The sequence below is a fragment of the Panulirus ornatus genome, chromosome 33 (genome assembly GCF_036320965.1).
Source record: "Panulirus ornatus isolate Po-2019 chromosome 33, ASM3632096v1, whole genome shotgun sequence".
Taxonomy (NCBI): domain Eukaryota; kingdom Metazoa; phylum Arthropoda; class Malacostraca; order Decapoda; family Palinuridae; genus Panulirus; species Panulirus ornatus.
In genome coordinates this window covers 21,612,281-21,673,228 of record NC_092256.1, presented here as the reverse complement: position 1 = coordinate 21,673,228, position 60,948 = coordinate 21,612,281, and the positions used below count along the sequence as shown (strand labels likewise).

Sequence of the window (60,948 nt, the reverse complement as noted above, 5' to 3'; positions counted from 1 at the left end):
GTCGTAATGATCATTTGACACACTGTGAGAAAGAACGATGTGTTTTGACAATCCTGCCTGTACTTATTGCTTCATTCGGCTTCAAGGTTAAGTTCCAAAGTATCCATCAAAAAATCTCTATGATATTGTTAGGGATATTAGTATCATAATATTACACTTAGAACTTAAAGAGGGTTTGCCTTAAGTTCATTACAGATATCTTAGCATGAACAATAGATATGTCATAATACTCTGTTTATACGAAAGATTTTCATTGAAGCAATTCTTCCTAATCAGGCAGAGATTACACACATCTCAACGAAACATAACGAAACCTTATTTATTCTGCCTAACTTTCGTACTTATTCTCCTTCATACTGTCATTGTTCTAAAGGCGTCGGAAAAATCTGAAAATTGATTATATTCTGAAGCAATTTGAATCTAGTGCGACATAAACACGAACGAGAAAGAACGAGTAAACATCTGACGGCGACACTCTTGGCAGGCTGCACGCTCTCGACGTGATGCGCTTCACAGTTCTCTGACGGAGGTCTACGAGGCTAACTGTTTTAAGTGACAGTAGCAATATCACTCATAACTACCAGGAGACTCATCATGTTGGAAGGTAAGGAAGTGGTGTGGAATAAGCCTTTCTCAGCTCACTCGGTTACCACTTGTTATTGCCTGATATTCACATGGGTCTTCACATTACTGTTGCATCTTATCTTTAACCTTGAGGAAGTGATAGGTGAATCTCCGGTTGTTTTTATTGTATATTTCATTCTCTTGTCCAATTTCTGTTATGTAGATTAGTGTGTAATCGAACCCGGGACACCTGTGCAACAGGCGGTTGCCATCCTTATGTCAGCGTCATTTAAATAAAAAGTTCGTATCTTTTCTATTCATATTTTGATACTGAATGAGATCAAACACAACACTGAACACCATAAAATGTGTAGTAATATCGTTGTATATTTTTTTTTTTGCATATGCTCATGTGTCACTCCCCACTCAGTTTGTTGCTCCCATTATCGACTAATTAGGTAGTAATTAGTTAATATCGACGAGTCAGATAATAGCACATAACTATGGTTATCCATTGATGTTTTTTTTAACGACTTTAGCAGGACGGCGCCGCCCTCAACCATGAGTCAGGTCATCACAGGTCAGATTAACAAAACCCCACTGCCCTACGTAGAGTCGTGCTCATGGGTCGCACTATTGTGTTCAAGGAGAACTATTTTGAGAACGTTTCCAAGACTTAACTACGAGAGTCGTTGTATCACAACGTTGTATCACAAATGTTGTTTATTTTGAACCAACGGATAAGATCCGTTACCAAGACCACAGTGCATCACATAACCTACCGGGAAAACGATGTTTCATATACCCTACCGGGAGCACGGTGCGTCACATACCTAACCGGGAGCACGGTGCGTCACATACCTAACCGAGAGCACGGTGTGTCACATAACTTAACGGGAACACGATGCGTCACATACCCAACTGTAGCATGGTGAGCCTCATAACCTACTGGGAGAACGATGCGTCACATACTCGACCGGCTGCATGATGCGTCACATACATTACCGGGAGAACGGTGCATCACATACATTACCGGGAGTCCAGTGCTTCACATACGTTACTGGGAATACGTTCCTTCACACGCGCTACTGAGAGCTTGGCGCTTCACATACGCTGCTGGGAGCATGTTCTTTCACGTAATCCTGACTCGGCTGTTCCAAACAATTGAAAGAGGATTTTAAACCTCTGCTTGGCTAACCTGTGTTTTGCACACCATTAACCTGGATGATGTAGCAACATTGAACACACTAGCGCCGTATCTACACAGATCCCTAATGTAAGACTGATGAAGGACGGGATAAATCAATCGAGTTGCGTTAAAAATACAGTAACAGGCGATGGGCGTTGAGTGTTGCCATGCAGTCGCGTCCAACAGTCAATAGGCGGTGGAGTTGCTATGCCCTCGGGTTGAACATACAACAGGTAGTGTGGTTGCTCCTGTGCCCACATTTTGAACAGACAACAGGTAGGGAGGGTGCTCTTACGACAGTTGAACGTCCGAAGTCCAGGTAAGTATCTGAAGTCCCATTATCACCTAAGTCACGGTACACGCCTGAAATCCTAGTGCGTACCTGGTCGACGCCGTAACAAGACTTCTGTGTTTGCTTGTCCAAACAAAGGACTCCTCGGAATTACGTTAATCGGGCACCTCCCAGGACTTTTGTCCATTTAATGAACTCACGAAACTAGATTCAGCCAAACCAAAATCTACAAGAATTGATCAGAAACGAGTATCAAAGAAACTTGTTTTTCTGCGTACCTTGAATTCGTCTCTATCACAGTGTCTTTGTTTTGCCTGGATCGTGTGAAGAGTAAATGTCTGAATATTTACGATTCTGCTATCTTGTCTCCGGTGGCATTACTTAGAAAAGACAGTTGTGTTCCATCGTTGTAGCCTGCAGTAACACTTAAATACAGCTGTGGTATGATTTAGAAAAACTTAGACATAGCCAGTGGTTATCTATAGATCTAGCCAGTACTATTCCTTCAACATAGCCAGTGGTAATACTTGAATATAGACAGTGGTGTTACTTAGATGTAGCCAATGATGATGCCAATGCCAGCCAGTGGTGACGCCACTGCCAGCATTAATGTAGTCCGTTCTGTCTTCAGTTAATCTGGCTGGAATGTATTCCATCCCATTAGGGAAGGGATAAGCTTGGCTCACAAAAGGGTCATAGGTAAACTCTGGACTGCAACATCGTCTGTAGCTTCTTGAGTACGATAATACTTGAGGACGAAGATACTACTCTTGAACACAATGGAGCACGACGTTACAACTCTCGACCACGATGGCATGACCCCTAGGTATCATAGGGTGATTTATGACCTGACCTTTATGAGTCAGAAAGAGGCACGGTCATTACCAGTGCTAGTGAGCTGTATGGCCAGTAACAGTTAATAACATAAAGTCTAAACTGTAGCAGTCTCAGAAACGTGTGTATTAAGGTCAGCTCTGAGTGAAGGAGATACTCTAGGAATATATTTTGTTATACTATTAACATCAATCCTTGAACTCACTGCCGATTTAACATTTTCATCTTCGATGATGGAATCATCTGTTCGTAGTGGGACAGTTATCTGACTTAGTAAGAAATTACATGGTGTCCTATGTATGTTGCTGGAAGTGACTCAGTTCCTATGTATGTTGCTGGAAATGACCTAGCTCCCATGTACGTTGCTAGAAGTGTCCCAGTTCCTATGTTTGTTGCTGGAAGCGACCCAATTCCTATGTTCTTCGCTGAAACTGACACAGTTCCAATGTTCGTTGCTGGAAGTGACCCAGTTCCTATGTATGTTGCTGGAAGTAACTCAGTTCCTGTGTTTGTATTTACCTCATCGAACAGTACTATGGGAGTTCTTACATTGGTGGGATCCTTCGAGAATTCGTCAGTCTTTTTAATGAACGTAAACTGCCGGCATTTGCCGTCTCCTTACGTAGCCTATTCCAATTAACCATCCCACCACATTTATCCCACAACAGCAGCAATGTTGGAAGCGGACGTGGTGGTGGTAGGCGCTGGGGTGTACGGGTCCAGTGCTGCCCTCTTCCTGGCGCGGGCTGGTCGCAGAACCATCTTGCTAGAGCAGGTAGGGTGCTGTCCTCACCATCCCATGACCATATACTGGAACCCAGAGGCTAGCCATATACACTACCCCACTCACAATGAGTCTGGTGCATTACTCACCTTCATTCACCAGGTACAGTTACCTCTTCTGTAGTTATCAGGTACAGTAGCTTGAAGCATAGAGTAGGTATAGCATTATCCTTCTCCAGTCACCAGGCAAAGTACCTAGATCCAGTGCCCTCCTTAATTTTCCAAGAACACTGTTAAACCGTCCCTTCAGAGTGTTATCTAAAATACGGTAACATTACAGTTGTTCATATCGCACTAAAAAGTTGCTGAAAATACGGTAACATAACAGAGAAATGATACACTACTGTTGTTCATACAACAGATAAAGGTATCAAGCAAGCTTTGGAGTCATCATAGAACATGTGATGCCCTGGTCTTGGCCATGGTCAGTGGTGAGTAAACAAATTACTATGTTGAAAAAAGTATTAATCTCGGTTTGCAAATCATTTCACAACTCTGACCTGAAATTGTTGCACATGACGTGTAATAAGCAATTTTTAATTCGTGTACTACTTTTAATTTTACGGCTATACACACACACACACACACACACACACACACACACACACACAGGTATAACAACACCCAATGGGAGTGCAGTATTTCACTAAAGTCATGTACAAACACACTGGCATTTGTTTTACTCCAGCGGGAGGGACTGGCCTCACTGACACTAGAACTGGTCTCCAACCCAACAGCCATGTAAATCATTTATCATTCAACGTCATCAATCATTCATATTTTCATTGGAAAAATTAGGTCTCCACCTTCATTAGTATTTTGGATCCTTCTTTTTTCTTTCAAACTATTCGCCATTTCCCGCATTAGCGAGGTAGCGTTAAGAACAGAGGACTGGGCCTTGAGGGAATACCCTCACCTGGCCCAATTCTCTGTTCCTTCTTTTGGAAAATTAAAAAAAAAAAAAAAAAAAAAAAATTCTCCCACCTACGTTTTAATTTACAGTGAGTCTCGACCATTTGGTTAGCAGATGATCAGAAACATACTCACGTCATTTATTTTCCTGATGAAAAATAAGATCCTGCAAGAAATCTACCCTCAAAAAAATGTAATCAAAAGGTTATGCCTTTTGTACGATAGAATATATTCAATAGAAAATTACCAACAACCTCTTTGCTGGGTATACATTACTAAGTTGAATTTCCCAGCAACGAAAAACCATCGTAAACATACAGTGAAGAAAAAGACCTGCCAATGTATGTGCATAATTGATTTCTTCTGAAAACATCAACCTCAGGAACTGAATTGAAGTTAGAATTGTGGTTGTTTGTTTTCTTGTGACTGGGAGGAACCGGTCGCTCTTGTGGCTCGAAGGAATTATTGCCCTTGTAACTGAGAGAGGTTGACCTTCGAAAAAAAAAAGTTGGAGGGAAGCTGGAGTGTCAAATTCCGACCCTAACTGGAGTATAAAGGTGTCTTTTATGCGGGATACAAAGCACCATTGTGACTATAACACTGCAGCATACAGATCACCACTCTCCCTGTAACACTGCAGCATACAGAACACCACTCTCCTTGTAACACTGCAGCATACAGAGCACCACTCTCCTTGTAATACTGCAGCATACAGAACACCACTCTCCCTGTAGCACTGCAGCATACAGAGCACCACTCTCCCTCTAACACTGCAGCATACAGAGCACCAATCTCCCTGTAACCCTGCAGCATACAGAACACTCTCCCTGTTACACTGCAGGATACAGAGCATTACTGTCCCTGTATCACTACAGCATACAGAATACCACTCTCCCTGTAACACTGCAGCATACAGAACAACGCTGTCTTTTTGATACTCTATTGTGCTCCTGGATAACATGCAAACAAATGACGATCAGTCCGACGCTCGAATCCATATATATATATGAAGAACTTTACTCAATAGTCCCAGTGATATCCAGAAGTATATAGGATTTCGCTAAATAAAGATTGCAAAGGCATTAAGGTGTCATATATGGCACAGAGCGAGATTAAATCCACCCATACACGTGCAGCCCTGAAGCTGCAGGGGCTCGACTTAAGGGGTCCTGGGGTTGTATAATAGAATATCATTTAGATTTAATTCTGTAACCCCAGAACTCCTTTTTCGGGGCTCCTGCAGCTTCAAGGCCGCGATACAATCATCAGCATGGAAGGGATGGACTCCTTTGGACTGAAGAGCCACCTTTGGTAAAGCTGTCTCAATGAGAGTACAGTCTCGTCAAAGAAGTTATACAGACATACATACATAAACAGATATTAAGTTATATTCGCCATAGATATGTTACTCCCACTTTCCAAGCTACATTCTCGAGTCTGAGTACCCCTTTAACACAGTCATTTTCGTGGGTTCCCCAAGGCTTTATGGGTAATATCGCAACCAGGTCTGAGCATTCTTCAAAGTTCATTTTTCTATTCCCTCTCCATCACTGTGATGGGTAAAGAAAATTGCCTGTTGTAAAATGCTTAGATATTTGCCATTCAGATTATCTTTGCGAGTATTTTTCTAATAAAATGCAGGTAAGTTTGATGGAGACCTGGTGCCAGAATGTATTCTTTTCAATGGGAGTTGTTATTAGCTTGTGTAATTATAGTCTTGAAATGATCTTATGCAAAAGATTCAACAGAAAAGAAAACTCGTAGAAGGCCCTCCAATTAGCAGGGTAGACTTAGCAGCCTTGTTATCAACAGGGGGGCCCTGAATACTGATATCCTCTTGTCAGAAAGGTAATCCTTGCATTACCCTTTTGTTACAAGCAGAGCATGCCCATGTACTGTTCGATCCTTGTTCTCAGCAAGGTAACCCAAGTATTGTCCCGTAATGTCAGCTAGATAACATTTATACTGCCCTTGTTGTCAGCAAGGCAACAGCTGCACCAATAGTTGTGCCTAGTAAACTGTGTCATTCCCATCTTACGATGTTATAATCGCTGTCAACTGTGTCATATTCCCAATTAACTGTGACATAACCCAGTTGATTGTATCATACCCCCATTTCACTGTGTTATGCAACCAATGAACTGTGTCATGCCCCTCCCCAGTTCCCTTTGTCATACCATAGTTAAGAGTGTCATACCTCCAGTTAACTGTCATATTTCCGCTTAGCTTTGTCGTACCCTCCATCTGACTGTCACACTCCTAGTTCACTGCCTCGTGCCCCCAGTTTCCAATACCACACTCACGGGGAAGCAGCCACGGGCAGACTCGCATCATCCGCCAGGCCAACTACGAAACTCCCGCCCTCACACCCATCATGGCCGACGGCTTCAAGCAGTGGCAGCAGATCCAAAAACAGGCTGGGGAGACCCTCATGAGGTGTGATAGATTCGTGGTTATAACCACAGTAACTCCATCCTGTTCCTAGATTTTGACAGACTTAAGCCTTAGTTAACCAACTAACCTTTTCCTGTGCCTGATATCATAATTACTAGTGCCAGTAGTAAACTTTGCATATGTTCCAAAAGACATGGTTCCAAGAGGAAGAGGATAACAAAATGTATTCACTATACTCAGGATGCTCAGGATTTGACGATGTTGTTTGTTCCTCCTGTTGGGGCACAGGCCGAGCCCCATGTTGGTGATAGGGTCGCAAGACCAGAGGGCGCTCCTGGAAGAGATCGCCCGCTCGGTGAAGATGGGAGGCCACACGCCGCAGTGGTCTACAGGCCAGCGCACCAACCACACATTCGGGTCAGTCGGGATGAGGGATGAAGGACAGGAAGGGAGATGTGTAGCTACTTCTCCTGCTGGTAGTCACTGATGATACATGGGGGATACACGTGACACGTGACTGTTATCATTAATGACAACAAGTTACAGTCATAATTCATGGAGGCCACGGGTGACGCATGGCTAGTATCATCCCTAGAAGTCAAGTGTGACACGTAACAGTAATGTTTATAGAGGTCGAGGGTGACACAACAATCATCTCTATAGGTCAAGGGTGACACATAACAGTAATCTCTATAGACGTCAAGGGTGACAAATAACATTAATCCCTAGAGATCAAGGGTGACACATAATCATCATTCTTAGAGATCAAGGGTTACCCATAGCCATTCTCCACTATATTCGTATCAGACCGAAGATGTTTGCATAACTTTTTTCGCTCTATGAAGTTTCTGAGGATGTGAATCTCAAGTCTGACGACATAAGGTTTCTGTTGGCCTAAAGTGAGTTCCACTGGAAGGAAAAAATAAGATAAAAAAGAATACAGAGAGAGAGAGAGAGAGAGAGAGAGAGAGAGAGAGAGAGAGAGAGAGAGAGAGAGAGAGAGAGAGAGAGAGAGAGAGAGAGAGAGAGAGAGAGAGAGAGAGAGAGAGAGAGAGAGAGAGAGAGAGAGAGAGAGAGAGAGAGAGAGAGAGAGAGAGAGAGAGAGAGAGAGAGAGAGAGAGAGAGAGAGAGAGAGAAGAGAGAGTATGGATACAGATGAATAGACAGATAGATAGAAACAGTGTGATGATCAGTCCATTTCATGTTTCATTTTAAGCGTGAATATTGATGGAAATTATACCTAGGGATGGAAGGGAGAGAATATCACCAACACATCTGCCTTTCGTAAAAGGAGTCTGAGAAATATATATGTATATATTGGAAGTGTCTAAGTACATTATGTTGCCAGTTATGCTGTGGTGTTGAGGAGCCGGACGTGGCCTCTCTCCTGGCCCTCCCACCTCCTCGACATAGTCTAGGCTAATGGCTGAACACTCAGCTCTTAAGGTAACCCTCACACCACTCACTATCTCGATATATCACCTCCTAGTATGACCCTTGACCCACACCTCACCTCCGAGCATGACCTTTGAGTCGTAACTCCACTTCTCGGAGCGTCCCCTTGATCCGTGCCTCACTTCCGGTACTGACCTCTTCACCCTTACCCCATTTTCGGGCCTGACCTCAGACCCATGTCTTATTTCTAGACACTGTTGCTTCACCTCTGAGTATGACCTGTGACCCGTACCTCTTTCCATCCACCTCAGGATGAACTTGCCGGCCGACAGCCTTGTAGTCATCGACCCCAGCGCAGGTATTCTTCTGGCAGACAAGTGTGTGGCTGCTCTGCAGGTCAGTCTGTCTATCTCTCTGTTTCTTTGTCTGTCTGTCAGTTTATCTGCGTGTCTGAAGGCTGATACATATTATACATGTGAGAAAGAAACTTTACATTCATAGGGCCTAAACTTGCATTCTTATATCATCGTCTTAAAAGGTTTTTTGGATTTCCTATATCATTTACGCTCTCCTTGGCTAAGCTTGTTGCTGCGTGGGTTCACACTTCCATTGCCGAAAAATTGTTTCCTCACCTCCCTCTGTACGTTTCCATTCCATGACTTCCATTTATGTCGCTTTGTTCTGGATTATCTTCTGACTTTAAGGAACTATTGTGTGTTAAGGTCGTTAATGCATCTTAGGAATATATGTATAGTAATCATGTCTCCCCTGTGTCCTTTCCTTCTTTCACAGCGGGTAGATGTGGGGCTTCTACCGCCTCTCTCTTCCTAGCTTTCTCCTGATCAGAGCTCAGCCTTGAAACTACAGGATCCCCATAAAATGGGTCCTAAGGTTTGTATGATTAAGCATTTGCTACACAACTGCAATGTGTGACCAGGAACTTCGATCATGCTAAGCTCATCTCAGGTCTTGTGTACTTCGACAACAGCGGCTGTTTCGCGACGCTGGCGGGCGACTGTTGGACAGCTGGCCGGTTGACGACGTGGAGGTGGCCGCCAACGGGTCAGCTCGGGTCATAGGTCTTCGAGGCACAATACGAGCGGAATCAGTGGTGCTGTGCCCTGGGCCATGGGCGAAGCCTGTTCTTGCTAAACTCGGTGTTCACCTCCCACTCAGGTGAATCCTCATGATCTTAAGTAACCCCCAGACGACACAAGCTCTCATGACCTCGAGGACTTCTACTCATTGGTGGTAATGGATGAAGTGTCTCTCCTCCTAATTCAACGAGACGTTGGTTCTGAACCACCTGAGCATAAGGTTTTAACCCCGTTTTAGTACGTTTTAACATCTTGACGATTATGACTTAAGCCTTTTGATTGCCTAAGGTTTAACAACAGCATTGTAGGTGTGGTGGTTCAGCAGCTTGATTCCCGTAACTTAAGATGGTTCAATAGCGTCAGCACAATGACTTACATCTTTGACCATGGAATTATAACGACTACAACGAGGTAATTCATTTAGTGTGTTGCCTTAGCAGCTTGACTATAATGACTTGTGTATTTGTATTCATATGCTAATGTCATTATCAAGGGATCAACCATGATGGTTCACATCTGGCAGGGTGGAGAAGATCGCCGTCCTCTACTGGAGGATAAAGGACCCTTCCACACCCACAACCACCTTCATAGACCTACACCACAAGGGGCTATTCGGCGGTTTGAAGGAGCTCGAATACCCTGGTCTTGTGAAGGTTAGTATCCTCACCTTTGAAGGTCGACGACCTTACTGTATCCTCTCTCTCTCTATCTATCTTTTAATCTATCTATATGTCTATCTTTCTCTCTGAGGAAAAGAATTGATTTTTGTGCCATCAACAAATTGTCTCTGGCGTCCTTCATTAACAGCAAAAGTTCGTCAGTGGACCCAAGTATCACTCACTTCTTCTCTTCTTACCAGACTCATCCTGTCTCCCTCATGAAATTGTCACAAATTATCGCCTTCAAGTCCGTCACCATCAGCACTAACATCAACACTGCCACCACAACTACTCCCACCAAAAAACGACAACCACAATGGAGCCTCCTTCTCCTATGACCAGTTTCCAACACAATCATCACCACACATCGGCTGTCACCTTCATCAAGATCATTCCTCGCATTGCAACCAAAACAACTACTATCTCCACCACACCACCACCCACATGATCATCACTGCTTCCAACATTAACATCACACTTATGGCCACCATGATAGCCATTATTTCCTCCAACATTCTCATCACCATCATTATCCCTAACACTACCAACCACAACAGCCATTTCTCACAACCACCGTAATTCTTCCACAACCATCACCTCCTCCTCCCTCACTAACACTCTCATAACTCTCCCCCTCAGCTGGTATTCCACGGTGGACTTGAGATCGAGCTGGAGGAGAGGGACCAGGGCAACACAGAGGACGCGCGTCATTTTGTCAGTCAGTACGTGAAAGAGAGGCACCCCGGCCTTCATCCGCAGCCGACAATCGAGGAGACCTGCATGTACACGGTGAGCAGACACAAACACACAAAGACTTAAAAGCTGACACAAAGTAAGCATAGAGGCTTTAAAATTTGCCCACCATTCAAGAGACAAGAGTGAGGGGTGACCTGATCACAACCTTTAAGTTATTAAAACATTTATATCAAAAATCACCCAAACCACTGCCAAGCCAAAAGTAACGTAAATTATACATGTAGTTAGTATCGTGATAGCTATTAAAGTGCGTAAGATAGATAATCTCAGAGCAATGTGGACAGCCTCTCTGTGGCATCTTGTAGTGATACAGCCTCCAGGCTGTATCTTCACTTCTGTACAATCTCGTCGGAAGATGCAGCAGCTTTCTGGCTGAAATATTCGATAATAAACTTTTCCCACAATTTCCAGCGTCCGGTCGCTTGCCTACCGACTATAGCTGGCGCACCTCCCGTTCTGCTGTATCTAGCTCGGCAGGTGCGGCTTGCGTTCAGGACTTCCCTGCGCGGTAGCGTGTCCTGTTTGACTGACTTGTGAACTTGGCTTGGATCTTTCATCTTCATATCCACATCGCTAATATATCATTTGAGAAAGAAACGCAGTCATGCACACCTAAGTTTTAATGAAGTCATCATAGCTTGTCAAATAGTTTACTTTAATCTCTCTTCTTTACCCAGTATTGGTGTTTTTAAGTTAAAAAGCTACGAACAAATTTGCCGTAGATGAAGACAAAAGAGCATGTCTCGTTAAACCCATCCGTCAAGAGTACGATGGAGAAAAAACTCAAGTAAATGCTCGATAACTGTTTATAACTGACTTAACACGCTTGCTTATACCACACAACGAACGTGTCTTTCACAGTGCACTCCAGACGGAAGCTTCGTGTTGGACCGTCACCCGAAATACAAGAATATAATTTTCGCCTGTGGATTCAGTGGTAAGTTGGATTTACTACTTATAGCACTGTTGCTTCCGCTACAAATACCGTTAAAATCGCACCTTCCAGTGTTGTTATCAATATTCCTACTGCTACTTTCGCTGGTCTTTTCGTTCTTCCTCAAGGTTTTCACCTTGCTACTCCTTCTACTACTGCTGATCCCAGTTTGTATCTCACCGTCCGTGTTTGAAATACTGGTCAACATCACGATGGGCCAAAGGAAATGTAAGAAGGAAACGGTGGAAAGAACATCATCTGTTAAAATCTCAGAAAAAGATATTTTCCTGAAATGATGATAAACATTATTCAAAATAGCGATGAAGTTAGCAGTGAAGAACTGAAACATTGTCACTACTGACTGTTACTTGAGCAGTCAAGACAGAGTGCACCACTGGGAAGATAGTCTCGTCGTAATCTCCACTGACATGCGACTTAGTTTGGGCACTGTGACTTGCAAGAGAAGTTCTAGCAAAGACTTCCGTACCTCTATCTCTCTCTGACTATTGTGCAGTGAGCCAGCACTTAAGTGCCTTTCAAGTTTGATTCCTTTGGCCCAGGCAGCTGCCTTATATTTCTGGCTTATCCACACGTGGGCTGCTGCCGTCCAGTCCATAAACATACAATCTCTCCATCTGACACGTGAAAGCCGATATGTAACTCACATAACTCGTGCTTCGTAGCTTTATATTTTCCTGCGGTGAGCGGTACGCGATAGTTCTGCCATATGGCAGAGTCTCGTGGAAAGTATTCGTAAGTAAGCGCTCGTTTATGTAGATCACGTTTTTCCTTTAGTCGTATGAGGATAAGATTTGGTCGTCCTGCCCGCCACCTATGGAATACCTTCATTCTTCTCTCCTTTCTACTTTCTCTCAGCTTCTCCCTACTCCTTACCGTTCCACTTTAAACTGTTGCTGCTATCCTTCTTCTCTCTATCTCTATCCTTCCTCTCACCATCTCTCCCTCCTATCTACTCCCTCTGACCTCCCTGACCTCCAAAAGACGTCACCCTTGGCGCCGTGATCCTCGCCTCACTTCTCTCTCCCTTCTGTCAGTCTTTCTAAGCACGCAGTTCCTCGCTCCATCAGGCGCCCTGACCCCTCGCCGCCTCCACAGGAAATCCATTTACAACAGAGTTCAGGCCGCCTCGGCAACTCATCCACGCATCTCCTTTGGCTGGTAGACCCACACCACAGCCATTGTCACCTACGGCAGCCCAACTCAAGACTCCTCACCAAAGGCGCGACAGCACAAACGCACCGGGTACCACGCACATTTTGCAACCGTACATACTGCCCCATGAAACCACGAATCAGCACCCAGTACACTGCACTATGTCCCAGAGAGTCATGGAGGTGCACGGAAAGTCCCAACTTCACCGTGCTGCCCGCCGCTCTGGGAGTCAATCTCGATTTTTCACTCTAATTCCATTTTCGGTTCTTTCACTCGTTCGTATTGCCTCGAACTTTTCACCAGCGTGGCCTAGTCGGCGCACACAGCAGCCCACTGTTGGTGAAAGACACCTGGCATCCTCTCTGGTGTTTGTTCTGTCAACACACTGCAATAGAAAGAAGAAAATCATTTTACTTATCAAGTAGTTGTGGTAAGAGAGGGACGACACCGTTTTTGTTTTCACTTTTGATACCCAGAATTGCGTCAGCCAACAGGATGACTCTGTTTCCCGGGCTCACTATTTTTCCGTTCCCCTTAAAGTATAAGAAACTCACTCTTTTCTTTACACATTATCCAATTGCTGTGATGGAGACTCCTCCAAATTTCCATGAGATTCTAGTATTTCTCTTCATTGTTGTTGACTTTTCAACTGAACTGAAGTGAGTTCACTTTGGCTTTTTACAATGAAATCGAAGCAACCAGCTTCCCACCCTGCTTCTCTACCTGCTTACCTAGACATCGTCCCCAGCACCTAGTCACACCCCATCTACACACACATACCATCTGGTGTTGCTTCCCTGCAGCAGGAGTCATCTGCCTCCCTTAATCAGTTCATACAATATTCAAGGTGTTCCTGCGCTTGCATAGAGGTCGCCCTATGATGTAACCCACGGGTTCGAGCCCCTTCATAATGAGAGGACTTACCAGTCAGCTTTCGCGTATATCTAAAAAGCTTTGATACAAATAAAAGTATTCGGGAAGAGAACCCAGCTGGGGATTATTTACAAACCCCTTTCGTTTTCAAGTATATATTGAATTTCGAGTATTAAGCTTTTTGATAAAAATAGTTGACGTAATCCTCTCACTCTTTTTTTCCCTATTTTTTTTTATCATATTCCTGTGAAGTGGAGAAAACCTCGGAATGTGTCAGCTTAAAGAGGAAAGCTTATACACGTAGTTCAAATTTTCCAATGGAGTATAGTCGAAGTTAGTAGACTTATCTACTTTGGAAAAGAAAATAGAAGTCTTTGATGATCTATCACTTAAAAATCAAATGTAAGGAATCATGAAAGTTTCTTCATGTACTTATGATTCATTTCTAAACTGTGATTTATCATTGTTTTATTTCGACTGATTATTTTTTATATAAGTTTAATTTCAATTATTGACCTCCCGTTGGTCAGACAGACTCACGTTTCCTCACTTCTTTTTCCCTAAAGACAAAAGCGAATCGTTAAAACTCCCAGAATATTGACAGGGGTCCCTCTCTCCACAGCTGCAGGATAGCTTACTCACTCACCAGTTCTTCTCATATTTCTAAAATTTTTCTCCTATTCTCATCTTTCTCCTCTTCCTCCCATCTCTTGCTCTTGCTAACACCTCCGCTCCCTTTCGTCCTCAACGAGAAAGTCTATTCGACTGCCTCCTCCCGGGCAGAGGGGAAGCCCAGGTGCGGTTCGCTTGCCTTGTTCCCAAACGTTTTACCGACACCAGATGCTTGTGAATACCCCCCTTCCCCCACCCTACATCCCTTCCTGCTCACTCCTCATCATGATCTTCCTCGTAGCCACATCTGTACTGTCATCCCGGCCACTCCTCATGATCCTCCTTATTAACCGTCTCCATCCTGGCCACTCCTGGAGGTCATCCTCTAGTAACTCGTTCACAGGAGTATCATCAGTTCATATCAACTGCTGCTCATTTCTCGTTAAAAATATCATGCTCTCTCTCTCTCTCTCTCTCTCTCTCTCTCTCTCTCTCTCTCTCTCTCTCTCTCTCTCTCTCTCTCTCTCTCTCTCTCTCTCTCTCTCATGTATTCCTATCCTCTGCAGGCTCGGGCTTCAAGTACGCCCCAACGGTGGGCGAGGCTATTTGTCGCATGACGCTTGGGAAGCAACCCCGCCACGATTTCTCAGCGTTCTCCGCGTCTAGGTTCTCTCCCACGAGCAAGATGTAAGCAAACATGAGGGAGACGGCTCATGTTCACTGGCAACTGAAGGGAAGTCTACTCAGAGATCTGACCTTCCTGTGACTCTGAGTAACAAAATTGGTCCCCCGTCATTAATCATGAAGGTATTTATGCCAGGACTGTCACTGTAATGATATGTATCACCAAGTCCTCTGCGTGCTTTATTATTCCTTCTGCAGCGCAGACTCCAGCGTCTGGAAGCTTGGTCAGCGTTTGGTTGAGTCTACACTGTCGTGAGGTTCAAGTGGAGTGCTCTATTCTTCTTCTTATCACGTCTGATTCCTTAGTACTAGGTACTAGTTCTGCCAATGATCTGACGAAATGTGTGCCCATAACCATATTGCCCGGCTGTCAAGCATCTCGATGTTATACACACGTCACATAAGAATATCTCCAGAAGGACATCTCGCAGGGAGACAAGCCACAGATACAAGAGCTACACCACCAAGACGGATAGTTTCCAGCCTCGGGGTAAATCGATGTTGGTCGTCCCTCTGTTACTAGTCTGTCGTCCAAATTTGTCTTCGACCGTCTTACAATAGCCATCCAAAAGCCTACCCAGTTCTCCTTCAGTCCACTCCAGCACCTCCTACGGTCAATCTCAGACCTTCTGCTGCAGACCACCAAAATCTTCCTTAACACTATTCCACCTGAGGACCACCAATGACCCTTCCTCCTCTCCAGCAGCCCTCATGCTCCCCCAGCCCATCACCCTATCCCCTTGCCTCCCTTGCCTGCCTTGCGCGCGCGCGCGCGCGCGCGCGTGTGTGTGTGTGTGTGTGTGTGTGTATGGTAAGTAACGAGCCTGGAACTCAAAGTTTACTTCAAAAAGTGAAAGGATGCATGTCGTTAGTAATGGGATGTGATATATTTGCGTTCATTCTGCCTTCTGACTTTCCTGCATAATATTTTCTTCAAGAATATTAATCCTGCAAGGTATTATTTCTTATACTTGTTCTCCGTCTGTCGTGTTTCCAGAGGGAGTGGAGGGTGGGGGAGAGAGTGTTTGCTTTGCGATCCTTTTCCTCCACTGTTTTTCAGAACTGTAGGAAGCAGCTTCTAACATGGGAATGCAGTAGAGTACTTCATTTTAAATGGGTGATATGGTATCAGGCAGTCCTTCAAATGGTGAAACGGCGGGAGGCAAGTCTTTCCCTTGCTGTTGTTGTATACATATGACCTCTCAAGTCATTAGGTAATATAGAAGTTCCTCACAGCTCCCAAATAAGGGAACTTTAAGCTTTCATTCCCTCTAGTCTTCAGGGCCGAGTTTGTGTCAGTATACCATCCGTACTGCAGTTACAGCCGGATGCCATCCAGGAAACGTATGCAGCAATTGGGGGTAAGATAGTGCCCTCCTAGACAAGCTCTCCTGTGGTTGTCTTGCGCTTGAATTCACTTCTTACGAAATGCCTCGGAATCCGCCGTTTTCATAGCACTTAGTGAACATCTCTTTCATCGAGTCAGAACATGGTGTTTCTTTACGTCCTCTACCGCCTCTGCAAAAACCTTACCTCAGGTAACTTTCCTGGATGAATGAAACTGAAACATGCTCAAAGAATCTTCGTGTTGACCTTTGGAGTGGTATGATACGGATTCCGAAGCATTCGGTAAGAAGTGTCATCGACAACTGTCGCTGGAGGGAGGGATGATGGTGCTTCAGAAGGAGGCAACACACCCACCACCACGTCGAGATCCCAGCTTCCGCGGAGCATTATGGGTTGTCAGGATCGAGTTCTGTAGTGTGGTTAGATATGTTTCCAAAGGCTGATCTCTTCGTTTCATGGCTGCTCTAAGATGTACAAATGATGACGCTAGAAGAGATGATAGTACTTTAAATGACCTGCTTTCCAAGAACAGTTAGTGATGAGGTAAAAAGGGTATTACAGGAGATGAATCTGTATAACTGTTCATTAACAATGAATCCGTGATAGTCTCACTGAATGATAATAGCAGTGATCCATTATATCAAAACCCGGAAGCAAAACATGGTTCTGAAGTCAAGATGCAGACAATCTTTAAATGAACAAGAATTTACAACGAGGTCACCTCAAATTAAGTCGTTTATTCACGGAAATTGAAAGGTAGTTAACTTGATCCCGAGATTGATGGTTTAGTTCCGACAGAACTGCACTCGTTTCTGCGATGGATTGTTGTTGGTCCGACGTAAGTCATCGTACGCGACTTTCGTTAAGATAAGGTTTATCATCGGCTAGTGGATACAAACGACGTAATGATTCAAGCTTTAACACCATAACACCAGGTTGAGAACAAGAGAAAAACGGCTTACCTTTGATTCACGTCACATAAACAACCTCAATTACAGACCTACCTTGCTCGCTGACTGTGGAAGTTAAGGCGAGAGCAACTGCATGCAGGTGAAATTAACATCCATTTTAAAACATTTTAACAGCGTCTTTCTCTCTCTCCGAGTATGCTCTCGTCCCTCGTCTCGGTTTAAAGCACATTAGTCTTGAGTGCAAATCATCTCATTCTGTCGAAGATGGCGATGTATGGAGATAAACAGGAGTGTAATTCATTGCTGTGAAAATATACGTCACTGTAGAGGATGAAATTGTGCAACTACCTTGTGTAATAGCAAGGTGATGCTTTGCAATTCCTCGGTTTTAAACAAGATTCAGATGACCACTGAATGACCAATATATATATATATATATATATATATATATATATATATATATATATATATATATATATATATATATATATATATATATATATATATATATATATATATATATATATATATATATATATATATATATATATATATATATTCGTGACTCTGTAGAAACAGAACCATTTCAAGTTGTCTACGTGTGAGCAACGACACCATGAGCACGACGGTACAACCCTTAACAAGACAAGGAAGAACTCTTCAGCAGGACGCTATGACCCTTGGGTGTGATGACGTGACCTCTCACCTTATCCTTAAGGGTCAGATCAAAGGCCAGGCCATCACAGCCAAGGATCCTTAACGTTTGTACTCAAGGGTCGAGCCATCGTACTCAACAGTCGTAAGTTTGCATCATTATGGGTCATAAATTCGTGCTCACAGGTTTAAGGGAAACTGATGTACTACTTTGTATCATATCCGCTCACACTGCTCCTAAAGCTACCAATCTGTGATCTAAGGTTTACCAACGTCTGGTTCATTTGATGGTCCGGGTGGCCCCGTAAACTATTTCTTCATTTTCTATGCACATTTGATATACGAGAATATCTGCACAGGTAACACAAGCTGAGGTATTTTGAAAATGAAAGCCGTCTGTTTATCTTCTTACCTGCCTACTTACCTATCTATCTATCTATCTATCTATCTATCTATCTATCTATCTCTCTCTCTCTCTCTCTCTCTCTCTCTCTCTCTCTCTCTCTCTCTCTCTCTCTCTCTCTCTCTCTCTCTCTCTCTCTATATATATATATATATATATATATATCAAAGGATTATTTCAGATTTTCGAGCGCTGGGAGCAAAATTAACGAAAGTCCAATTAGGTTTCTGCTGTGAACTCAAGACGCGTAGGAGACAAAAGAGAGAATGTTTAGGTGCGCTGAGGCAAGCAAAAAACTCCTCTCAAATCGGTGTGAGGTGGAGGAAGAAGCTGCATATTTTTGCAACGTAGAAGAGCGTGCGAACTCCAATTAGCGCCGACCTTACGAGAAAGAAGGATCAGCAAAAGCCTTGGTTCTCAGGGGTAATGGGAGGGGAGCGGTTCTCCGGTGCACAGACCGTGTTAGGTGGTCTGACAAGCGGGATAATACCAAGTGGAGTCAGAACTTTCGAAATTTTTCATGTAAATAAAACATCTTTTGCCGACAGAACAGAAATGATAATGCTGGTTCTTAAGAGGCGCGTGTATTTCTGTGTGAAGACAAGGGTAAGTGTGTGTGTGTGTGTGTGTGTGTGTGTGTGTGTGTGTGTGAACGATGTACACCAAAATAATGTACACACGAAAGATATACACAAGAACGATCTACACAAGAACTATCTACACAAGATACTGCGTAATCAAAGCTCAGGAAATTAGAACATAAGTTAACGTTGTGTAAAAGTTACAGTAAATTTTTACCCTGATAATACATGCCATTCTGCAGAAGAACAGAGAGGCAAAAATCAGGAAATCTATGAGCTGCAGAACAACAACAACAACAACAACAACAACAACAACAACAACAAAAACTGATTCTTAAAAGATACAAAGAATATATTCTTGAAATGCCAAAAACATAACCAAAAATCGAATGACCTGTGACCAAATACGTATGAAGAAATTGAAAAGGAAATTGATCTTAATTATTCTAAAACGGAAGTAAGAATGAAATCATGAAAGAAATATGAAGAGATATGTAGACGTGTAAAATGCAAACAAATCTTTCAAACGAAAAAAAACATTTAACAATTTGAGGCAATTTTTCCTGTGATATTTACCGTGTGGACATTCCAGCATAAAGTCATTACCAGAATTCAGAATTAATATCTATTCTTTTCAGCTACAGTTGCTCTCTCGTCATATATGGGTTAAAACTGTTCTCATTTGTACGAAGAGAAAGTCGTTCTTGCTGGCTTTGACCCATCGTTCACTTCGAAATAAGAGCCAGTGAAACATGCAATTTTGGAAAATTATCATGACAGTGTTTGGAAGCAGTGCAGGGTCACCTTAATGAGAATTTAATTATCCGCGAGCACGCAAGGTTCACACTGCTGTGGGAATAATTCCATAAATAGCATCATTGTGCAGTGGGGCTGTATCTCGTCCCCAGGCTGTGTTCTCTGTCTGTCTCTCGTCCCCAGGCTGTGTTTGCTGTTTGTAACTCATCACCATCCCATGTTCGTTCAAAGCCTTGTGTTTATTGTTTGTGCTTCGTTCAGAGCCTTGTGTTTGTTGTCTGTGCTTCGTTCAAATCCTTGTGTTCGTTGTTTGCACTTCGTTCAAAGCCTCGTATTTGTTGTTTGTGCTTCGTTCAGAGCCTTGTGTTTATTGTTTGTGCTTCGTTCAAAGCCTTGTGTTTGTTGTCTGTGCTTCGTTCAGAGCCTTGTGTTTGTTGTCTGTGCTTCGTTCAAAGCCTTGTGTTAGTTGTTTGTGCTTCGTTCAAAACTTTGTGTTTGTTGCTTGTCCATCTTATCCGGCCTGTATTCACAATCTGTGACGTTCCCAGTCCGGTGTCTATTGTTTGTGTCTCGTGCCAAGCTTGTGCTTGTCGTTTGTGCACTTAACCCAGGTTAGGTTCACTATTTGTGACGTCCCTAGCCTTTGCTTATGTCTCATCTGCATCCTATTTTTGTGTCTCGTTCAGGCTTGATGTCTGTCGTTAGAGTCTCGCCCTGACCTTGAATCTGCTCGTTACTGCCTCGTCGTAACCGTATGGTTGTTAATCTTTAGTTTCGACCTAGTTCTACTGTTGCCACTGTGTCCCAGTGTTGCTCGCTCTTATCATCTTGTTATGAGTACATGTATGACTCTGTGCATCTTATCTTGTGATAAATCCAATGCTGTGTTTATCATCTTCGATTACGGTAGAGGTCAGAAGGCAGATAACTGTTAGAGTAAAGGAATCAAACCAGCTAGAGCTGTGTGTGAAGAAAATATGGGACAGAGAATAAGAAAGGTAAATGAAATAGATGGCGTTCAGTGCACTATTGATGGGTTCTCGACAGTGAGGGGATGGGATATCAACTCTATGGCATCCCAGTCATCAATCAGGCTGAGAAAGTGGGTCTATCGTTGAGCTGATTGATTCCATCCATCTTTGACAATCAGTATATGCAATGTAACAATCTTTTTGTTTTTACAGGAAGAATAGGTCTATGTCTGCAATACGTTACACACACATAGACACAAAGACACAAAGTCAAACAGACACAGACACAGACACAGACAGACAGACACAGACAGACAGACAGACAGACAGACAGACAGACACACGCACACACATACACATACACACATACATATATAATTCAAAATCAAGTTCACAACTTTGTTCGCGCCATTAGTGTTATGGATGATCCCCTGCAACATGACAGCCCTGAACCTCAGGTCATGTGTCTGTTGTTAATCCCTAGAGTACAACGATACGACCCTTAGGTTTGATAGACTGGCTTGCGACCCGACCCTTAAGGGTCAGGTAATCATGCTAAAGGTCATGCTCAAGGGCCGTACCGTTGCGACGTGCTGGAAGGCCGTACCGAGTTTTTCGACATGGCGACGCTGGGCTGTGGGGATCAGTGCAACAACTAGGGCGTAATGCTGATATCTGGCTGAATACACTGACTCTACAAGCCAACTCTCCACACCTCATACTCAGGCAGGTGAGACAATCTATGGAAAAGGATCATGCGTCACATTAACTCATGTATAATTTGATTTCAAACAAGAGGAGCTACTTTCTTTTTTCTAATAGAGGATTCTCTATCATCAACCTTTTCTTTCCCTCTGTGAGGCAAGTTTGTCCTGGAAAAAAGGGTCTTGTTGGTCAACTTGCTCAAAAAAGTTAGGAAGGTCTAATTTTTTCTTTTTTTTTTCGTGTTGTTTCTGGCTGGCGGGGCTGTAGCGAGACTCTCAGTATCCACGTGTTGCGTGAACATGCCAACAGTCTTTGTCCCTCAACATTAAGCTTTTTGAAAGAGTCGAGATATATGTGTGTGTGTGTGTGTGTGTGTGTGTGTGTGTGTGTGTGTGTGTGTGTGTGTGCATCTTCATCAACATCAAGAACTCCACTTAAGAGAAGAAAGGTCAATGCATTTCAAGGAAGAAGGCTGATGACTCATACATACTTTCATGGAACTGGAAATCATTTTTCTTTCGCGAAAAAGGAGAATCCTTTCCCTCTTCCGACAAAATTGCAATTTTCGTCTGACGTGATGATAAAGGACTCTTCCCTCACACCAGGCGCGACAGTAATCTCCCGAGGGTTGTACTCAGCGAGGAAAGGACGACCCAGCGTCCAGGAGGAGGCAGCCGCCACAATATTGGTCCACTAGGAGAATCCTCTGATGCACCAGCAGGATCCTCTGAAACACCGGCAGGTTCCTCTGATGCACCAACCGGATCCTCTGAAGCACAGGCAGGATCCTATGATGTGCCAGCAGGATCCTCTGAAGGATAGATGTATCATCCTCTTGGTACGTACTTGGGATACTGATCGACACCAATAAGTTGAACGACCCAGTGTGTTTGTACAAAGCTTAAGATATCTGTCTAGCGTTTGGCACAGACAAAAAATGAATTTGCATGCTTTTACGTGAGTGCTAGCTATCGTGCCCTGGGTGGATATGTATCTCTGGCTCTGCGTGTACTGCATTCATAGTGTGTGTGGTAACATGTCCACTTTCTCTATTAGGAGAGAAGAGGTTGGCATAGGAAGCTTGGAATAATTCTACGGCGGAGACAATCCTTTATGTGCATGGCTCTGACTTCTCAAGCACTTTTGAATGCGACTCTCAACTTTACCATATGATAACTTAGAATCTATGACTGAGACAAACACAAATCTATCCCATCTAAGGAACAAGGGACCATGGAACGTCCCACTCCCCCAGACAGGGGCATTCCGTTTCAGCAATCAGGTCGGGTAGCTTATCAGGCGGGGATCTGGTCCACCAGTGAACTGGCCCTCCAGAATACACCTCAGTCCAGATGGCTGGGGTTGGGCTTGGATGGAGGCAGTCAGTCGTGGCTCCCCGCTTGGATCACCTTGGCCACGACCCCCAGAGCCTGCAGTAAACTGGTGGAGTGACGCTGTAAAAGCATGGACGGTTGGCGAGCGAGACACGCCCGCAGTAAGGCTCATAGGGAACGTACCGAAGTTACCTACTGAAGCTGAGAAAAGTAACATACCAGAAAGAAAATGGTTATCATGCATAGTATTTCCAAATTAAGTTTGTATCTACAATTCAGGTCTTTTCTCTATTAATTACATGAGTGATGCTCCGGCCGTCAGAGTAGATATAGCATTAACGGCATTATTCATTACGTTACCAAATAAGCGAGGATAAAGAGACAGATTTCCTTTTATTCGCCCATCGAGTTCTGGTCTTAGATGAGACCTTTCATAAACGTTAGATTATCAGTTCAGAAATAATGTAACGTTAATGAGTAATGATCAAAGAAAACATATGTGAGGCTGCTGGGATGAGGAGAGTCTGGGTTTATCCTAAGGTCGGAGTTGACGTGAGGCGAGGACTGATTGCTACACTGTGCATTTTGTCTTGCTGATAGACTGGCCAGATCTATTCCTGCCACGGGCCCTTGTTTAAATGACGTCCCAGATTGTACTCAGCGTCTTGACCATGTATAGCGCTTCATGATACAAGAGGAAGGCGCTACGGATGGAGTAGCGTGGTAGCATCAGTGCTGGAGTGGGAATGAAAAACAACGGCGATGCAGTAAGCAGAGGACACACCTCTGTGGGGGAGTTATCATCAACTACTGAAGCGTTGGGATGGATCTATCTGGATCATCCGGTGGTCTGTGTTAGGAATGTATAGCTGTTGTGTCTCAGAGAGAAGATTGGGTAACCGTGTTTGGTTAATTTGGAGATAAAGAGATCGGAGTGTATGGCTTTGGCTGACATGGAGGTGACAGTGAAGATTCTGCAGCTTCTAGAACTTGGGAGGTACGAAAGGTGTGATATCAGCGGACTGAGGAACAGGCCAGTTGCTGCAGTACCCAAAAACTTACTTTGTATCCAACATCATAACTGAATGAGGCGTTAACGGACATTTGAAACTTTCCTTGTTCACTACCAGACTCGAGACCTCAGTGTATTGGATAGACAATCCCCGGGACTACCAGAGGCTCAGTACATTTATTGGGAGTTTCCTGAATGGCCTCTGCCTGCCTTAGAATCGCTATTCTACACCGTGAATACGCCTGGGCACAGTACTCATCAAAAGCTGTGAGTATGTTTGAGCTCAGAACTCATCATGAACTGTGACTTACCGTGTGCTGTGAGCACACCAAAGCACAGTACTCACAAAGAGCTGTGAATACACCTGAGCACGGAACTCACCGAGAGCAATCAGTGCGCCGGAGCTTCGTGCTTACCCAAAATACTGTGAAAATACATGAACACGATCCTTACCAAGAGACGTATGGCTACCGCTGGGACAGTACTCTCTAAGAGCTGTAAAGACGCCAGAGTAATGTATTCACCAAAGACTGTTATGGTTCCATCGCTGAAGGCCATTGGTAATTCAATCTAAAGTTTTTCAGCCATACAATCCCTCAACTTTTCTCGTATCGACGTTGGTTTAATTGTCTAACGTACTCCGCCTGCGTTCCCCACTGCTAAGTTGAGTTTATCATTCTTATTCACGTATCTTTAACTTCTCTGACTTCATGTTCCTTCTTTTCACCTTTCATTTATTGCTTTCTTCTTTGCCTGCTCTTTCATTTGTTAGGGCAAATAAATGATGAATCACCACTTCATCAACACTGATGGGCCCCGCACACTCACACACACACACACACACACACACACACACACACACACACACACACACACACACACACACACACGAGTCAGCCGAATATGGGTATGGTGCTGGGTGTAAACAAGCCAATCAATCAGGAAAGATAAGAAGTTGTTGCTCGGATTCGGGGACAAGATTTGCAAATGGGAAGGTGAAAACCCGGGACGACTGGCAAGGTTGAGAGAGAGAGAGAGAGAGAGAGAGAGAGAGAGAGAGAGAGAGAGAGAGAGAGAGAGAGAGAGAGAGAGAGAGAGAGAGAGAGAGAGAGAGAGAGAGAGAGAGAGAGAGAGAGAGAGAGAGAGAGAGAGAGAGAGAGAGAGAGAGAGAGAGAGAGAGAGAGAGAGAGAGAGAGAGAGAGAGAGAGAGAGAATATGACCAAGGCGGGAAGTGGAAGTAATTCTGAGACAGAGAGAAAGAGAGAGAAAATAGATCAGTCAAGAGATAAGAGAACTATAAATAGAGCAGGAGAGGAAAAGATCATCGGACTTAAGTTAAAAGGAAGATGAATGAAGACAACTTAGATAATACGTAAAAGTATTATCTTACATGTGTGAGGAGAGAGAACACAGATAAGCAGCACAGATGAGGAGACAAGCAAGGGGCAACAGAGATATAAAATACTATACCAGTACCACACGTGTGATACACATACACTATTGCCATGGAAGGCAGACTTCTATATATATATCATTCAGACATAGTCTACGTTTCCATCTCCATAATAATCTGGAGGGGAAGAGGCGAAGAGTGAGATTAGACTTCTAGAAACGAGAGACATGAAAACAATGGCATGAGAACTCTTGAAAACCAGTGGAATCAAGTTAGTTGAGTTAGAGATCAACATATAGAGGACGATCAAAACCCATAGAGAGAAATTACCATTAATCAGTATGAAAGTCAGGGAAGTGGATGATGTGTTTGTGTTTGTGTGTGTGTGTGTGTGTGTGTGTGTGTGTGTGTGTGTGTGTGTGTGTGTGTGTGTGTGTGTGTGTGTGTGTGTGTGTATAATTATGGTGTGTCTGAAATAATTCATTTTGGTTACATGCAGTTTGTGTTAAATATTCAGCATCCTAAGGACCCCGCAAGGCCAAACAAATATGTATCTAGCACCTTTCATCTCTCACACAATCTAAATGCTGTCGACCATAATGAACGAGGCAGATAGTGGTGCTTTTGGCGACGTTAGCACAGCACTGTGTCACGCTGTTCTGCAGGGCACGCATACCTCGCGACGTGAAGGTACTAGCAAGATGTTCCTCTTGATGCCTGAGGTTACAGTCTGGTTTTCCTGCCTAACTCACAACCGCTGTGAGGCTCAGTATCCTCACTACACTGAAAATCACTGAACTCATATCACTGAGGATCATAATAATAGCAAAACGTCAAGTAAGAGATTACAGCAGCGTGAATATCTTGCCTAAGAATCAGATCAAAATCTCACTTGATGAATCAAGAGTTGACGACGGTTCCATGACTTTAAGGAGCTCAAGACAGTTTTCTGAAGTGTTTTCATACGTTTTGTGTCAATGATCCAGCCGGAAAGAGCCGCCTTGCCACCCCCTTCCCCTGCAAATGGATAGGGAGCCAGGAGGACTGTAGAAATGGGAGTCATCCTACCCAGCTAGAAATCGGATAAACTTGCCAACGTGAGAACCCAACTCCCGACCCTGAGTCTTCGCGCACACTCTTCTCATTATTTAAGGTGAGCTCACGAGTAAGGCCCACGGAGGTAATCCTGAGTCCCCGGGGATCTGCTGCTGCTTCTGCTGCTGTTGCACTTGCTGTTACTCTATGCACGTGCGGCCTCAGACATGCTTGTTTTATTATTCTACATTACTTAGTGGGCGTCCATCTTCGTGTGTGTGTGTGTGTGTGTGTGTGTGTGTGTGTGTGTGTGTGTGTGTGTGTATGCGTGTGTGTGTGTGTCTGAATACGTATGTGTGTGGATGCAAGTGTTTGTGTCTCTTCAACGCATGTGTACATGCAATTCTTTCATGTATGTATGAAAACTTAAAGGAAATAAAGATAACAAAGGTAATAAGATTGAGATCAAGAAATTGGACGATAAAAGCTGTTAGGAAGGATAACGATGCAGTAAAGAGAGAGATGGAAGGGTACACGACCAATAGTCATCAAGAGTGAAGCACGGAGGCGAGACGGAGGAACAAAGAAGAGAGGAGATAAATCAAGAGGCAAGAAGATAGAAAGAGACGTTAAGATAGCAAGTGATGCATTAAGAGTCGTTGAGCCGTGGGAAACACCGTGACAGAGAAAGATAAAGAAAGAGGAGCATGTAAATGAAGATGAGATACGGGGAAAGACTTGAAGCGAAGCGGAAATTCGAGGCTGTAGCTCAGAAGAATATATGACTTGATGGCAATGATGGATCGTTCGTGGGATTTACATCGCCTGGGCATAAAACTGAGGGGAACGAGAGGTAGGAAAGTATGAAGATCATATCGGTAAATGATAAGGTGGCACCAGACAACGAACTTTCCCAGCCGATAACATATCAGCGATAAGCCAAGGAACCCTTTTATTTTCAGACGGTAGCAAACACTGTCATACTAGGACATAATCGAGTGAGAGAGAGAGAGAGAGAGAGAGAGAGAGAGAGAGAGAGAGAGAGAGAGAGAGAGAGAGAGAGAGAGAGAGAGAGAGAGAGAGAGAGAGAGAGAGAGAGAGAGAGAGAGAGAGAGAGAGAGAGAGAGAGAGAGAGAGAGAGAGAGAGAGAGAGAGAGAGAGAGAGAGAGAGAGAGAGAGAGAGAGAGAGAGAGAGAGAGCATGTACTGATATTACTAACTGTGCGAGATATCTTCCATAATGCATTGTATGAAGCGTTCTATGATGGGAGTGAAAGATACTGTAATTTATAAGGGAAAGAGGAGGACGTACTGGAGACGAGAGAAATTCATGAGATAGAGAAGAGAGATGGAAACCATCCCATGAACTTAAATCCATCACAATAGTGGTAATTATGACTGGTGGAATGTTGATGACAGGGCCTGACGTGCTGGATGAGTGTCTGGGGCAATATGTAACGACAGGTGACGGAAAGGTGTCGTGTTCATCGAGTCATATGAACGGTAGAGGTGTTATATGAAAGGCGTAGAGGTGTCGCGTGTCACATGATCGATAGGGAGATCCGTGTCATATTGTCTACAGAGAGGTGTCGTCTGTCGCATGATCGTGTCATTTGATCTTTAAGGACCAGTCGCGTATTATATGATCGGCAGAAAGGTGTCACTCATCGCACGACTGGAAGGGAGGTGACACATGCCCTGTGTCACATGAGAGGGGAACACTCTAGGGAAAACACACCTCTTATACTTTCTTTTCTTTGTCATAAAGAAAATAGAAAAAAGGAGGTAAAGGAAAGAAGATTACACACTTCAGAATTATGATTCAGGTTGAGTTGGTGTGTTAGGTAGTTGCAAAAGGATTCTTTGACTGGTGGTGTCTATGGTTGGAGAAGTGAAAGGTATGGTCTATGGATAAGCCAGAGGTTCTCAGATGATCGTTGTGATTTATGTATTAAATGTAATATATCTTCTACTTCTACATGGAGTACAGTCCTGATCATTAAAGCGTAAAGGTAAACATACAATTTGAGTAGGTTATCAGCTGCATGCGAAAAAAAATATGTTATTTTTGCGGCCTTTATGCATGAGTGTGCCGCTTGATCATATCTATTGCAGTATCCCTCCCTCTCTCGCTTCCTCTCTATCTGTCTCTTAAATTGTCTGCTTCTCTCTCTTATTGTTTATCTGTATATTGCACTTTCTCTGTCACGCACATACGAAAGAAGAACTTTTCTTGCGCGAGGCTCTATAATGATTTGAATACCAGCACACACAGCAAACAGAGAGTGCGTTCGGTCCAACTGGACGTTCTGGCCTTCCTTTAATATGAAAAATAAAAGTGTCATGAGATCTTAGAGACTTCATTGAAATAAATAATCACTAGAGAGTTTACCTAGCAATTGTAATTCAATCTTTCAACATATAAGCTCCTGGTATTGCAAAATTGGCCCTTTAAAGTCTTGTAATGCGATATCAATGACGAATGTACAAATAGTTCTATAGGAAAAAGAAGAATGCATGATGTCACAGCTGAATTTCGTGAATCCGATTATAGCTTTAACGCAGTTGTCTCTGTCCCTGGAGCTGGAATTCTGCTATTTGTTGGTGTAGTTACCACGCTCCCGCCCTGAAACTCCAGGAAATAGAAAACAAACAGAATTTTGCTCTGTCAGGTATTGTTTTTTCTCCTACATAGGGAGGTAGAGATGAGTAAGATACACCCTAAGTGTACCCGTTCTCTCCTGTTGTGCATACAACTTAGTATGTGCGTTTAGGTGACTTATGAGATAGTTGTCAAGTCCTCTCAACTAATATTGACCTTGTGTTGTCTAGCGAACGCATAACGTGTTGTGGTGTATCTGAACAAGTGTGCGATTGAATATTCATTTCTCTATATTGGGGCAGTGAAGATTTAATTGATCATTTTGTGCTGCCAATCACATGACGCAGACTAGGTTCCTGTGAGCTGAAAGTCAGGTATACTGACTAGGTGCACAGTTATAAGTTACAGGGTTACTCATGTGTGAATATGTCACGGCAACATCTTATGTTGACAGAGTGTGACAGTGGCTCATGTTGCTGTAGGTTTACTAAGTTCACTATGACCTGCAGATGTCGTTCTCGCTCACCACCATCCACGACGAAGTATGGAGCCCAGTCCACCGCCTCCATCCACTTGGCAAGAATCCAATCCTCCGCCTCCACCTACACGGCGGCCTGGCTCTAACTGGACACTTCAAGCGACTAGGCTCGATTTCAGCTCCACACTTGCCTCAACTCGAGCGGCCGCCATGCCCGTGGGATCAGCCTGTGGTTGGTCTGATGACGTTAGTTTTTCGTTCTTCAAATTCTTGTGTCTGCAACACGCCTGTGCCTCATTTACATAAAGTATGTCTTTATTGTTAGCACCGCTGTTGGCTGCTATCCGGTATACTGGCTCGTCTTGCCTTCCCCTCGGCTTCCTGAACTAGCAGTCATAATATCTCGAGTGCCTGTGCTGCTGCTGCTGGTGGTGCTTGTGTTGTGTAAAAGGGAATGTTGATATCACAACACGAGGTGCCTTATGGGGTAAAGAATCTAAGTTTGTGACAGACGCTCCGCCCAAGAAAGACGAGGGTGATTGCTTCAGTATAAGATATATGAGGAGGAAGTTTAAATGTGACATTAAAACTTCTGCCTTGAAGTATTTGTCGTGGGATTTTGTGTGTATCCTGGTATCGTAGAGAATATCAGGGTATGCTAGTGTTGCTGCCCTGCAGCCTTTACATTCGTAGGGTGTTTGAGTCAAGACCTCTAAGGATGTGTCTCTCTCCTTTTATGTAACTAAGAAAACTTCTCATTTCTGTTCGCGCTCCCTCCGCTTACATCAGAAACACACATCGTCACTTTGATGAGTTGGTATTCAATATTGCTGTTTCCTGAGAAATATTAATTGTGCACCTGAGAGGTTCAATTTCCAGCATGGGTGCATGGGTACATGGGTACCAAACTAGGACAGTGTGCCAAACAGTGAACAAGTGTTGCCTTTATATCATTCTGAATCTCTCCATCGGATCCATACAGACTTGTTAACCCAGTTTGGGAACTGCCGCATCTTTACAGCCAGTATAATTCTAGATGCAGTGACTGTCATATTATTGTGCGTTAGACAACACTAGTTTGCATCTAGTCTGGGCTCACTTATATCTTCCTGCATGTTACAATCATCATTCGCCCATGATAAAAAGACACAAAACTTTTCAAATGACTATGCTTTCCTGTCCTTTTCAGCCATCATTGAAAAGCCGGTCGTTTTTCCTAGTGCCAAATGGAATTCCTTAATGAGGCTTTAGATAGCCAAGAGGAGAGGCATAAAGTGCATAAAGCAAATATTTGTCGTCTGTTTATCACTCATCATCTTTAGGTGGTGTTTTCTGCAATACGAAGTCCCTCCTGTGACCTATTATAGCCACCTTTTGCCACTTCTTGCCTCATAGGATTACACAAACGATCGCGATCATAACTCTCGTAGTGAATAATCCGCTTGTATTTACTGAATCCCATAATTTGATTCCTCACAGTGCGCTTCTGTTCCTCATTCTTATCTCTTACATTATGTTCCTAATCTCGCATCATACTTTCATCCCTTGCATCACACTTTCATTCAACATTAAGCTTCTATCCCCCTTATATCAAACTTTTATCCTCCCAATCAACAGAGCATTTGTCAAACTGAAACCCTATTATTTTCGCGACGATCTCTTCCTTCCCTTCGGCAAGTCTGTCCATCCTCAGGAACCATCTACTCTACCTCTGACGATCCGCAATTCAGCCTTACAATCTACCACTCTCCAGGCTACGGTCCTTACTTCACTTCGAAGCCTCTTTCTTCACTTTTTATGGCGTTTCCTTCACACCAATGGCCTACTCTTCATCTCCATGACCTTATTTTCACCCCTATGACCAATGTATCAACCGTATTACCTATTATTCTTTTCTATGGCCAACCTTTCATTTATACGGGTCCTTTTATTTTCTACGATCTAGTTCCTAATCTATAATCTTACCTTCATTCTCCGCGACCTGCTTCATACCTCACAACTCTCCACTGACTCTCACGACCTGTTCTGTATATATCAAGTTCCTTTCCATGATCTGTTCTTTTACCCCCCAAGGCCCTCTTCCTCTCCTGACTCCCCGCCCCCATGATCTATTTCGTACTTCAGTATCCTTTCCTTGACCTACTTCTTTCTTCTTGACCTCCTTTTCACTGCCATGACCCACTCTTGTCCTGCAGTGATCAGCAGTGTCACCCGTGTCTTCACTATCATCATCCAAGTCCTACTTATCATCCTCCCTCCGATGCCTCCCTTCTTCACGACACCTGATCATTAACCTGATCGTCTTGATCATCTTCCATGCCCTCCCTCCCTCATCGACCTCATGATTGCCCCACTAGACCTCGCCCATTACTACCGTCTCCCGGAGGGGTTGTCATTTTCGGGAGAAGGAACTCATGAAGCTGACCAGTGAGGCGCATGGATGGAAAAGGATTTAGGTGGAACGTGTCTTGCAGGAATCATTCGCTACTGTGATCCCATTTTGCGTGATCATACATCATGTGTGTCTGGGAGAACCGATCCCATCGGTGAGTGTTTACCGTCAAGCAGATTGGGAAGTCTTTGAACTGGCTGGCACACAGGCCACAGACAACAGACGACTCTCCTTACACACCTGTTCTGGCTAAGGGGTCACATCACTACGTTATCATAGCACCGATAACTAGTTACCTATATTGTATGTTGATGGAATTAATGATCATCAAAACCTAAAGGTTTATGCCGGAGTCCGTTTCATACTTCCGCATAATTTTTTTTCTATTTACATTTGTCAGAAACATTATTGTTACGAAAGAGTAGATGTAGTACAAGGTATCATAGCACGTGAGTTATCTCTGTACTTGATATAAATATATATATATATATATATATATATATATATATATATATATATATATATATATATATATATATATATATATATATATATATATATATATGTATATATATATATATATATATATATATATATATATATATATATATATATATATATATATATATATATATATATATATATATATATATATATATATATATATATATATATATATATATACGAAAACGCATATTCACTACTTAAGTTACATTTACTATTTGACATAGTAACTGACGCTGAATCATCAATTTAAAGATTGTGCTTCATAACTGGTAATACTTCTGGTGGAATTAATTCTATTGGAGGTTAAAACTCCTTAAAAACGGTTCTACTATTCGCATGCATGTATTACAGACGTGGTCCCTGTACTGAAATACTGAGTCCCGTGGGCTGACCAGGCGAGAGGTGATCAAAGCTGAAAAAAGGCAAAAAAAGCGAAAACAAAATGTGAGATATATTACATGTGGGAAACATTTTTAATTTCCTATCTGACATCAGAGTGATATCAAACTAAAAGTGTAATTTGATATCAGAATGCTGTCATACTAGAAATATGACACTACATAAGAATACTATTTCATTTCAGGTAAGGGAATATGAAAATGATCTCAAACTATCTATGTGTTGCAATATGATGTTGACACGATCAACTTATGAGTTGACGGTGAAACAAACAGATATTCGTAAAAAAATATTATGCTCACACATGCATACACATACACACATACGTAAATATATATGCAAGTTAGGGTAGGCTCAATTATGCTTTATGAATGAACCCAGACAAAGGAGGGGTTTGTGTTATGGGCAAAATTATCATCCGTGTACAGAAACAAACGATTTTCTTTGTTTTGATGATGGAATGATGATATTGTTGACATTAATGCAGATGGCAATGATAAGGATATCCGAATTGATAATAATGATACAGCTGTTGACAATCGTTACCATAATGCTAATGATAATCATTATCATAAGAGTTATAGCAGTGATAGTGACAATGTTATCAACAATAATGATAACGTAAAGAACAATGATGTTATTGACATGATTATTTGTTATTCATTTGACAATGTTAATGACAGTGAAAATGATGTATCAACTGTGAAAGTAATGTCGTTGTGCCGCTTGTGTATACACAAGGCAGTAATTGTTGGACTGTTAAAACAAAACGAAAAAAATATGTCTGAGGAAAAACGTGATGAAAGAACCGTTCAGTACACAACGAGCTGATATGTAATTGCAAAGCAGTCGTGAGCAACATTTTCTGTAAATAATTCTTGTCTCTTATTAACATTAAAGCTGAAGTGACGAAGAATCTTAACTGCAGTCATCTTCACCCGTGTACACCATTTGCGTACACCATTGCCAGTCTGATCTTGACGGTACCTCGCTGAAGGGGGAAAGGCAATCAGGTATTACCAAGGAAAAGAAAACATATACAGTGTCCGCAAAAAACCTCGCCCTCCTCCCCGTACACGTTCGAAGTATATATGACTCCTTTGGCCTTGATTACGTCTGGCATGGAATTTGCGAGGCCCCTAAAGTATTCTTGGTCCATGTTTTCTGTCCTTAAGACCTTGATCTCCTGAATGAAGGAAGATAGCTATGAAGTGGTGCAGGAAGTAGCTGCCTCACCGTGTGTTCTGAACGCTAAATGTACCCACATTTCATTGCTTTCAGGCAAGATTTTGGGCTTTACTCTCCTCAGAAAGGTATTATCCAACCATCTTGAAACATGGTGTAACAAATAATGTAGCCAAAGGCGAAATTCACAAAATGAAATGGCAGCCTGAGGCACAATGAGGCGGGTTGCTGGTGCACACACCATTAAAAAAAAAATCTTGTCTCAGCGACCAGATGTACGATGTTTTCAATCTGAGAGTGTCATGTGCTTGGAACCACAATAAACCCTAGCTTTTGAAAACATATGAGGGTGGACTACGGTTTTTGGGGACAATACATATATATATATATATATATATATATATATATATATATATATATATATATATATATATATATATATATATATATATATATATATATATATATATATATATATATATATATATATATATATATATATATATATATATATATATATATATATATTTATATACATATAAGAAATGCATGCATGAACAATACCTGAGACACGAAATTTTATTGTTCTGGGCTATTTCCTTTGTCTCCTGATTGCTTGCACGGGGCTTCGTCCTGCAGCCCGAGCTTTTTAACAAAATGAATGAAAGCAACTAACATGGTGACTGCAATTATTGCTGCAACTGCTTTGGCAGTTCCTGTCACTCCTGAAGCCGCTGCTCCATACACAGTTGCTGTTGTCGTTGCTTCAGCTGATTCTGTTGTTGCTGCTGCAGCTGTCCCAAATATAGGTTATGCCAGTGACCTCTTTACACAATGGGAGATATCTACCTCGTTTAGATGATAAAGAGACCAGTGTCTCGCGAGACACTCTAGTTCTTGTGTTGCCAAGTTGGGAGGGGGAAGATAGTGGTGGGTCAGGACGAGGAGGGAAAGGTTCGGAAGGGTCAGAGTGAGAGAAAGGAAGGAAGCAGCAAATTTGTAGGGAGGACAATTTTCCGGGACAGTTATTCGAGAACGCCGCGGAGTTACATCCAACATTTGTTGTGTACGTGAGTTTTTGTACCGAGAGTGTACCGGGGTTTGTGTGTTCAGACTCAGACCTGGTCTACCGAGGACAGGAGATGAGTGGACGACCAGTGAGTCAGACCTGGACCACCGAGGGCAGGAGATGATTGGACGACCAGTGTATCAGACCTGGACCAAGAGAAGTATGAGATACATGGACCACAAGTGGCTCGATGTGGACGTCTTCTGTTTAGATCTGGACAACTATTGGGGTACATGGGAAGGACAGATAACAGGGGACCTGATGGTTTATGAAGAGATCATCTTCCCCCTTGACCTGAATTGTATTAGAAAGAAGATAATAAAGCAGAAGACCCCCTTGCACCCACCTCCCCCTCCGGTTCAACTGCCGGCAAGAATGTAAGAGAAGAAGAATAAATATAAGAAATAACACCAAGGATTATGCGGAAAGAATACTGCCAGGGAAATTCTATAGAAATGTGCGAACGGATATAGTTCCCGATCTTTTTTTACAAGACGCTTCACTGAAGTAGGATTATCAACCGATGAAAGATAGTGCAGGAGGATTTGTTTAAACTTCCCTTGAGGGTATTGGTAGTCTTTGCATTTACTACATCTGGAGGAATTTATTCCAGTGTTCGACCACTCCTCCGCAACTGCAAGTACTCTTGTCACGTTGATATCAAATTTTCTTTTGGATTCGTGATTTGTACTCATAGAGCTGGCCGGCCCTGGACTACCAGAGGAAGATGAGTGGATCACATCTTATGAGTGGATCGACGATCAGTCTTACTTCGACAGTCTCAGAGTAAAACGATGAACTGGAGTACTAGAATGAAAACGATGAGAACGTGGACCAACCTGGACCAACGACCACATCTTCCTCCGAACTACCATACACTTCTCTAAAAACCACATCTTCCTCCAGACATCCACAGCTCCCTTTAAATACCACGCCTCCCTCCCAAAAACCACATATCTAATCCAACAAATATTCCTATCTACCAATAACTACATTTCCATACACCCCAAAAAGAGTTCCATCCTAGCACTATACCTCCCTCATAAAAAACTACAACTCTCTAAACGACCACACTTTCCTTCCAGCAACTACAATTCCCTTCAGACAACCTCACCTTCCTTCAAACAACATCATCATCATCTCTCTCTCTCTCTCTCTCTCTCTCTCTCTCTCTCTCTCTCTCTCTCTCTCTCTCTCTCTCTCTCTCTCTCTCTCTCTCTCTCTCAAACCAACATTCCCCTTCATTCCGACAATGTTTGAGCTCCCCAACCCTCCAAATTGGCCTAAAGTTGTAAAATTAACAAAGAACGTGCACTTTCAAGGGTAAGGTTTTGTTTATTATTTAAGGAGAGTCCTTATATGTGGAAAGTTTGCTGAGGTGATTTTACGGAAATCTCTTCGTCAGAAGTTCCTGCAAACATCTCTTTTTGCCATAGAAATTATTATGGGGGAAGTTAATTAAAAAACTTTACTTAAGTTCATAGATTTCTTAATCCGCAGTAAAGGAGAGCTCCATAAACTTATATCCTATATTCTGAATGCTAATGGTATCTATCGAGAAGCCACAAGGCGTCAGTAAAGACAGTGAATGCATTATTCATCTTGACTCACTGAATCATCCAGCGTGGGTCTTTAAGTTGAATATGCATGCCAGCATTTAGCCTGAGGTCAGAGATGGATATCAGTACCCCTTTATATACATTCCGGCCAACATCTGGTTTCTGAACATGTTAGTGTTCTAGACACATCTGTTTTGTGAGGTGACGCTGAAGTAATGTAAGTGTCAATAGTCGATTTTCAAAATACTCCATTTTACATATATTACGTGCCTAGAATATCTCAGCGAACACGTAATCTGTAGGTAATTACGGGTATAAACATCCTAAAACTACCTCAGCCAACATCTAGATGTTGTGAAACAATTGTTAACATCTTGAAGAAGCCTCCCCAACGACTGCCAACATCTCCTGTGTGAGGGGAGGAGGGTGATGAAGCCATAAATAACCTGGCCAGCTTCTGTTCCTAACCCTGCTCCGCATATCCTATCAGCCGGGAGATCCCGTGATCATCCTGGAAGCTTCCCTTCATATCCTTTTATATTTGATGAATACTAATCACACAAGTCTCTCTCTACGCTACGATCGTCCTGTTTTGAAGTCAAATGTTAGCGGTGACGCCTTGTATGCTGCAGAACGTAACTTGAATACAGCCCAAGTTAAACGTGATTGATTTGCTGGTTATGATATTTAATATGAGGGGATGGCTCAAATGGTTTGGGATCATTCTAATGCACTAAATTGACTTACCTATACTTATCTTTTGTCTATGTAATCTGGTGATTCTGCTAACTGGAGCGTCTGCTTCACCAACAGTGAAAGATGTGATAGCAGTAAGGGAAGGAGCATGAACAGAGCAACAACAAGATAATCAGCAGCCATGATAATAGAGCAGCAGCAGTAACAGTAGCAGAAGCAGCATGAGCAGCCACAGCAGCAGGAGCAGCCACAGCAGCAGCAGCAGCAGCAGCAGCAGCAGAAACCACAGCCATAACAAAAACACTAACAACAATAGCAACAACAGCAGCAGCAACAACAACAGGAGAGGCAGCACGAGCAAGACCGGCAGCGAGGCATAAGGCATGTGATGTGTTGGTCAGTTGTGGCCACGAAGCGTGTTCGAGAGGCAGACAAGTTCTCCCATCTGTAAAGTGTAAGGAATAGCTTATGATGATGGTCTGCTGCACACGTGAGATAAAGGCTATGAATTAGAAGAAAAAATAAAGGAAGAAATTCTGCGGATGGAGGTTATTTCATATATGATAACCTTCACTCTGCTCCAGTCAGTTTGATGCCCAAGGTCTTTGAGACGGACAGATAGGAGATTGTATTCTCGACTATACCTAACTCTATCTTTATGTTGTTTAACTCTGATGTTAAGAGCCTTAGCTGTTTGATCAATGCAAAACTGATCAGACTTTGGTCATCGAATCGACTGGAGCAGTTTTAAGATTATCACATACAATTGCTTAGTATTGGATAGAAATATTGTTGAATTATCTCTTACCAAACATAACAGAGATATTGATATGAATTAGAATGTTGGTATATATAGATTAGATAACTTTATAAGTGAAAAAGTTTTTAAGCATATTCCCCAGAACATAGGTTTACTTGAGTTTGTTCATCACCATCAGACTCGTGGACTCTTTCTCCCCTTCACCCATGGTCTTCTCCCTATATCCTGAGCCTCCTTCCATTCTTCCTCTCTCTCTCTCTCTCTCTCTCTCTGGTTGTTGACAGGCTTGTTTACACCGCCCGTCCCCAAGGTAGAGCATCATATATTTTCCTTTATCTCGTCTCCAGCCGGACGCTCCCGTCCAAACTCCATTATCCTTCGCTTTACGTCTGATAGTAAACACTGTAACCAATGTAGATGAATAATAGATGTGAATGACTCGGAGCTCTCCTGTTTTTTGCAGTGATTCACGTTTAGGGCCGATGAATCCCTGATGCATGCAAATGTGACCTAGTGTCACGAAAGAAATGAGTGTGGAGTTGTTCGTTCGGTACTTGTATCAATGATTATTTGTAATCGATGTAATCATCTTAATGTAATCACAATGATTCCTTTGCCGATATTTACGCACCGGTCACCCATGCAAAAGTAATGTAAACATATAAGAAATGTGGCTTAGTTTCTCGGTGGGACTCACCAGGTTCTTGTCTTGGAAGGTAAGGTAAAGCGTTATAGTTTAGCCACTCAGAGATTGTCGTCTTAGCCAGATATTGCCAGAATATCTGAAGGCGTCGAGCAGCAGTCCCATGGTCTAACACCTAACACAAATAGAAATACTACTACTACTACTACTACTACTACTACCAATAATAATAATGATAAAGATAGCCTCTTGCAAGAGATATATAAAGAAAAACGAACTCAAAAGGATTTAGCATCGTTTACAATCCAGAACGTGTGAAGCGAAGCGGTCAGACAATTAGAGAAAATGGGACGTGATTCTCCGTCGAACTTGTTTAGAAATCAATGAGGAAAGCAGACAAGATTCCCAGACTCGCTGGTGAAGTTTTAGCTGCTTGGTAGAGAAACGTTGCGCAGCTATGTCTGCTGAAATGCAGCTGTAATTTTCATTACGTGATTTGTACTGAATATGCATCTATTCCTTTATGATCATAGTTTTCGAATATAGTATAACATAATGTAATATATATATATATATATATATATATATATATATATATATATATATATATATATATATATATATATATATATATATATATATATATATATATATATATATATATATATATATACATACATACATGGAACGGGGGGCTGGAAATCCTCCCCTCTCGTTTTTTTTTCATTTCCCAAACGAAGGAACAGAGAAGGGGGCAAGTGAGGATATTCCCTCAAAGGCCCAGTCCTCTGTTCTTAACGCTACCTCGCTAATGTGGGAAATGGCGAATAGTTGGAAAGAAAGAAAAGAAAGATATATATATATATATATATATAAATCTAAACTTTTTCATAAAATCTCAATCAATGATTACCATAAGTTCAGAGTGTTACAAGCATAATAACTACCACTTGTTCAGGCGAGACGTCTTGAAGTCTCTTACCATCTCTTCAGCCATGAATCTTAAAAAAAAAAATCAATAGATAATATTTCTTATCGTAGGTTGGTTTAGGTTCTTATCTTTGTGAAATTGTCTCTTATCTCAGTGGAGTATTTTCTCTTATCTTCGTAAAAGTGTCTCTTATCTTAGTGAAAGCGTCTCTTATCTAAGTGAAAATGTACAGGCCTGTTAAGCCACTTGGGTCCCGGCCAACTTGGCAAGAGTCCCATGAAGGGGAGGGTCTTCCCAAAAGCCAAATTACACTAAATGGAAACGATGGGGTTAATATCCATCAGTTTTTTCGTCTTCAGAAAAAACGACCATTTCGTCTTTAGCTTAAAATCCGAACTTCTTTGGCACGGAAGATGCTATGACGAGAGCCTTAAGAAGGAGAGGGTTGGCGAGACACTTTCTGTCTCTCTCCCTCTTCAACTTGACAGAAGTAAGTGTTGCGACGTCTGTTTATCATAGTTGTTTGGACGCCATGAGGACCTCCATGGATTGTCCCATGACATGCGTCACCCTCTCGAGAGGAACCAGCAGTTCTTTCCATAAACTGTCGTTTTTCCTTTCTCTGATATGATCCGAGCTACTTGTTGGGATGCGCTTCATTTCCGCAACCTGACAAAAGGACATTAAAGAAGTGAATACTTACTTCCGGGTTAGAAAAGGCAGTCGGCCTAAACCCAGCTCAGGTATTCATCCTTCCCTCGGGGGCTGGTTCATAAATGGATCCTGGCTGAGGCTGATGTGTGTGTGTGTGTGTGTGTGTGTGTGTGTGTGTGTGTGTGTGTGTGTGTGTGTGTGTGTGTGTGTGTGTGTGTGTGTGTGTGTGTGTGTGTGTGTGTGTGTGTGTATGTATGTAAACACACATAGAAGTAAAAACACGATATATATAAACAAAATTATTAGGCGGGGCAACACAAGAGTAAAACCTCTCCGTGTAACTTGCAAATAGAATCACAAACACGCACAGCCACATATGCCAATCCTTATCTTTACTCTTTCAACTGTTTCTTCCAGCTCTCTTTCACTCTCTTCTTTAGAGTTTAACGTTGACCTCTTGATTTTCTCCGATTTCTCTTTCTAACCTAAAGTTGCTTCGCCTTTCATGCATCTTCTTGAGTGCCTTTTTTCTGTTTACTCATTCCACTGTGCTGTTCCTTTTATTCTCTTATTTTCGTCTTTCTCAATGTCTTGGGCGCGACGCCACAACATGTGATGGTCGGGCCTTCCACTTGACCCTTAAGAGTTAGGACAAAATTCTCACTGCCAGACTCAAGGGTAATAACCTCATGCTCAAGGGATTGTTCTATATATTTTTCCTGCAACTTCTGCGATGAAATATATATATTGTCTTGTCATCTCATTCACTCCAGTGTTTTATCTCTGCAATATATCATTCACCTTCCTGTCTCTGACCGCAATTTCTGCCATCATTTCTTTCTCTCTGTTTCCTTCGCATCCATTTGGTGATATTCATACTTATCTGGTCAGATCTTTTCTAAAAATTTTCCAGATGAAGTCTTTGACACTCTTCATACTACAGACTCACACACACATACACACACACACACACACACACACACACACACACACACACACGTCCTACAGAGTAAACATCACACTGTATTTATGCCTTCGTTGTACTAATGTCAAGTTGATATCAAATCCATTTTCCATTTTCCATCTCTTTTCAGTCTTCATCTTCCACCGTGCTGCAAAAGACTTCAGGTTGTTGATTGAATGGATGAGTAAGTATTTACAACTACCGGCGCCGTGTCACGTGATGGTTAAGGCAGCAACTGTTGTAGTGCAGTTTAATTACATTTTGCTACGTTGTGTTACTTATCCAGGTCGTAGCGTCCGCATAATCTGTTTACACATTCTGTGCCTATTATGTGTAATGTTTATTTCTGGTACTGGGCTTCTGTTTACATTGTCTGGAGCGAGGGGATACCAGCTGTGTGCTTTATTTGTATGACAAAGGTCTGCAAATTGTGCTCAATGTTTACACTTTCCAGAGCTGTTAAATGTGTACATTGTTGACAATGGTGAGGGATGAAGCGCTTTACGTTTTAGTCTGCCAGCAGCGTTGTCTGTACTGTTTATTCTGCCAAACGCCGCACTCTATAATACCTTTATTTTAACAACTAGCTCCAACTCTTCAGTGTCCTGCCCCATCAACATGCCTCTAGCGACTCCCCGTATATAAGTATATAAGTATATAACCCGTATATAACTCACTCCCTTATGGGTATGTCTTTTTAGGAGATCCATTGTCGATATAATTGCCTCTGGTAACTCTTCCCCAGGTCAACATGCATCTGACATATTGATTCCTCTGGAGATGTGTTCCCGAGTAACACCACAATTTCCACAAAGACATTCCCTCACAAGCATACGCTCGACCAACAACCTCCTCCATAATTCTGAATAGTTCTCACCTGATTGGAGAAGGAGCTTGGTGATGTGGGTTGAAGAAGAGGGTTCCCGAGCCACCTCACCCCCAACATAGTCTAAGGTTTGTTTGAGGAGGAGGGAGAGGATATTCCCTGCGACAGGGAGAGCAATTTGTATGTTATTGTGTGACTAGTTTTGTCCTGGGCTGAGAGAGAGAGAGAGAGAGAGAGAGAGAGAGAGAGAGAGAGAGAGAGAGAGAGAGAGAGAGAGAGAGAGAGAGAGAGAGAGAGAGAGAGAGAGAGAGAGAGAGAGAGAGAGAGAGAGAGAGAGAGAGAGAGAGAGAGAGAGAGAGAGAGAGAGAGAGAGAGAGAGAGAGAGAGAGAGAGAGAGAGAGAGAGAGAGAGAGAGAGAGAGAGAGAGAGAGAGAGAGAGAGAGAGAGAGAGAGAGAGAGAGAGAGAGAGAGAGAGAGAGAGAGAGAGAGAGAGAGAGAGAGAGAGAGAGAGAGAGAGAGAGAGAGAGAGAGAGAGAGAGAGAGAGAGAGAGAGAGAGAGAGAGAGAGAGAGAGAGAGAGAGAGAGAGAGAGAGAGAGAGAGAGAGAGAGAGAGAGAGAGAGAGAGAGAGAGAGAGAGAGAGAGAGAGAGAGAGAGAGAGAGAGAGAGAGAGAGAGAGAGAGAGAGAGAGAGAGAGAGAGAGAGAGAGAGAGAGAGAGAGAGAGAGAGAGAGAGAGAGAGAGAGAGAGAGAGAGAGAGAGAGAGAGAGAGAGAGAGAGAGAGAGAGAGAGAGAGAGAGAGAGAGAGAGAGAGAGAGAGAGAGAGAGAGAGAGAGAGAGAGAGAGAGAGAGAGAGAGAGAGAGAGAGAGAGAGAGAGAGAGAGAGAGAGAGAGAGAGAGAGAGAGAGAGAGAGAGAGAGAGAGAGAGAGAGAGAGAGAGAGAGAGAGAGAGAGAGAGAGAGAGAGAGAGAGAGAGAGAGAGAGAGAGAGAGAGAGAGAGAGAGAGAGTGCTATCTCACCATCCTGATTCTGTAGAATACACACTGTCAGTGCAGTGAGGCAGATGATTGCAAGGGCTCTCAGGAAAGGGATTAATTTAGATTGTCCAGGAAAGCAGTGGAGATAGGAGATGTTATATGCAGATGAAACTGCTTTATTAGATGGGCTGGCAGAGGACCTAAAGTCTCCAGTGAAGGCCTTAGGAGGCGTCTCTGAGAAAGATAAAGAGGTGTGCTGAGGAGGAGGGATACCCTAGGGAAAGGAATAATGAAAGGTGAGCGAGAGAAGGACTTGTGGGTGCGTCGGGCGGCAAGACACACAAGGATTGTGTACGAAGCACAGAAGGGAAATAATTTCCATGGGAATGTGGTCTGATGTCCTAGGACGTGGCAGTATGGTAGGATAAACCGAGATGAGATATGAAGTAGAAGGTGTGCTGAACGACAATCGAATGGGCTATATGGTACAAGATAGGATCTATATGGAAAAGGTGGGGTACATGGGGATTTAACAGGATACGTTGGGATATAGGAGACGGTGGAGAGATGCGTAGGGAAGCATGAGAAAGAATTAGGACGATCAGGAAAAGATATTGTAAGTGAGGATGTCCGAGGGATGGGGAAGAGTGTGTAAGACTGCAGTGATCACCACCTACCACCAATAGTGAGTAGAAAATGTTTGTCTTAAAACTGAAGATACTAGGGTACATTCCCACCACTTCTTGCACATAAATAGTTTCGTTAGCACCCACAATACTAATGAGGGATCTTAAACGTACCACACTGACTCCTAGAACTCATTTTTCTCTTCAGTTACTTGTTTTGTTGGCACCCCTGGAGGAGCCACTGGCATCTTGAATATCTTCTGTGTTGATACTAAAGATTCTTGTAATTTGCAGCACATTCAGAAACACTTGTGTTGCGACACTCCTGTTAAAGTTGCGATTTCTTTTGCTTTGTGTGACTATGATGCTTGGGTTGTTGCTTGGTATTATTGTAGTGTTGTTGATGCCTGGTGTTGTGATGACTGTAGCGTTGTTGACACCTGGTGTTGTGGTAACTTTGATGGTGTTATTTGCTGCATGGTGTTGTGGTGACTGTAGTGTTGTTGCTACGTGGTGCTGTTGTAAATGAGGTGTTGTGTTTCTTCCAGATAATGTGGTAACTCTGTTGGTGTGTTGTCTGATAATGAGAAGACAAATCTGCTCGCTTTATAACGCCTCGTAAATCCCAACTCTAAACTTCCCAACGGGCAGTAAATCTCCCCAGGATGGGATTTGTGGCGCCACGCGAATACGCCATTAACGGGAAAGATTTTCCCAGCATGAAGAAGAAAAAGTTAAATTAGTGCAGTTGACTCGAAGGGAGACGAAGGTGAGGGTGGTGCCCAGCTGTGTGAAGAGGTGACATCTGCCTGAGTTTGGAAGAGTGACGTATGACCCTTGTTGATGGTCATGACGTGTGGCTGTATTCTAAGAACTTTATGTACGTGATAGATTTAGCATAAAGACCTGATCACATATCCTACTCTTCAAACGAGAAACACATAGACACTTAAACAAGCTGAGGAACAGCCTCACACACACACACACACACACACACACACACACACACACACACACACACACACACACATTATAACGTATGATATGCACATATCCTTATCATTATTCTCACATAATTCGATGAACACAGTGCAGCTTCAAGGCTGCGCTACAACTATAACGTCAGTCCACTTAAGAATTCGATATCTTTTCCTCTAGCCTTTCACATAATAGGAAGAGTAAGCTATCTCTTCAAGAGAGAGAGAGAGAGAGAGAGAGAGAGAGAGAGAGAGAGAGAGAGAGAGAGAGAGAGAGAGAGAGAGAGAGAGAGAGAGTTTTGTGTTGTTCCTCATGACCTTAAAACTCTAAAATATAATGAATTCCGTCTCCTTGTGGTCGGGCAAAGGGATGGGTGGGGTGGGAGAGGAGGAGGGGACCAGTGCGGCTGTTGATACAAGATGCGGGCGGCCGCTCTGGCTGAGGCTGTCGACAATAGAGAGTAATTTAGTTCGGCACCAGGACGTGCCAGATGTCAAGTTCCTCAATGCTCCAGCCACACCAAGTTTTGGACTTATTTTGATTCTATTTCCATTTTTGAATATATGAGTTACCTCCACTAAACCAGTCCCAGAATTCCGACACACAGTTTTATCCCCCACCTCCGAGCGAAATCTGAAGTAAGAAAGAAAGAAAAAAAATGATAAAAGAACCCGCAGAGACGTCGGCGGGAAGTTTGGGTTGACTTGAACGCAGGAAAATAACGTAGAAATACCCTCGCCACTTGGCAATTTAGCTGGTGGTCTAGGGGAAGGCCAGGCCATACTAGATGAGGTATAGAGTCATCTCACATTTTTACTCCCGCTTTCCGACCACTGCTCTCACGGGCTGTAAACTTGCTGTAATCGTCTCCATACATCAAGATACTACACAAGAAGCTGCTCACTTCATCATGGGGGCTGGCCACCCCTGTCCCTCAGTTACGGGGTGCGAGAGGGAAAAACGGCGTAGATCCTATCAAAGAAAGTGGGAAGGGAACGTCCCACACTATCAAGGTTTCCCGGACCTTTAGATGGGTCGGGGAGACCTCGCCCTCCACCTTCCGTAATGGGAGGGGCGCAGGAGGGAGGGACACAGAGAACCTTTCCATTCCTGTGATGGAATGAGTCTTCTAGCACTAGATATATTTGCTGTGGTCACCCGTAACAGCACCTCTGCCACAGGGCCTGTGAGACAGCTACTTGTATCCTTGAAAATATTCCTGTCACCATTGTATTATCTTGACTGCCTTCAGAATATACTTTTATTGCCTCGGGAGACTAAGGTTTTCAGCCTAAGATGATTTTTTTGTTGTTGTCTTCTCTCATGAATTACTTTTATTATCCTGTGAGCGTTTATTCATTACCACCGGCTCGTATCATTAACCTTCCCTGACTCACTCTTTTTCGTTTCTCCTTGTCTGTACCCTCTTGTTCTCAGGCAGTAGTGCAGTTATATTTTGAGCAGTACTTTAGTTATATTTTGAGCAGTACTTTAGTTATATTTTGAGCAGTACTTTAGTTAAGCTTTGAGCAGCATTTAATTCTGTTTTGATTGGTACTGTAGTTATATTTTGAATAATACTGTCGTTGTACTTTGAGCAGCACTGTAGTTATATTTTGAGAAGTATTTCGGTTGTATTTTGAGTAATCTTTCAGTTATATTTTGTGTTGTGCTGTAGTTATATTTTGTTCAGTACTTATATTTTGAGCTGCACTATGGTTATATCTAATCAGTACTGTCGCTACATTTTGAGTAGTTTCATAGTCATATTTTGAGGGAATCTACATCATCCACCTCAACTTGTTTGTTGTTATTCTTGTATCATATTTTGATACATCTTTAGACTTTATTCTTAACATCCACTTATTGTACTGTTACTTATCTTATATGCCAAACTGCGTCGAAGTTTCCGATATGCAAGAATATGTGCGAAGATTAGAATATTGACTTATCTGGGAAAATTATTAAAAGGGAAAAGTAATACAGTTTCGTCTTCTAATCACGTTTTACGTCCCAAAGATCTTTTAAAACTTTTAGAATATCTGATGACTTGATTCTAGCTTAGATTCAGGTCGCAGATCCTTTTTACAGACGTCCAAATGTTTCTTTAGAAGCAACTTTGTTTTCATGTGGCCAGCAGACGACGTGCTGGAATCGTTAACGGTAGTATTTGCCTTATGAACAGTTACTCCAAGGATGCGTTTGTCGAATACTGAAAAAGGATAAAGAGGATGCAAATGGTTATCTCGTATTATCTTACTAAGATGACGTCAGACTCTCAGCTTCTACATCAGATCAGAAATATCATCTGTAATCTTCAGTTATACTTTACAATGTCGTCCTGTAATTCATTATACTTCGAAATATCGCTCTGCAGTTTACTGTACTTCAAGATATTGTTTGTAACTCCTCATGCTTCAAGATATCGTCTTGTAATTCATTACTCTTAAAGATAACGTTCTGAAATTCATTGTCTAAAACATATTGTACAAGAAGTAGTTTTATTTAGGATTTTGAAATTCATCTGTTTCAGGTTATTTTACTGTAATTCATTATTCTTCAGGATTTAACCCTATAATCATTTGCACTTTCACTTATCGTCTTGAAATCCATTACAGATTCAGAGGATGTTTCCTCGCAGGGTTGACGACTGACGTACACACACATGTGAATCAACATGTGTACCACCATGAGGAGCAGATTGCATCCTTTGACGATATATGTCAGTCGACGCTGTCTCACTTTCAAGATGTGATCATGTTTTGAACAAGTTGACGAATAACTGATCTTCGAAACACCTTCAGTTGTTTATTATCAAAAGTGTAGCGGAAACGAGACACGACCGGAATAAATTAGAAATATTTTGCGGATCATCTTTCTTGCGAACAGAGTAAAGATTCGACCATACTAGTGTTCCTGGGACTATCGTAGAATCACACACAACGACGTCAGCTTAGGAACATTTATACACTCGTGCTAAACTTTAGCCATTAACTACACCATGACACTGTTTTGTCTCAGTTCAGTGGCAACATTGTACACGTGTAATGCGTGAGATTGTTAAGGAAACCAATCGGGAGGTCATTAAAGTTCAATTATCGCTTTGCCGTTTTCAGCAGAGTGGGGAAACAGATCCTCGGCTCTGCGGTGAGGTTCTGTCCTCTGGATATGGCTTATGTCTCAGTGTTGAGACACTTGCTAGGTCACACTACCCGGGGTGTAGTGAAATGCGTGATCTGTTGTACATGATGTCATTTCTCATGTGGAAGTATATAATCATAACCTACTGGGAGAAAAAGAATGTATCAGTTTCGTACGTGTTACGCGTGTATCCGTATGTTGATCCCTCATGAAATACAAAGACGTGTTTATGAGAGATGACACCGGTTCGATGTTTATTATAGACGTTTTGTTAAGAAGACAGTGCTTAGGTGCTTTGTATTATCATGGTGTGAGAATCAGTTTCCTTTTACAGTGAGCATAAACTCAGTTACATTATATGGCATGTTATCTGAATATTTGAAACAGTTTGTCACTGTTATTCTCCTCAACACCACGGTATGATGATTGAGTACGGCTATACGATCCTTGAGTACGACAGCACGACCACTGAACATGGGTAAACGATCCTTGGGTACGACGGTACTGGACACAGGGATATGAAGGCGTGGCCTTTGCCCTAACCCTGAAAAGTCAGGTCTAAGTTCACGCCAATCATGCCCAAGGATCGAAATGTCAGTCGTAAGAGATATACTGTCGTCATCTAGAGATTTACCATCTTGGTTAAGGGATAGTAAAGGTCACGCTATCGTACTCATGGGTCGTACCGCGGTGCTCGAGGGACGTAACGCAGTGCTCAAAAGGCTGAGCAGATATATCTTTTCTGTCGTTTCGATTTTAGCCCAAGTAGTCCATGGTGGCTACAGGAATCCTTCTAGAGGAGAGCTAAGTGACTAGAGTAGTCCATGGGTTCTACAAGAGCCCTTCTAGAACAGAACTAGGTGGCTACAGTGGCCATGGCTGTAACAAGAACTCTTCTAAAACGGAACCAGGTGTCTACAGTGGTCCATGGCTGTCACTGGAGCCCTTCTGGAGCCAATACCACTTAGCCAGATGGAGCCTGAGGGGTACAAAGGCTGTTGATACTAATAAACCTCTGCCTCGTGTCTCGGTAAAGACCAGGAAGGCCCAGCGCCCATTATATTAATTACTTTTGGATGTGGCCGAATGTGGGAAGGCACTCATTCTGTAGTATATCTAAAATTTTGGAGGGAAAATTAATCGCGGCAGAAACAGAGATTGACGATGAAAAGCCTCACAAAAGTTGACAATGGAAAATATTCGAGACTGACTTTTGATAAACATGTACTTTTCATTGGACGATTTTGGTTTTCTGTTGTGCTTTGGTGATGACAATAATTCTGGTCAGGTACATAATAACAAAAAACGTTTTGGATTGTTCGATTTTACTTAGTCTAATTTATCTTGATTTATCGTTTTCTACCGTAAAGTATGCAGCATATTTTTTTCCAAGTTAGATTTGTGTTCGTGTCCATGTTTGTGTTTATGCTAATGGTAATTACGCGAAAGGTCTATGATATTCTGGGCATTTATTTCTGTACTCTATATTTCAACGTTGTTCAAACAATTACCTAGACAAGATCGGCGACAGTTTGTCGGATTTAATTGCTGTGGACTGCAAGAGAGTCATTAGGCCAAAATTCATAATACACACGCAAAAATGAATCACAAAAATATTCATAATGATCCCTTGGATCAAACTACTTTGATATTCTTATTTTCGTTCGTTTGTCTTCCAGGTCGAGACTATTTTGTGGACACTCCGACAGAATTGTATGATTTGTCATTTATATTGCGATGTTTTTCTTGTGTTTATACCTTTTCAGTTAATCCCTTGAGTATAGCAGCACGATCTTTGAGCACGACAGTACGACCTTTGAACATGATGGGCCAGGTCGTCATGCCTAAGGGTCGCATCTTCAAAGGGTTGCATCATCATGTTCAAGGATCGCACCGTCATGCTCAAAGATTGCACCATCATTCTCAAGGGCCTTACCGCTGTGCAAAAGGATCGTACCGTCTTGTCCATCGGGTTTAGAATTTGAATGGCAATGATGAATTATTTCTCCATTCTTATACTGTTATTGACGGCAGCATTTAATATGAATAACAGATGGTCGCTTTTTTTTTGCAACAAAGGCTTCTGTTTTGGCTGAATGGTGATCAAAGAACTTTTTCCTGGGAGTTTCATGCTGAGTACTGATCAACTCGACTTTTGTTGGATGATAACTGTACTCTGATTCTATCAATTTAGGGCAGTGAAAAGAAATAGATATACTAGATAACATCGTACCAAAAGTCATGTAAATACAGCAGTGAATTATCTACAGTCTTGCTTCAAACGTTGACCATTCTGACATACTTGCACCATGATCATAACTTTTTCTTCGTCTCACAAAAGATGGAACGTACGAAGTTTCTTCCTCACCTTTGAACAACTAGTTCCATTCCGCGTATTGTCTACATGCTATCCAGGAAGGGAGAGTATGGTGGTAGGGTAGGTAGTCACAGACGATAGCTTTTCCATGAAGATCTACTACCACTTCGAAATATTAATGTGCTGAAGTTCGTTCTTTCTGGGAAAATAAAAGCTATATCATTATACTCGTGCATACCTGATGTCTGGAAATGTTTTGAAACGTGTACGCTGCGCTTACTTTTTCTTTAATGTATGTCTGATGTATCTATGGAGGAATCTGTTTCAACGACCGTCCACTCTTGAGCTAAGGACCCTGGTGGAGAAAGGTCTGGTGGTAGAGACCCTGGTGGGGGGAAGGTCTGGCGCTGGAGACCCTGGTGGGGAAAGGTCTGAGGGAAGAGATCCCGGTGGGGAATAAAAGGACTGTTGTTTTGGGACCGTGGAACAAACCAGTATGCTTCCTCCCACCAAGTTTCGGCATATCTATAATCCTCTTAAGAATCTCCTCATCTCTCCATCACTATGTACATGACAGCCCGAGCTTGTGCCAACACCACCACACAATGCCCTGGCTTCTCCAGCTTCTCACGGTGACACAGTCTTCCCTAAAGGCGTGTCGCCTTCACACTAATGCCTCCTAAGTAACTAATGTCCCATGTTTCCTCAAGTCAACATCCCCGCACTCAAGCCCACTTTCCCTCGAAAGCAGACTTACTTTACGCCATCCTTCTTCCCAGAGGCAGACTATTTACTTACTGCGCTAACACACCCTTCCTCACACAAGGTCCATCCTCGGAACAACCTATTTTTTTTTCCACACTACCTCTTCCTCCTGGCTTGTGCTTGTTAATGAGATGTGCCATACGTGTCTCCGTTAATCATATAAGATCAGGAAGAGACCACACTGTCCTCAAAATTCAGTCTTTTGGATTCCTGGGGCAACTTATTGGAGGGTTCATTTACTCATAATTTCCCATTCGCAGGTGTGATTCTTCGTCGGGCAGATGCTGCCGCTTGTCTTTTTGGTCAATTGTTTATCTGTCTGTCTGTCTTTCTGTTTGTCTGTCCTCATAATCGAAAAAAAACAGGGATAGGAAATCCTTGAATGTGTTTATCTCAGCAAATCCTGATGAGGTAATGATTTCTTCTCCATTCTAAGCCTGGCTTCGTCTGTCACTTCAGGATAGTAGTGCTACCCACGCCTCATTTCTATTTACTGCCGAAGAAAATGAGAACTTTATGCGAATTTCTAAGAATGACTATTTCGATTTGTGCTGGTCAGGGAGGTGCTTCTTAGTCTGGAGATCAAATAACTCCTTCAGCTTTATCCTGGTCAGGATATATCTCATATGTCGAAAGTCAAACGTTTGTGTTTATCTTCATTAACAATAAAAAAGAAAATAATGTGGGTAGAGAGCCACTATTCTTAAGAGTTCGACGCTGCAAATAATCTATTACTGAAAGCAGTAAGAAGCAGATATCAGTGGACAGAAAGAAATCCTGTGGATGAAGAATCTAAGTGAAAACGCAATGATGTATTAATGAAAATGCAATACGATAAATACATATCTGATACTAATAGAAATATGTTTATATGATGCATTTACAGACATTAGCAATGTGACTGCTGCGATTTGTAGACTCTACACATATGCACACATCTGGTAGGCTGAAAACACAGCAAAGCACTGCTGACGATATGAGGACGTTTTTTCTAATCCGAATTGTTGCAGGTTGCAAAAGTCAAGGAAAGTCCATTTGAGCATTTGGCAAACCTTACTCCATTGGCCTAATTAAAAATTTACCCTGACTCAGTGCAATGTCATCTTTTTAATCTTAGATTAACGTGAAGTTTGTCGTTAAGTTTGGTCATCCATTGGGTAAGCAGAAACGAAATTACCTGACAATGTTGGCCCTCCTCACACTTAGTCACGAGACCACTAAGCCACTGGTGCACCCAAGGAAGGACAGTTCTACGTCTGGTGTGGTTTCATCCACACAGGAAACTCTCTTGAGCTCCTGAGGTCACAGCCAATTTTCCTTTATCACCAACAGATCGACAAAACACCCAATTAAGTCTGGCTCAGCCAATCTCCGTTCCCAGGTCTCTCGCTTAGTGAATTTCGTTCGTCACGTCATTTATTCTAAGTGCCAAGAACTCTGCTTATTTTGATTCTGTGGGCTTCAGCCTTCAGTTCCCCCTGGTCACTGTCAATCCCGAACAGAAGGAATCGTAAAATCGTAACAGAAGGGATTGTAAATCATTAGAATATAAGCTAATGTGATTATATCAACGAACGGATACATTCGTAGTAACTATAGCAACAAACAGATGTATTTGTAAGTAAGCTAGGTTCATGCTAACTACTGTATTGAAATTAGTCACTACACAAGCTAATCAACTTAACTAACCACGGCAAGGGTATCAACGACCACTTCCTGTGTCCACTCATGCCATCTACACTCCTGAACAGGAATTCCAGAACATGCAAACCACCAATCAGATTCTGAGTTCACCGAGCACACACACACACACACACACACACACGCGCGCGCGCGCGCGCGCGCATGTTGTGGTATTCAATGTTTCGACTCACGAGTCTAAGATATAGGAAATGACATACAGTCAATCCAGCTGTTCATCCTCTCCTGTGAAGATGGTCGACAGATGGATACCTGGAGTCAGCAGGAGTATGAACATGTATATGAGTATGAACAACAGTATTAAGATATGGTACGCATATCTCAGCCAGGCTGGCAATCAATCCTTCCCTTTGGAACTGACCAGTGAATAGGTAGTTAGCGGAAACCAAACATGAGCGCCCCATGAGCGAGGTGGATGGGAGGAATCTATCGACTTTTCACCCGACCTCCTTCCTGCCCCGTGTGCCGTTCTCACGTGGACCTGGACCGAGGTGCCCCATAATGTGCGTCTCAGTCATACCGATGTGTATATATATATATATATATATATATATATATATATATATATATATATATATATATATATAGCACTATAGGCTGTCAGCGATGTGACAGTCCAGATATCATACCTGTGGAAATACAATTAATTTCACGAAGTCGAAATGATTTTGTATCATAAAATGAACATGAGGGAATAATCTGATCACAACTTTATCTTGGTTAAGCTGCGAATATCAGTTCAGCTTCTATAATCCCATCAGCTGCCTGTCTGACAGATAATCAGGATTTTACCATCACTATATTGACTCTGTTACTGCATGGTTAAAGGTGAGGATATAACAATGTATCCTAACTTTCTTTTATCATTTCTTAGATCTGGGTAATATGATGATATACATCATTTATCTGTCTAGATATAATGTGTGTGTGTGTGTGTGTGTGTGTGTGTGTGTGTGTGTGTGTGTGTGTGTGTGTGTGTGTGTGTGTGTGTGTGAGTGTGTGTGTTTAGTAGGCTTCGGAATATACAGCATACTGTAGTCTCTATTGGATCTCCTTTCTAGAACAGTATTAACTGATTTTGTCCTTAAATAAATCATACATTCAGCAGGAAATAAAGAAAAGAGCAATAACTTGGCATCTATGTGTAATCATAGATATGCCGTATCATCTGAATGAATTTTTAGATCGCATAATCTGTATTTTCTGCGTTCTTAACAGTACCACCGGTTCGGCCCGTGACCGTCTGCTGATCTATATCTGATACACGAAGGTTTCACCAGCAACTTTTACCAAATTACGAGCGTTGATTGTGCCCTGCAGCAGCGTGACCGAGTGGGACTCTGGCGCTCCTACGTCACTCAGTGTTAGAACGCCGCGCTAACACACAGACTTGTGTCACCAGCAATAGGAGGAGGAAGACTAAGGGATACTGTTTATGATTCTGTGGTAAACTGTGGATAAGTGACTCGAGGAGACTTTACTGGTTACGATAAAAAGCTTATAACGTCAACGTATTCAGGGAAGTAGATTATATGGGTTACATTATGTAACAGTGCCCAAACGAAGCGTCTGTATTGGGATGAAGGGGGTAATATGTAGGTAGTGTGGGAGCCAACGTTCGTGTCTTTCGTCATTACAGATGAAGCGGTGAATGATATACCGTGTCATTATGGGAGTGTCTGCCAACCAAGTGCTCTAAATGTTTATGATTCCTGTGACACAACTCAATAGAGGTGAAAGTCCGGTGTTTAATAACTTGAAAAACCTTGTTGAAGCTCTCTACAACTTTGGTAAAGGCAGGTATATAACACATGTATATTTCTTTTGAGTCTTAAACCTATGGAAAAGTGGATAATCATCTAGGTGACGTCCTTCATTTCCGAGTCAGTAACGTAAAAATGATTGAAGTTAGAGAGATACCATCTGTAGCCATTACCCATGTGCAGGAAATTGAGTTTGATGGGAGTTCTACAAGTGGAGGTGTTATCATGTCAGGTTTACGGACCTCTCGCCCTCTGGACGACATTACAGGACGAAGAAACAACTCGACCAGTTCCGGAGTTTGTTTCTTAACGCTATACAACTAAAGTGAAGTTCACGAAAAAATCACTGCATAACTGCTCTCTCTCTCTCTCTCTCTCTCTCTCTCTCTCTCTCTCTCTCTCTCTCTCTGTATATATATATATATATATATATATATATATATATATATATATATATATATATATATATATATATATATATATATATATATATATATATATATATATATATATATATATATGTATATAAGTGTTCATAACCACGTCACTCAGCAGGCGGCCTTGTCCTCAACCAAGCCTCACAGAGCCACCAATCTGGGGGACTCCTTTGGTTCCCTTCCTCCTTTTCTAAAGCAGATATTCTACCTTTGATATTGCATTCCGTTTGGTCATTCAGTCTCCTCCTAATTATCACTGCATTCTCTTTGGTCATGTAATCTTTTTACGCTGTAGTTACCTTTGAATACAACTTTTCAATTATTTGTTCGTCTTTGTGTTATAACACTTATGCGGCTTTTTATGTGAAGTTTTACATTTTTGTTTGGGCTTATGTTTTTGTGTTTTTAATTACCTAATTGTATGTGGCGGGAAGTAAGTTCTACACTGCCATGGCCCAACTCTTGAGATTGCATTGCTGTTATACATCTCGTTTAAAGTAGTGTATATTTTTTGAGCGTGTGTGTGTGTGTGTGTGTGTGTGTAATTACCTCTCTATACTTTAAGGGAAGGCAGTCTTACACATGTAGGGACCCCGTCTGCGTGGTTTTTGGTGTAAAGAGAAAAATCTTGTGGAAAATCCAGTTTTCACTAAAGCACAGGGGAATGGAATATGTTTTGAGGGTTGAGACAAGACTTTCCACACTCTCTGGATTCAGGTAAGAATAACCTCACCTCGAGAGTGCATCAGCTCACTCGTAAACTGGGCTTAGACAGAACTCTAAAACAAGCCCAGGAAATTTTTACATTTCGGAAAACAATATACTTCCCAAGACACAAACACAAGGTGGGCACAGCAATGGCATGATAAAATTCGGATTTTCGGTGGTAGACGAAGACACAACACAGAGGAGGAAGCACTTCTGGTGTGTCTGATGGTGAGCAGGCGTAGTGCTGGGTACGGTGCTTGGTCCTTGGGCAAATATTTACGTTCTCTCTCTCTCTCTCTCTCTCTCTCTCTCTCTCTCTCTCTCTCTCTCTCTCTCTCTGTCTGCGGTGGGCGCTACGCGATACTCCTGCCTTATGGCAAAATCTCGTCTAATGGAACAGTCAGGAGATGATGATTTTCCTTCCCTCGTTCATCGCCTCTGCATCTGCTAAACTTCTGAAATCTCCCTCGGCTGCGATAGCAACAGGCTGTACTCAGAAACATTTTCCTCCCTTCTAAGGCAACATTGTATGAGCGAATTAACTGAAATGGCCAGACTGTTTGGTTACTAACTGTGAGCCTGGGGTGGAGAGGTAGGCGGCTTTCACTAATGTGGCCGGTTTATTCGGACTCAGCCAGCGTGTGGTCAGGTTTGGCAGAAGAGGTTGGTCATTGTTCTTCTGCGAGTTCTGCAGGCGAGACTTTGCTCCTTTACTTATTCTATCTAACAAAGGACAGGAATAACAACATCATACATAGATTTTCTAATCTTTTGATAGATGATCATAGTTTCCAGAAGTGACATAGTCAACAATGCAGCACGAACCTCGCTTTCCTCCACGTTATCTTCCAATTCACATGAAAAATCTTTGCTTAATAGTAAACATTTTTAAAGTGAATAAGTCTTGCGTTGATGGAATTACTTAACGCTGAAGAAGATGCATAAATATGTAGTGTGCAGCATTCCTGATGGAATTACTTAACACTGAGAAAGATGCGTAAACGTATATTATGCAGTATTCCTTCACGTGGAAACATATTCAAATCTCTTCTCACTCACAACTGGAACATTTCAATGATGAACATCATATACCATGTGAATGGTTCACACGAACCACTAGTGTACCATTAGTACCATGATTTCCCCTGGTGGTACACGGACCAACTTGGGAACCATTTGGTTAAGTGTGACAGCCACAGGATGGCGCCAGACCCATTTAACGGTTCACAGAGCAAAATGCACCGGCCCTGAGTTCTGCTCCTTACAGTAAATCGGTGCAAAGGTATTCTTCTCCGCCAGTGATCATATATTTTTCCGATGAATTCATGGAAGGCTGCTGAAGAGCACTGAGGTGTGCTAAACAATCAAATAAAGAAATAAATGAATATATATATATATATATATATATATATATATATATATATATATATATATATATATATATATATATATATATATATATATATGTATATATATATATATATATATATATATATATATATATATATATATATATATATATATATATATATATATATATATATATATATATATATATATATATATATATATATATATATATATATACATATATATATATATATATATATATATATATATATATATATATATATATATATATATATATATATATATATATATATATATAAATTCATTTATCTATTTATTGATTACTTAGCACACCTAAATGCTCTTCATCAGCCTTCCATGAGTTCATCGGAAAAATATATGATCACTGGCGGAGAATAATATATATAAAACTTCGGCAGACATAGATTTCTTTACGTTTTATATTGGGGTTTGGTTGCTGAGCTTAAACTCTATACCAACATCATTATACCTTCTGCAATACTGCTGATGTTTTCCTGGAACTAAAGTACTGTGCTGTACCGCAAATCGTTACAGTTCCTTTTAAAGACATGGGATCATAATTTTGCGCGGCACTCAGTGGCCTTACATGGAAAAGCTCATATGCCTTTCCTTTAGAAGTCTTGAAACATCTTTTACTAAAAGGACGACGAAAAAGGTTTCAGGATAGATGTATTGATGAAGATATCAGTATTATAGGTACAAGAGAAGGAGAAGGAGTTCATGGAGTAGGAAATCTTCTAAAATATGAATTCCAAAACCAAAATTTAAGATGGTCTTTATGACTCGTGGGCAGGAAAGGTTATGGAGGATGTCAAGGGCAGTGAGGGGGAGATGCATAAGGTGTTAGCAGTGTACAGGTAGAGAGTTAATAATACAAGAAACCGTCACAGCTAGACCAGAGGGTGTAGAGCGTTGGAGGAGAGTGGATGCTCGAGAAACCAAGGCACGAGAAGCTAACATTAGGGGAAATCAGTGAATGAGGGAGGAGTATCCCCTCCCTGTTCATGGTCGATCATCCCTGGATCTGTGATGATATTTACAACCTTATGACCACATAGATAAGTTAAGCTCTCTTGGCCTTCTGTCAAAGGTAGTACTGTTATGAGAGGGAGAAGATGTTGAAATATTTCAAGGAAATCAGACGCGGATCCTTACACGTATAACCTAAATAATACGAACTACTCTTTCATTCTTTTCTTCTTTCTTTCTTTCTTTCTTTCTTTCTTTCTTTCTTTCTTTTTCTTTCTTTCTTTCTTTTTCTTTCTTTCTTTCTTTCTCTTTTTTTTCTCATTCGATAGATACACAAAGGCTAGATGAAAAGCTGATTGTCTTATGAAGGAAATGTTACCTGTTCAGTGCATTCATTGCAAACGAAGTATTCACTTGTTCCTGCTGCTCGAGGGAATAGACTCATTAATTAGCAGTCTTGTGGATTGACTTCAACTCTTGGACTGACCAGTACTGACCTAATTATATGGACGTTCTCAACATTGATATCTGGGAACGGATTTCAGATCTGTATAACCGAAATATGCAGAATAGTGGTTTGATGGGCAATCTCTTGATCAATACACTACGAATTTTGAGAGCAGCTGCACGACCCTTGAAAACGAAGATACGACTCTTATGAACGACAGCACGACGCTTGAGATCGACGTTTACAACGCTTGAGAACGACGTAGCGTCCCTTGACCATGATAGTGCGATTCTTGAGCATGACGGTAAGACTCTTATGCATGATAGCCTGGCCTCCGATATGATCTTTAAAAGTCAGGTCAAAGGTCAGACCAACATACTCGAGGGTTGTACGATCGTGAACAAGAGTCATGCTACCGTGCTTAAGGGTCATGTCATTGTGATCAAGGAATTAACGGATTATATTGTAGAAAATCTTTAATTCTAGTCTATTACTTAACTTCATTCTCGATAATGAGAATGGTTTCTGACACTGGCCTCTGGGGAAAGTTGAACCCATGCCAAGACAGTAAAAGATATTCACATTTAAAGACAAATATTCCATGTGTTCTGCAGCTAAAAAGAAAGTAGGCAAATGACAACTGCTCATAAATATATAAGCAAAAGTATATGAACATTAACACACATCATCACCTAAAATGCACATGCACACACATGATAAAACATATGTGCCTGCAGATACATAAATTTAAAGTCACACTTCTATGTATACATATACTGCGCGTACACACACACACACACACTATACGTATATATATATATATTTTTTTTTTCATACTATTCGCCATTTCCCGCGATAGCGAGGTAGCGTTAAGAACAGAGGACTGGGCCTTTGAGGGAATACCCTCACCTGGCCCCCTTCTCTGTTCCTTCTTTTGGAAAAAAAACAAACAAAAACGAGAGGTGAGGATTTCCAGCCCCCCCGGTCCCTTCCCTTTTAGTCGCCTTCTACGACACGCAGGGAATACGTGGTAAGTATTCTTTCTCCCCTATCCCCAGGGATAGTATATATATATATACATATATATATATATATATATATATATATATATATATATATATATATATATATATATATATATATATATATATATATATATATATATATATATATATCATTTATTGATTTATTTACTGATATATCTATTCATTTACATAAAAGCATTTGCTCTTAACAGTTAATCCTGAAGTCCTATATCCAAACGATTATAGCTGTAATGTGTTGATCTCCTCTTGTAATTGTGCTGTAATTATCGAGACTTTCATGAACCAGAGGCGATCCAATTATTGGTAAATTCTCTTTCCAGGAAATTAGAAAGAGATAAGAGTAAGTATCAAGAACAACATTACTGTGAAAAGAGGTTTAGAATATCATACTTGGGTGTTGTCCACGACAGATAGTGTCAAACATTAGCATATTCTTAGGATCTGTGAACGAGAGCGAATCATATATCTAAGCAAGGTAAGTCTTCCTCTTTCTTTCTTTCTTTCTTTCTTTCTTTCTCTCTCTCTGACTCACATTCACACGCCTGTGCATGTAGTTGTGTACTTGTGTAAGCACATATGTGCAATTGCCTGTTGTGTCTTCTTTAGAGCACATCTCTTTCTGTTGTCGTTGTGAGTGCATGTGCATATGTTTGTTTGTGTGTGTGTGTTTGTTTGTTTGTTTGTTAGTTTGTGTGTGTGTGTGTGTGTGTGTGTGTGTGTGTTAGTGTATTGGTGAGTGTGTATGTGTATATCTTTGCATCTACGTCGACTTTCTTTTTTTTGTGAATTTCATAAGCAAATAAGATGATGTTGCATCACCGTCTTTGCATTATATAGTTGAAATATATTTTTCTAATCATTGTAGCATACATCTCATTTACACATCAGGTTGAAATATTCAATTCCCACGTTGTAAGATTCAGGATTTGAAAATATTTGATGAAGCTTTCTCTCTGCTTGCCTAATAATATATGAATGAATGATTTGGGGTACGGAGAGAGAGAGAGAGAGAGAGAGAGAGAGAGAGAGAGAGAGAGAGAGAGAGAGAGAGAGAGAGAGAGAGAGAGAGAGAGAGAGAGAGAGAGAGAGAGAGAGAGAGAGAGAGAGAGAGAGAGAGAGAGAGAGAGAGAGAGAGAGAGAGAGAGAGAGAGACGCAGTAATCCATTATATACTTGAGTGGATAGTCTGCCTCGGTAGGGTCATTTGCATTCCCCAATAATAGTCCATGAGAACGGCGCTGGCTGCTTGTCCAGCAGATACATCACCGCGAATCTGCTCTGGTGAGGAGCAGGGTGGTGTATCGATGACCTGGAATCATCCAGACGTCCAAACCCTATAACACGGTGGTTTGACCCGTGAACACGGCGGTGCGACCCGTGAACACGGTGGTACGACCCTTGAACACGGCGATACGACCCTTGCACACGGTGAAACGACACCTGAACACGGTGGTACGACCCTTGAGCACAATGGTACGATCCTTGAACACGGTGATGCGATCCTTGAACACGGCGGCAATACCATTGAACACGGCGGTACGACCTTTAAGAACGATAGTACGATCCATAAGCATGTTGGTATGATATATAAGTAGGACGGTACGATATTTGAGCAAGGTACGACCACTGAGCAAGACGATAGACCACTGAGCATGACGGCATGACCGTTGAGCACGATAGTACGATCAATGAGCAAGACATTACGACTTATGAGCACGATGGACGACCATTAAGATTGGCGATACGACCCTTGAGCACAACGCTATG

At 42.1% G+C, this 60,948-nt stretch overlaps 1 protein-coding gene across 6 annotated transcripts; it reads left to right on the top strand.

Moving 5' to 3' along the window:
• Positions 1–447: 447 nt before the first annotated feature.
• LOC139759573 (peroxisomal sarcosine oxidase-like) lies at positions 448–37,678 on the top strand. Of its 6 annotated transcripts, none has more exons than XM_071681852.1 (11): positions 448–604; positions 3,548–3,654; positions 6,859–7,010; positions 7,257–7,385; positions 8,675–8,759; positions 9,352–9,539; positions 9,984–10,113; positions 10,759–10,908; positions 11,737–11,812; positions 29,364–29,564; positions 37,257–37,678. In XM_071681852.1, the coding sequence occupies exons 1-11, from the start codon at positions 595–597 to the stop codon at positions 37,289–37,291; spliced, it is 1,263 nt and encodes a 420-aa protein (XP_071537953.1). In that variant the 5' UTR covers positions 448–594; the 3' UTR covers positions 37,292–37,678. The 6 variants fall into 6 exon arrangements, with proteins under 6 accessions (XP_071537953.1, XP_071537955.1, XP_071537957.1 ...); XM_071681854.1 differs by having other exon boundaries at positions 29,364–29,578; XM_071681856.1 differs by lacking the exon at positions 29,364–29,564.
• The last annotated feature ends 23,270 nt before the right edge of the window (positions 37,679–60,948 follow it).

Coding starts and splice junctions, on each gene's coding strand:
- LOC139759573 (XM_071681851.1), top strand. Junction 3,655..6,858: donor GAACCATCTTGCTAGAGCAG/GTAGGGTGCTGT, acceptor TCGTGCCCCCAG/TTTCCAATACCACACTCACG. Junction 10,909..11,736: donor AGGAGACCTGCATGTACACG/GTGAGCAGACAC, acceptor TGTCTTTCACAG/TGCACTCCAGACGGAAGCTT.